Source organism: Lycorma delicatula, chromosome 2 (genome assembly GCF_047948215.1).
Source record: "Lycorma delicatula isolate Av1 chromosome 2, ASM4794821v1, whole genome shotgun sequence".
NCBI lineage: Eukaryota > Metazoa > Arthropoda > Insecta > Hemiptera > Fulgoridae > Lycorma > Lycorma delicatula.
This window is the reverse complement of record NC_134456.1, coordinates 147,445,755-147,517,843: the sequence shown is the minus strand read 5'-3', so window position 1 is coordinate 147,517,843 and position 72,089 is coordinate 147,445,755. Positions and strand designations below refer to the sequence as shown.

Below are 72,089 nucleotides of genomic sequence, written 5' to 3'. Positions count from 1 at the left end.
CCACAAGTTAAAAATTCGTGCCTTATTAATTCATAAAATCGTTTCAAATCTAGTCCATCATCTTATTTCGCTTTCAAATTATTGTAGTTGAATTCATGTTGCAAAGACGACTCCAATGATTTCAAAGCACCTGTCAGAGTTTGGAATGTGCTTCTTTTGTAAAATATGTCGTGAGCGTTTAAAAATCATTTAATCGAACTTTGCAGAATGATAAAAAAGGATGAACGAAATATTATATCAAACCTGTTTTGTGATCGGTTATTTTTTTTTAAAATGTCGGTTTTTTCGACAGTAAAAAAAATAACCGATCACCGGTTATTTTTTTACTGTCGAAATTTTACTTTTTCAAAAATCTCCTGAAAAATATCGTTCTTTTTTTTCTATTTTAATATCAATAAAAAGGCAACTGAAAAAGGCCAGCAAGTATTATTTTAACATTTTGTATTTAAAAAAATAGTCAATTCTAACTTTATAATTAGATGTTTTCTAGGGTATATTTTTAACAACACAATAAATTAAATGACGAATAATACAGTTAGAGTAATGAAATAAATGTTATTAAATATTTAAAAGAAGCAATGTATAAGAAGAAATTTGATATTTTGACCATTAAAAATAACCCAATTTATAATTTTGAGAAAAAATATATAATTCTGAATTATGTGATCGTTTTATTATACTCGTACGTAAGTAGTGAAATATTGTACCATAATTTATGCGATTACTATCTGTATTTAAGAGAAAGTAAAAAAAAGCATAAAAATAAACTAAAATGTGGTTTACAAGATTTTTTTATTTATTATTATTATTATTTTTATAATTATTATTATTATAATTACTTAATTGTTGTATATTAAGAATACTTAAATAATGTTTTCTATTGAAAATAACAGCAATTTTAAAGGTAATTTTTTTTTTTAATGCAGTATACTGGTCTGGTCAGTTAATCTCCGTAGATTGCTTAATTATTGTAGACTCTGAACTTTTCGTTATTTATACACTACTGGAGAAAGGATGACATAAAAATTCCAGTTAGATGACGGTATCTGTAACTAAAAGCGGTTATTTATTTTACTTTTTTGTTTATTTTTGTTTTCAGGTTAAAATTTCTATATATTTCTAACTTGTATTTATCTTCCACTCATTCCGCCCTCTACTTCTTCATTACTCTCTGTTCTTTTAGCTCTATTAATTAGATATACAGGTATAAGCAATATATTTCTATTATTATTGTCAAGAAATATTGCAGTTAAAATCAAAAATTTGTGTTTTTTTTCGAAACGAACTTCGTGCTCTCTATTTTAAATTACTGGTATTATATCGCAGTTGTAAAAGATAAATCGTTTAACTACAATTCGGTCATGATCTTTTTTCTAAATATCTGAGGGTAATTATTTGAAAGGAATTGAAAATTCTACGTTAGTAGTTCAAAAACTTATTCACGGGATAGATTGTAACATTTAGCTTTAAAATAATGGATTGTGCTTCTGAAGTAGATATACAATTACAAATGGTGTGGGTAAATCTCCCTTTAATGATAATTATAGTATTTCTGTTTCCTATAAAATAAAATTTCTGGCTATTTTATTAAATGACTACTTCTCCAAATTTATTTTATTTGTAACAAAATCAAATCGTCTGTTTTGTTTTTAAGCGCGTTAATATCATCTTCATTTTAAAATATTTATTACTCCTACTTATATTTCCGTCTAAAATCTTGGGGCCCCTTCAAAAAGTCGAAATTCAACGGCTGATCGCGCATTCAGACACTCGGGTTTATTTGACTTGGTAATAGGATGATGTTTTAGAAATAAATATTATAAGGGAGATAAACATTAGAATATATGCTAGGTCGTTCAGAAAATTCCCATTTCTGATCTAGAGTTGGCAAAAGTGTGACCAAATAACTATAGTATGTGTCAAGTATGGGCTTTTAGATAGGATGCCACGAAATTTGTTTAGTTACTTGTTTGTGGCGATCGATTAAAACAAACAAGTTTAATATGTTTTGAATAATATATAAAATTAGAGTTCGAGTTGTTATAAAGTATTTTGTTTTAAAACATTTAACCCTGATGGACATACAAAAAGAATTTGATTCCATTTTAAAGGAATCTTTCCCCTTGTTTCCGACGGTAAAAAATTGGACTCCTGAATTTAAACGAAGTCATACATCCATTCAAGATGATGAACGACGCTTGGGACGTCCAAAAACCTCAACAACCGACGAAATTGTCACTATAATTCACATTGCCTTATAAATGATCGCCGACTGAAATCCGTGAGCTTGCTGACATTGCAAGTATCTCGATAGACCTTGTTAATTATATTTTACACTATGTTTCAGGTGTTTAAACGCTTTCCGCTCGTTAGGTGCCGTGTTTGTTAACATTTGACCAAAAATACATTCGACTGAACACTTCTCAAGGGTATTTAAACTTATTTGAGCGCGATTCTACTGAGTTTCTTCGACATTTTACAGCAGTAGATGAAACATGGATTTACCATTATACGCCAGAGTCCAAACAATGGGTGGGAGCAGATGAAAGTGGCTCAAAGAAAACAAAATCGGTTCCATCTGCAGGAAAAGTCATGACTATGGCTTTTTTGGAATTCTCGTGATGTGTTGTTCATAGGTTACCTGGAAAATGGCAGGACCATCACGGGGGTGCTATTCAAGTTAAACGTTCATATTTGGTCGAAAACAGAATGCTCTTTCATTACGATATTGCGTCTGCCCATACGTCTCGTGTTATTGCTGAAAACTCTGGGATTTCGCCTCTATATGCGCCGTATTCACTGGATTTAATTCCCAGCGAGTACTTCATCTTCCTAAACCTGAACGAAGATTTATTTTAAACGATAAAGATAAAGACGAGACAACCGCTTATTTTGCAGAGTCTGGTGGCAAATCACATTATATTGGAGGATTAAAAAGTTTGGAATATGGCGGTCTAAATATACCGAATTTCAACGTGACTGTTGAAAAATAAAAATAAAATCTCTGAAATAATGTTTTTTTTTTGTCAGGCTAAGAACATTCCGAACGGCTCTAGTACAACAGATAATTGAAAATCTATGACGTGGTAATTATTTTGATGTAAAAATATTAGAGCGGAACAGAAAGGGATTGAAAATAGCAGTCGACTGGAGACTTATGATTCATAAACAGGTAATGTTATTGTATTTTTATCACTTTTTGAAGTTGTATACTGTACTTGACTTGTGTTTTGCATTTTCGCAGATAATATAACCTACACGTTTATTTTACTATTTATTTTTTAAAGTCGGTCTTTTTCCGTAATAACACATTCAACTACTCTACTTGCATCATTTATACACCACATTTAGTAAGTGAAAGCTCTGTTGATAAAATTAAACTCGTATGTAACGTGTACGATTATCATCATAAACTATAAAAAATAAATTTTTGATACTAAAAAAAAAAAAAAAAAAATGAAAATGGACTAGCGTGTAATAATATAATTTATGTTCCCTGCTGCATATCTTAAAATTTAATATTTATATTCCACTACTAAAATCCCGTTGTTACTCCAGTTTATTATCTCTGTTTCTCTGTTGAAAGGAAGTAACAGTTGTAGTAGTCGATATCACCACGACAGCGAAAGTGGACGTGTTCGTATTCAGACATCAGACTGGTCCAACTTGCTACCAATTTCCTGCCTTAAATTTTATATTTTTTCCTTTAATAAAAAGAAATGCATGTATAGAGATAACACGTAGACTACAGTAATTTCTCTATAAATTCAACGTCAATATATATTAAAAAAAATTACTTTTTTTTATTTGTAGGCTAAATGATATCACGTTAGTAGTATAAAAATTAATATTTTTATAATCGTTAGAATTTATATGGAATATTTGTAAAACATAAATAATTGTAATAAAATATTTCCTTCTAATCAATCTACAATAATTCATTTAATTTTCTACATTTATTTTCACACTTGAAGAAACAGTTAAAAAAGGAAGAAAAATTCATTTAAAAAAATTATAATTTTATTGCCCCAGATAATGGTTTTCTATTCTACGAAAATCTTTTTTTAACCTGTTTTTGTCTTTTTTTAAGGTTGTAACAAAATTATACTTTTTAAATTTATTGAACGTAAGTTAACTTAATTTTATTTTAAAGGGGATTCAATTTATACGTAGGTAGCACAATTAATATTATGTTAAAAAAAAATCATATTATAGATAAAAAAATAAAGTTAATTTATTCTTTATTAGAGTTTTTTTACTAATTTAGTAACGAATTTTTAAGCAAAAGGTCTATTCTGTAATTATTTCTAATAAAAAAATTGAGAAAATAATTAAAAAATATAAAAATAATTATGTAAAATTGTCAACAATGATATAAAAATAGGAGAAAACAAAATATCAAAAGTAGAAGAATTTTATTACAGTACTAAAATTACGAAGTATGGACGAATAACGTAGACATCAAAAGCAGATTGGCACAATCAGATTTTTCGTGTTGGTTCAAACAAATCTTTAAGATATTTTTTATCAGTTGAAGTGATTTATGTAAGTTTGTTCATTTTATGGACAATAGAAAAAACATAAAGGAGAAGAATACAATCGTTCGAAATAGTTCAATGGAGGATGGTGATGATTAGATAGAGAGATGCGAGTACGAAATGAGGAAATTTTAAGATGAGTGACCGAGAATCTGATAAAGAGAAATACTTTCTTTGATGAATTATGTATCAAGATAATTGTGGCTTATCTTATTTTGTTGATGGAGGAATATGTGGAAAACGACCAAGATCCAAATTTTTTTTTGATTTTTACAACAGATGTTAAAAAGACCTAAATCCAAAATTTCAACACCCTACTTTTTTGAGTTATGCGAGATACATACGTACGTACAGATGTCACGCCGAAACTAGTCAAAATGGATTCAGGGTTGGTCAAAATGGATATTTCCGTTGAAACGTAAAAACCGAAATTTTTCGCGATTGCAATACTTCCTAGTACAAAGAAGTAAAAAGTGAAAACTTTTAAAAGTTAATCAAAGTAATGAAATATTATTAAAATACAACTCCATTACAAAATAATAACAGAAGACAAACACACTGTCGACTTAGGTTCAACTTATTGGGTGCATATTGTCGATATTATTCAAGATGAGCTGTAGCTTCTGAACGGCTGCGTTTAATGGAAAATGTTAAAGAATAAAAATTCGAAAATTATGTGTTGCATCTGAAAATTTTATTAAAACTGGAGGTTTCTATTTTTTAAAAATGAAGTTTGTCTCCATATTAGAAAAATATCGTAAATTTTAAACATGGCAATAAGGAATCTTTAATACACTGAAAAGTAGAGGAAATCTCCCTTTAAAACGTTTTTGGTATCTTTTCTACTTTACGAGATCTCAATGGGCACATTTAAAATGAGCATACTGTATATGTAAGTAAGCCGAAGTTTTATAACCAGAATTAATTTTTATTTTAACAAAATAAAACTACTTTAATATTTTCTTTTTAATTATACTTCTGTAGGAAGACAAATTTGTATTATAATTTTTACTTAAGCTATTTTTGGTAATAAAATTTGCTACTTTCTTAAATCTTAACTTTAAAATTAAAGATAAGTTTTATGATTTGTTATTAATTTAACTTTTTTTTAACGCTAAAAAGACTTTCCCGTAAAATATTTCATATATTCGTTTCCTTCTTTTCTGATTTTAATGAAATCTTGACTTGTGGTATGATTATAAAATTTTTTATTGAAAAAAATTGTCGGTTTTTTTATATACATTTTGATTGGTTTTGTATAATAACGTATTATAAAAACGATAAACTGGTGGTAAAAATAAAATTTAAATTACTGTAAATTTAAATAATTCATTTTTTTTTTAATTAGAATATAATTTAATATTGAAAAAAGAAAGTGGTCTATAAGGAAGAATATAAAGCGTGCATAACATAGAAGGTATATGGTTATTAAAAGCGTGCACGTGCGCCAGCACACATTAAAACTTATTTAATTTTGTATTTCTATACTTCATAACTTAAAGATAACAAAAGGATGCGCCTGTAAATTAGACAGTTTGCAAAACATAAATGAATTGCTTCCAATCCTACGAACATTTTTAATATAAAATGTTTGTATTATGTGATAATTTATTTACATTAAGAACTTTGCTATCTCTTTGTGTATTTTATATTAAAAATAGCTTTATAATTTGATATTTTTTTACGATTTCAATATACTTTTTTTATTTTTGTCTTTTCATTAATAATGTTTTATTTTAAATAGTTTTGCAATAAGTTAAAACATTAAAACCGACAATTTTCAAAATGAAAAAATAAACCGGTAAAAAGTTATATTTGGACTTTACATTAGGCATACTACTACTTAAGATGAAAATTATTAATAAATCCTTAGCTTTAATAGTTTCCTGCTCAGAATACTTTAGACTAATCTTGTTCATAGAATCCCATTATTCGCTTATTTTCATAGAAAGAATGTAAAATCGATGTTGACGGCTCCACATAAGCAGTAATCTTTTTTTTTATGGGGTCACAAATTTTTGATCCATTAACAAAAGATTACAAAATATATATATATATATATATATATATATATATATTTATATTTTACTGATATGACAAAAGAAGAAAACAACTGACGAAAAAAGTAAAAAAAAAAAATTGTTTATTATTCCGTACTCGTAAATTGAAAATGCCCAAATATATAACCAAAGTAAAATACGTAATGGAATCATCTATTAAATAAGAATGAAATTTTGAATCCAGAAATGACAAAAAAACTGTTTTCTCCCTTCTTGTTCCATCAAACATCATCAGACAGTATCTACAAGTAATTAAGTAAGGGGTATTAAATTATGAGAAAAGATTTTTCCTACCTTTTGTGTAAAAAAACTTGATGTACGAGACTCATAAGGTACAAATATTTGAGGTTAGTCTTGTATAACCGTTATATATATATATATATATATATATATATATATATATATATATATGGGTTTGATGATATCACCACATAAGCTTGAAGCCGTTCGTAGGATGTGGAAAATTGAATTTTTTGTAGCGTGTGAAAAATGCCATACCTGGCCGGGATTATATATTTAACTTTTTTGTGGAGATGATAACTGGCGCAATTCTGCGCCAATCACTTTCAAATTGATGCATAAAACATAAGACCCAAGATCTCGGTCGAGTTCATTAATGGGAAAAATCGACCATGGGGGTGGAATGGGAGCTTTTTCGAAAAAAATCTCTATAACGTTTTTATTAAGTAAAATATAGAATTATTTTAAAGTTCCTTCTATTCTTTGGATAAGGGCCTAAAACTTATGTATATAAAGTTTTTTGATAACCAGCCATTGGTCCAGGGGGGTGGAAAAATGGGGTTTTGAAGACAAAAAAACCATACCTCCCTTAATAGGCACAGTATCGAATCGGTTTAAAGTGGTCGATAGTCCTCTAAAGATTACCTAAAACTTTTGTCTGAAATAATTTTTGATAGGACCAACTCTTACGGCAAGGGATGACCAAAATATTGCTGGAATTGTAAGAAGGTGGGGCTTGCCGTATGCTAAACATGTGAAACTTTTTTCACATGCAACCATTGTCGTATCGAGTAAATTTGAAGTTTTTTTTAACTTTAAGGTGGAAATCTTTTTTATCCCCAAATTAGCACCGGTGAAATCTATCTCCGCCTTCCGGTGTGCCGAAAGGGATTTTTTTATATGAGAAGAAACTGATTACTAACACATAATTTTAAGGAAGGAACATTTTGGTCATTAGAATTTATATGACCCTTGATTTGAAAGATGAAACCAGTATTAACGTTAAATACCGTATGCATTCAAAAATTATCTATTCGTAATAAATTTAACGTCAAGATCCAGTTGTCTTCAACTTTATCACGCGGAAACTTTTATATAAATTATTAAATATTGCTTAAGGTATGGCAATTGGCAATTTATTTTTATGATGTGACAAGACAAAGCACAGTTATTTTCGAGGTAATTTTTTATTTTTACATAATTACAGCACTTAATCGTCCTGATAGGCTACTTAATTTTTTATTTCATTGCCAGCGTATGTGCCAGGCTGATAGACATCTCTACATAAGTAAGCTAGAATTATCAAGTTCAAAAAGTTTAAGGTCATAAAATATTGTGGGCGTTTAAATAAATTTTAAATAACTGGTTTCTTCTTTTTTTGTGTCTGTAAAAATAAATAAATAAATGATCTAAAAATGTGTATGCAGTTTAAAAATATGCAATATATAATAAATTAGTCCTTCATAAACTTTTTTTGCATAATTCTGCATTATAAACGTATGACTGTTTTTTTTATCTTTATATGTTGCTCTAAATAATATGATTTAAAGTGTAATTATGATAAACACACCCAATTTTTTTTTTATAACAGGTTTTTATTTTTTAGACATTCTTAAATAGACGAAATGGTCGACCTCGTTGAAGTATATGTTTATTTATTTTTTTCTAAATGCCAACAGGATGGATGCTATTTTAAAGTAAGGTTCAACAGAGATTTCAGTTGTTTTTAGCGTATAAACTAGTGAAATAAAGGTTTTCGCGTGTTTATAAGGAATGTTAGATTACATTGACGAGGTCAACTAGTTAAATCTATTCGGATCTTTTTCGTTAAGTGGCAGCGTTTGCGTTTCTGTTGGGAATAGTGTAAACGCGCCTCGGTAGAAGCTGGAAGACATCATTGTTGCATATTGCAGGCAACACCACAGTGACTGGTCCGCTGGCTGCGACTCGGCGACGCCAGATTATTGCCAAAGTAATAATAATTCTGTATTCGATTGAGTGTTATTGCTTACTTTAGCTACTTCAAATTATTATTTTTTCTACAAATTAGTATTTTTAATTTTATTTAATAATCAATGTACAATATACAGAAATAAACATACATAAAAACAAAATTAAAAACATAAAATAAGGAACTAAAAATATTATAGGCGTATAATACAGAACTATAGTAATGTAGAATAATACAAAATATGAAGGATAATTTATTCGGGCGGAATAAATTCCACAATACTTTGTTGAATTTGATTAATTTGTGATTTGATGAGCTACGTTCCATGTCTCAATCGTTTAGACTCACGACAGTATTTTCTGGAACAAACCCAACGCTCTTTACCTCGAGTGTACAATTTCATTTCGTACCCATTAGGCGAAGTGCATAAGCGTAAATTGTTGAAAACACCTTCGTTTTGCAAGAATTGAGTAGCTGTTCTGTTACTGTGAATGAATGTGACCGGGAAATTGGAGTAAATTAATTTTAAGAAATAAAAATTAATAAGGATATTGACAACGTTTCTATAAAAATAATGACACCAATGAATAAAGACTTCAACTCGCATGAATTATTTCTAAGGAATGATATATTGTAAATAAATTAATTACGGAGACGTGGCGGCGGTAATGACGCGGCGTGCGGCTATGATAATTCCATCCCACACCTAGGGCGCGTTTACACTATTCCGAACAAAATACAAATGCTGCCACTTAATTGAAAAGATCCATCTAAGAGAATTTTACCATTTTCTTATTAGTATTTTGTTTTTTCAGTCAAACGAACTAACGTAGTATTTTCCTAATTTTTTTCTTTTAAATGTGTTTTTTTATTCAGTCATGATTTAAATTGATGAGATTGATCGCTTCATTCATAAGAAATTACTAATGTAGAGTTGTAATCAGGGTTTAACTTACGTTAACTGTAAAAAAACATATTTTACTGAAATATTATTGATATTAAAAGCAGATTATTCTTTTTCCTTCAGTATTTATCGTGGTTTACCTCTTCGATTTATTTAAATGTAAAATTTCTTAAATGAAAGCAAAAATATGATTTTAGTCCCGGTTCCCTTAAATAATTTTGTAACAGTTAAACATAGCAAAATACGATTTACCATATGCTCCTACCTCAAAATGGTCTGTTTTCGAGGCCGTAATATCCCAAACTCCTCGAGGGGGGGAACTAAAAAATTTTAAATGTAAAGGATAGGCTTGTAAAAGATTATTTTAAAATTGTGTAGGCAATGGAAAACAAACATTTTGAACTAAAAAACTTCAGGTTAGAACCCTAATCAAAATAGTTGTCATTTAATGCTTTTCACTATTAGGTTTTTTCCTGTTTAGCCTCCGGGAATCACCGTCAGGTATTACTTTAGATGATGATTGAGGAGGTTATGTATAAGTGTAAGTGAAGTGTAGTCTTGTATAGTCTCAGGTCAGTCATTTCTGAGATGTGTGGTAAATTGTGACGCAACCACCAAAGAACTCCAGTATCAACGATCTAGTGTTGAAATTCGTATAAATGTAAAAAAGCCTTTACTAGGATTTGAATGTTGGAACTTTCGACTTCGAAATCAGCTGATTTGCGAAGACGCGTTCACCATTAGACCAAATCCGGTGGATCTCACTATTGGTTTTAAAAGTGGCTAACAGTACGAATTTCAAATAGAATTCTCATACCAAAAAATAGATCGTTTCAAAGTAGGAACATTTCCTAATTTAGATTCGAAAAATTTAGATTCGATTTTTTTAATGCTTCACTTTTGAGCAGAGAATTGTTGATCCTTTATTGAACTAGCTGTAAAAAATATTAAATAGTCACATTTTCGTTGTAGCGCAAAATTTTTTTACGTCAATTTTTTGTTTTAAGCTCTTTACAATTATGTACCATAGTTCTAACCTTTCTATTTAAAATTTTTGAGATGCCTCCAAATTAGCTTAGGTGAGTAGTGGGCTTATATCGAAAAATACAGATCGTTTTGAGGTAAGAGATTTTACTAAATTTCATTTTTATATATGTTTAATTATTAAAAGGAATTTAAAGGTTCCCATACTCTATTAACATATGGACAAAAGCCGTATTAATTTTCCTTCTGTCCGCTATTTTGTGTTTTTTTTCAATATAATTGTTTCTTAAGAATGGATTGAAATATCGCCGTATTTGTACCCAACACTCAGCTGCCCAACATATAACCTATTATAAAATTATAATAGATTAACAGATTATAATCATAATTCGATAAAATTAACATTTCTGGGGCTATTTTGATAAAAAAAATTTAATGGCTATCATTTTGGAACTTTTCGAAGGCATAATTTTCAAATGTATTGATTTTTTAGAAGATATTTTTGGGTACATATACACCAAATGTCATTAAGATATCCTCTCTTAAGATATAATTTATGAAGCGAGATATTGTCCACATGAGATTTTTTTTAATTTTGATTTTTTTGATTTTTAATAAATTCTTTAAGTTTGGCCAATATCTCGCGGAACACACACACACACACACACACTCTCTCTCTCTCTCTCTCTCTCTCTCTCTCTCTCTGTATATATATATATATATATACAGAAAAATAAATAAATTTATTTTTAATTGCTATGAATCACTGTTTTTCTTTTTGTTCCCGTTGAATACTTTTACAAAGATCTCTCTGTTCCCTTAGAAAGTGTTTTAATTTAACAAATACAATAAAAAATACAATTAATTTTTTTTTAAATGTGAAGATAGGTTTTTACTATCTCGATCACTGAAATAAAATTAAATATTTTGCTTCTACTAAAAGATAATTAAAATATTATTTTGGTACTAAATTTAAATATATTTTTATTTTTAAATGTAAACTGTGAATTTTTAATAATTTAAATTGAATCTATTATTTCTTTATTCATTATATTAAAATTTACTTATTCATAATTTTACACTTTCACTGAATCTTTTATGGATTTTTTCAAATGATTTAAATTTATCGTGATTAATTCTTTTTATCATTTCCATGTATAAATTCTATTTCTAACGTAAATAAATAGCCTACAGCAACTGGGCCAACTACTTTATATAATTTAGAAAGATATTCCAGTACTTTATTAACACGTTGTTACGTAAATTATTATTTTGTATGCATTTCAATAGATATTTTATTAGTGTTAGATAAATTATAATAACATAAAAGTTCCTGTTAAAATCTTTTAAGTAATAGATTTTAATGGAAGTCGAGTATTATGAAATTGTCTTGTCTAATAAATAATAATAAACAGACTAAATCTTTTTGTCTGTTGTAAAAGTTGAAAAGAAACTAGTCTTCTAATCTTTCATAAGAGGATGCTATTAATAATAGTGCTTAAAAATTGCTACAATTTTCATTATTCAATTTTTTAATATTTTAACGTTATTTACAATTTTAAAATATCTCATCTCTTAATTGTTCATTCAAAATTAGATTAAAAAAAAATATATTAACATATAACAAACAATTTTTTGAGGTTTTTTTCACTTGTATATGTTTTTATTCAGTTTATTTTATAAAAAGGAAGACGGTTAATATCCCAAACTTAGCCGGGAATCAAATCCGTTACAGGTTGATCGAAAACTAGCATGCTAATTATTCTACAGACTGTAGAATTTAAAAAATAAATAAATAAATAAAAAATAAATATTGAAAAAATAATTATTTATATATATATGTATGTATATAAAAGATCGAAAAAGACACGCACCATCTCCTACAATGGGTATAATTGCATGAGGTAACAATTCTCCATTAATTTAAATATTCTATGCGAAATTTTGTACATTAATTTAATTAATTCATTTTGATACATTTCTAGCATTCCCTTAGCGCCTTTACCCGCAATATATGGTTGCTTGCGTTTCTCGTCGCGATTAGAGGATATTTAGCCGGTCATGGTTGGCTTCGCTCACCCTTCCCGTTCAACCAGAGGCTCTGCCTCTTTGACCCCGCTGTGTTCATTAAATTCACGCTTGTGAGAATAATAATGATAAACAGTAATTAAAAACGGTTCAATTTATAAAAAAAAAGAAAATAGCAGTGTATTGTAATTTCTTCAGAGCGATAGTTTGGTAAGTACAGAACCCGAAACTTTGAGTGATCTAAGAATGTGGGTTTCAAAACAGTAGGCCTCCATCTTAAAAATATTAAAATATTAATAGCCCTCGTTGAGAGCTTTTCAACGATATATCATAAGTGGCTTGTTTTCATTGGTTCCAGAGTTATAGCCAAATAAAATTGTAATTAATGAAATATTTGGATCTTACAAGGCACATCGGTTCGAGTCAGACATCATCTCCTTTTTTTTTAATTTAAATATATTGATTTATTAATAATTATTAACCTCTGGTAAAAATATATTTTGTCCGGTTCTTAGAATTACCCGACAAACACCACTAGGAGGTGACTGTACATCGTTATTTTATATATATAGATAATTCTTTATAAAATATTGTCTTTTGAATTAAATCTGTTTAAAAATTAAGAATATTCTCAAAATTGCTTTATTTCAATTTACTGACGGCAATGTAAGATAATATTTTAAAAACAGTGAATTTGTATTTTCTTAAATTAAAATTATGCAAAAGAAATTTTCAGAAAAGTAAAAAAAGAGGAATACACGCTCTTTGAAATTATCTTTTTATTTCCTTGTACGAAGTAAAGGAAGTATTGTGATTGCGAAAAATTTCGGTTTTCAGATTTCAACGGAAATATCCATTTTGACCATCCCTGATTCCCTTTTGACTAGTTTCGGTCTGTACGTACGTATGTATCTCGCATAACTCAAAAACGATTAGCCGTAGGATATTGAAGTTTTGGATTTCGGACTTTGTAATATCTAGTTGTGCTCTCCCCTTTTAATTGCAATCGACTGAACCAAAAGTGTCCAAAAAAGCCGAAAATCCAAAAACATTTGGATTTTGGACTTTTTCTTAACTCCAGTAATAAGCCCTCATTGAGAGCTTTTCAACGATATATCATAAGTGGCTTGTTTTCATTGGTTCCGGAGTTATAGCCAAATAAAATTGTAATTAATGAAATATTTGGATCTTACAAGGCACATCGGTTCGAGTCAGACATCATCTCCTTTTTTTTAATTTAAATATATTGATTTATTAATGATTATTAACCTCTGATTATAAAAAAAGTTTTTACGATAAATAATAATTCATAATAACAAAAAACAAAAATATCAGAAGTTATTAGTGAAATAAAATTTTATGTACTTTTAATTTAAAAAAACAAAAAAAAACAAGTATATATGTAATTTAACAGGCGTACAAGGAAGTCATGTAATCTGCACATGAGATCTTTAAAAAAATTCTGTAAAACTATACTACAACCATTTTTCTTTTAAAAAAATAAATTATTATTAAGAAAATAGCATTTTTTAATAGAGTGAGTGAGTGTAATTAGCACGATAAGTAGTTTTTTTTCAATTCTTTAAATTTCTTTTTAGAAAACGTAGAAACATATAAAGAAAATTTTTTTTAATTTAGCTACAAAATTTCGAAATTTGAAGAAGAATAGACATTTTATTTTTTTTTGTTTTAACACAGTTAAATATCAATCGTATCTCGGAACAGTGAACAGATGTGACGAATATTCATGTTTGTTTTGATGGAGAACAGCCCAACAGAAATTAATTTTTCTATATTCTTTTTTATTTGTCTGACATCCTGTAACAGTTGTCCATGGATGATAATGAATTTTTTTGTGTTAAAAAATGCCAATTTAAACCCAGAAAACTCCAGATAAAAGGCATAGATGCAATCCACGTTCTAAAACTTTTTATAAACGTTTTTGTTTTATTTATTTTATTTGTTGAGACCTACAAAAATGTTGCCTTTTCTAAAATCCATCGTTCGCAAAGTAAAAATCATAGAGAATCCTGTTTCTTTTAAAAATTAGAAAAGGAATGCAATAACGTGACGTTAAGAGTGTTCTGACAAGGGTAGTGGGTTAAGGCTTTCTGGAGTACGAAATTATGTATTATTACATTACGAGTTTCTTGATTCAAGTACACAGTATTATACAATAAAATGTGTGAAAAATTACATACTATTCAAAAATGTTTAAAATTTCACTTACCAAATTATAAATGTTCTATGTACTCTCCATCTGCTACACCGATAAGATCAAGACGATAACTGAATTTTTCCGTAGCAGACAATCCTCTGTTACAGAAGTTACTGCAGCTGAGATCCTAATTTGCAGCTTATACAAGTCAGCAGTTAATTGTAGAACATAAACACTTTGTTTCACAAATCCCCACAAACAAAGATTCACAAGTTGTAATGTAAATTCTCGGGGGCTAAGTGTGTAGTGCCAAGTCTTGGCTCTACACTCTACCCAACATCGAGGCGATATTCCATTTAGAATTCTACGAACTCTGTTTTGCCCATGTGGTGAGGCCATGTTGCTGAAAAATGAATCTTCATTTAGAGACAGCATTTCAAGATAAGAACTCCCTGTTACTGTGTTTTCTTAAAAAAAAGGAAAGGGCCGTAAATTTTTGTAAACGAAACCGCACAAAAAGCATTGAATTTCGCTCCTGCTGAACGATCTGGTGCAGATTCTCAAATTTTCATATGTGAACATCGTGAAGTGAAACTATACCGCTTACATGAAATGTTGCTTCATGATTAAAAATTAATCGCAGTAAGAACCTATGATCTTCAATCTCAATTAAGACCACATCACAGATAACTTTTCGTTTTTTTTTCTTTGTCACTTACACGAAGAGCTTGTACCGTTTGTAATCGGTGTGGCCTGAAATGTCAGCGTCATTGTAACACACACCAAACAGTCATATGAGGGATCGTAAGTTCTCATATGAACTTACGAGGAGTAGACAGTCGACAAATTCGAGATGCTTTTCAGCTTCGATGAAAAGCATCTCGAATTCGTTGTACATTCTTCTTTGAAGAGCGAGGTTGTTCATAGCCGATGATGGATCTACCTTGAAACGCTGACGAAACGCACGTTGAACCGTTATTAAACTCTGTCTTGCTGAATTGTAGAACACAATACGCCTTCTATTTACTAGACGCCATGTTATCTACGACTGTTAGTATATCTTCGAGCGCTAGTATTGCAGTCTGGCGGCCGGTATTTGAAACTCTAGAACGATCACTTTCAAATGGTGCAAATTTTATCACTGACTAAGCATGGTTACACAGGTGTATGGTTTTGAAATCGGATGGACTTTTTCGGGCTTCGCTGAAAAGCATTTTGAATTTTTTCTTCTTTGAAGAGCGTGGTTGCTGTTCAGAGCGTTATTGTGTTTTGATTACGTTATTATTATTTACCGATCAGAATAGAATATTTTTATTTATTATGAGTTTATTTCAGATGAATCAGATTTTGACAATTATAAATACGGTAAATGTTTTTCTAAAAACTTTATTGCAAAAATAAAATAGATAGATTATCTAACATCTATAGTTACAATGTTTTATTAAGTATTTATTTAAAAATGATATTTTTTACTTGGTATAACACACTATAATTTTTTTAACATTTATTTAAAATCTGTATTATCACTTTTCTCTTAATATTTCAGTTAACCTGTAATTTTATATTTCAGACAGGAAAATAATGATTTCACTATTATGTTATATATTTATAATACTGCATGTAATAATAGCTTTTGACTGAAAAAGAGAGAGTTACAAGGGAATCTGTTAATGTCTTCTACTACAAGAAGATAATGAACAGTAATAATCTTTGATTCTATAAGTAACTGGCAGACGACGTTTTAATACATTACAAAAAAAAAATAAATAAATAATAATAATAATAATAATAATAATAATAATGAATAAATCGTAATAAGGAAACGAATAACCAGGCTTTATTACGTTTTAGTACATTTGTCTAAACATGTTGCGAATAGCACGCAGGAAGTAATAATATTTGTAGTTTTTTTTACTAAAACGGATATCTGCCTGTTAAACTGTTATCAGAGTATACCTTTTCTTGAAAATTACTACAAAAAACTAAATTTTTTAAAAATATCTATATAATTACATTTAAAAAAGTAAAAAAATGCTGGCAGACTTAGGAGGAAAATTATTAATAAGTCTTTACCTTTAATAACTTCCTGGATTCGCTTCGGTATATATACCTTAGAGATATTAAATTATAAAAAAAAAACAAAAATGATTGTACTCTTTGAATAAAATTTTGAGATATGCTATCCATGGTGACTGTATCTCTCCAAACTCTCGAACGATTTTAAGCAAAATTAAATCAATAACCCACATACAGACGTGATATACAAAATCTGATAAAAATCGCTTAATCCAGTCTGAAGATAGCAAGAAAAACGATAATTTATGAAAAAGTAAAAAAAATACGCTTATTATCCCCCCTGAATAAATTTACCCGAATGCATAACAAAAGTGACATATTAATGTAATTGAATCTAATTAATACAAAATAAATTAATTAGAAAAAAGTTTTTTTTTTATCTTACCCCTCCCCCTTTATGGTAGTTTAAATAAGACCAAACACCATCAGAAAATAGCTTAGCAACCTAAATGGTATTAAATTATATAAAAATGTTTACTTATCTTTGAGTATAATTTTGAAATACGGTACTCGTAACATCCGTCATATTCAGCCCCTTTAATCGATTGTAATCAAAATTAATTGACATCAATTCCCGTACACAGAAATCATTGTTACGAATTTCATTCAAATCAATCCATCCAGTTTGGAGATAGAAAACAAAAATAAGCGAACATACATACTTCCAAAATTTTACAAGTTAAAATTGTATTTTTTTTGTTAGGGATTCATTAAATATAAAAAAAAAATATATAAAAATATGTTGACGTGCAAAATTTGACATATTACTATAATTTTCATTAAATTGTTTATTTATAATTACGCAGTATAGCTATAAACCGAAACAAGTTACATTTATTTGTTAGTAGACAGACGTGTAAGAAGGGATAAAACCCTCGAGGGCTGTTGTATGTAGGTTATGCAAGTAGTGGCAATCCCGGGACCTGAGCTAGATATAACCTTTATTTTGATTTACATCCCCCTCCATAAAACACAAATTAAATACATCATACGGTATGCAATATTTATTATATATATTCACTTTTACAATATTTAAATTTAAATAAATAATAAAAACAAGAGGTATATATTAAAGTTTAAAAAACACGACTGTAAAAAAAAACATTGCTTACAAACATTGGTGTGTAACATAAGCTAATATTAATACTAGTGTAGAATACTACTCGTAATATAGGATAATTTAAGAGTGTGCGAGTGACAATCGGTTATGCCATTGAGTTGTTATGGTACACATACATACATACACACACCCAAAATACATTGCACTCCTTTTTGGGCAGTCGTGTAAAAACACTAGTAAGATAACAGCTTCACATGTATGATACAAGGTTTTCGAATTATTCTGATGACGCGTTGAGATGCGAGTTATTAAAATACCACTCACTCATCTGATAGATTTTTTAAAATTTATGTAAACATATATATATATTTATTTATTTCTATAGCCGATGACACTCCCGGTAACGTAAGGATTCCAACGCATACATCTAAATATGTTCAGCCGTTGAGCTGCTATAGTGGAACAAACATGCATATACCCAAATACATTACAATGCCTTTTAGACAGCCGTGTAATAACACGTAACCTCTTTTTCAGAAATAGCCTTTGGATATTTAGAAATAACAAAAATGAATCGTATTTACCTTAAATATAGATCTTTGAATTGATCCTTCACCCGATGTTAAATGATTCATAAGGATGGTTTTTAAAATATCACTAAAGACAGGATTTCAGAATTAAAATTATTTTTAATGTTATTTATTTAGTTATAAAAGCAGTAGAGTCTTCTTTTTTTATGGTTGAAATACGAAGAATTGATACATTCTGAAAAAAATAGCAAACCTGATGTGGGATATGAACCCAGAATCTTCCGAATGAAAGACGAAGACTCTACCCCCTTCGCCTCGGGGGTCGGCCGAAAATTAATATTAAATTAATGTATCATAACTATCGTTTTTCGGGAAGCCTATGTTAGGCACTAGTTACTTCTGAAAATGGTATAGACGTTCTCAGTCGTAAACATTTATTCCACGCTAGGTTTACCGAGAAAGTAAAAAGTGAAGTGACTTCCTGCTGTCTTTTTGTCTGAGACGAATATACTGTTTACATCGTCATGCTTAACCGAGTGACTGCTTTACTCTATTTATTGTAGTACTAGCTATATATAAACATCGTTACTCTAAGAGAAAGTAACTCCGATTATTTCTTAGACGCTTTAAATTGGTCATAGCTGTAAGAATTGACCGAGACAGATAATCTTGATTTAGTCATACTATATTGTGTAAATCTTCTTACATCTTGTGTAGCTTTAGTTAATTTGAGGCCAGTAGAGGCGATGCAGCTTAATCTTAAAATTAGTCATAATCTAGGAGTGAATTAGTTATTTCGAAGTTTATTAAAAACAAAACATTAACGAGTGGCAAATTTTAACTAGGTATTAAACGAAACTGTTTAGTATTACAAAACAAAATAATTAAATACAAAAAAAATTAAAAAATACAAACCCAAACAATTAAATAAACCGTTGTATATGTCTTCCCTCAGTGGCTCGGGACTCTGCCCGACGTGTAATATTTTTGTTGACTTTCCGTATTTCAACAGGGTTGTTTTTTATTATTTGTAACGCACTAAGAATTCTAATAACTATAATTTTCTCTTGTATTACACTTTTGTACATATACTAATGATTTCAAGTGGTCCCACAGATAGTAGTCCAGAGACGTTAAGTCAGGGGACCTGGAGGCCAGTTAAAAGATCTGCCATGCCCGATCCACTCGTTCAGAAAATTCGCATTTAAATGTCATCTTACTGCTAGAAAAAAGTGTGGAGTTGCTCTATCGTGCTTCTTCATATCAGAGAACATATTCCGATAAATCTGGCAAATTATTAAGCAAAATGTTTGTCTGAAGCACGCGAAACGTTCTCATTGAAAATAAATGGTCCCAGTATTTTGTTTCCTAGAATACCGAACATTTACGTAGAATCTGTGTCGGTATCTAGTTTCGACGGTGCCGTGTGGATTTTTGTGACTCCCGTATGTGACGGTATTTTGAATTAATAATTCATTTTCAAACAAATATTACTTAATCGGTAAAAAAAGAAGAATCCTCGTTATTAGCATTGCCCGAAATACAGTGAAAATAATTTAAACTTTCAGGAAGATCTCTAGGAAGTAAATTTTGTACCTTTTGTAAATTAAAAGAATGGAGTTTATCTTTACGAAATATTCGCCATACCTTACTTTGTGTTAAGCCAGATCGGTAGAAATTCTTCTGGTATTAGTTATTATTGCCAACTTATGAAATAGACTATTTCAAACAAATTTATATAAAATTAATTTTTAATTAGCTTTAAAGACGTGTTAATATATTGGTTTATTTGATTTTTCAATTTTTTTTTCAAATTTTGATCGTTTAATGTTTCTAAAATATTTAATCCTTTTTTTTTTGTAATATCGAATTTTTTTTCCTTTAATACCTAATTAAAATCTGCCACGTTTCGATTCGTTTTATAAACTTCAAAAGTTTTACATTTGTAATTATTTTGTGTTGACTTTATTCATACCATTTTACTGTGAATCAAATTTTGTACAAGTTTTGTTTAAAATTCGATGTGTTTATTTAACAAAGTTATTTTACGCTTATCATAAAATAGTGTGCTTTTCGATCCCAATCTTTTGTCTCTTATCCCAGATTTCTGGAAAACTACTAAAAATACAGTTCTCAGATTTATTATTTTTTTTTTAGTTTGTTAGGTCAGATTTCATATAAAACCTCTAAACTTATTCTTTAATTTTGGTCCCAAGAAATACATTCTGGCTTAATTTTACCGATGGGGTAGAAATCAGGAAGAAATATTTTGCCAGCTGACTCGCTAACGAAGCGTTTCCGAACCTTTGATTATATAAACGTTCTTCTTTATTTTCACTAGTGGAACATGACTGAAAGTTTGTTACATTCTTCTTGAATCACCCAGGCGAACGCCGGAACCAACTCAGGGGCTCCTTGTGGCCTCCCGGCGCCTACCCCAGGGCCGCAGAGCTCGCTTCGCTCGCCATTCCCGTGTTGTAAGGGGTCGGCGCCTTGGACATCCACAGAGCTCGTTTTGGTTGCCACTTCCCTTTACTCAGAGGGCTCCGTCTCCTGGATCCCCGCACTGTTCCGTTATTTCATGAGTGTGAGAATAATACTGATGAATAACAGTTAAAGTATTCAGGCTTTATAGAAACCTGAGAAAGAAACTAAATGATAAAAGATAGAATAATGGTAGTTATGGTAAGTAAAGTACACACACTCTGACCACGAAAAGTTCATAACATTTCTTTGCTATGGAGGCAGAAAAATAATAATGATGTAAATGGATTAATCTTTTTTTTTCATTAATGAATATCTTTAATTTACAAATTGGGGGTGAAGAAATAATGAATATTTTAAATATTTTAACCTTCAAGGGAGCTAGGGCTTCGGTCTATAGTTTAAAACCTTTCATATTATAATACGAATATATCCAGAAAATTTTAGAGCAATCGATCGGTTGATTCTTCGAGATAAAATATATCTAAAATCCTTCTCAGAAATGCCAAGAAACACGGGTAAAAATTTGGTTTTGATTGATCGAATAGTTTTTTTTCTTTATCCCTAACAAACAAAACCCTTTTCGTCTTCATATACTAGTGTATAGATATCGATATAGAAATACAGAAATTTTAAGTTCCAACTTCTGTGAATATTTTTAATTAATAATAATTTTAAAAAATCAAGTAACGCACCGAAATTACATCTACTATTATTTAAGTTGGTTTTTTTTACGGAACGTGAATTTGTTATTACATGTTGGCATTTTTCCGTACTTCCCATTCTTTACTATCTAAAATTCTACTTCACTGCTATACTTCAGACGTTTCAGGATGTAAGTTTTAGAAATTCCAGATTGCATAACTATGGGTTGTAAGGGACGCAGAAAGAGTACTTTCACATTATTATAATCTACAGTTAAGTAAATTCTAATTATTATAAACAATTTTTATGATAAAAATTGGAGACTCAAATTTTATTTTTTCTCTTTTTATTGATTTCAAATTATTTATTTATCAAATGATGTAGTGGTTTATCGAAAGTAAGAATATAGTATACATGTTATGTTATCCTACACAATGTATTTTCTTTAAGAAGAACCGCTTTCTTTGCGGTTTTTTTGTTTTATTATTACATTATATGCTTTATACTTGACCTGTATGGTGAACCACATTTTTTTGTATCATATAAAGTTCATTTTTATTTTCATCTTCTACGTCGAAATTTTATATATATATATATATATATATATATGAAATGAGTATTATTTATTTAATCATTGCGTAGAATCACGATTTAAAACATTGTGGCTTTGTGGGATTATGTTAATTGCTGGAGTACCGTATTTTCTTGCCAGGAGAAAATAAAATGAGTAGTTTAAGTAAAAATTATTTTTATATTTAAGTCTTAAAACATAGATTTTTGAAATTAGTTTTTTTTACTGTTGCGAGTTTTTTTGTAATCGTTATGTTATATATTTTAATAAAGGATTATGTATCTTTGCGTTGGTTTTTACGATGCGTTTACCTGATTAACCAGACACTTCCCCCTCTGAATTAAAGCATTGTATATAATATTGAACAATAGTAAGCACTGTTTAAGCACTGAGTAATAATGTGTTCATTAATTCCAGTTTGAAAAGGCGGCATTCATTTTAGATTTTTTATTATATACCATAGTCTTATTTATAAATTTTATTCAGGTAAAATACTTAAAGGACAAGAGAAACTAATCGGAGTTGCTTTCTCTGAGAATATTGATGTTCATTTTCCGACCCTATGGTGAATATTTGTATTTGTACGGCTAAATGTTATTGCATCTCGTTGCCCCAAGCTGAATATATCGAACACGAGCTGAGTATACTACACAGTAGTATATTCGGTTCGGTAAAGAAGAAAACGGAAAGCTATCTTACTCTACAATTTCCGGAACAGAAACCGAAAAGTGCTCAAAATTTTCACGGCGGATGAGACAACGTCTAAAAAAGATTCTAAATGAATTTACATTCTTGCAATTTTTAAAATAACTCGGCGGATTGTTAAAAATCTTTGGGCTATATACGTGAAAAATCTTCGAAAATACTTAGCAGGCGTAAAATTTCCCACTTCTAATAAAGAAAATTATAAGTACCTTATAAATTATACAGTTGTCTGAAAGGGAGTAAGTTTAGAAAGTAAAAGAATGGGAATGAATGCTTAATGGACTGGCATTCTTCGTAAAGTCTGCTGATCTCTGTGGCGGAGTACAAAAACTTGTCGCACAAAATAGAATTTATTAGGTTTGATGTACAGTAACTTCATTAAATTTCCAGTAAACAGTATTGTATAAACAGTGAAGAAAGACATTTGACATTTGTAATAGTAATTTTGTTATACGTTTTTATTTGTTTACTTTTACTAATTGACTTCGTTTTTAGATATTTTTCAGTAGTGATGTGACTTATTTTGGTGTAAAATTACAATACAATATTTTTCTACTACGTTTCAATCTGCTTTTAATAAAAGTCAAATATCTTAAAATCTTCTACACGTTCAGTTGTCTTTAATTACACAAATTCTCTAAGAATTAAATTCAATAAAAATTTTATTAAAAAATTTAATTTAATCCCTTTTTACTTCCTTGTACGAAGTAAAGGAAATATCAATTTTGACCATCCCTGAATCCATTTTGATTAGTTTCGGCGTGACGTCTGTACCTACGTACTCAAAAACGATTAACCGTAGGATGTTGAAATTTTGGATTTAGGACTGTTGTAACATCTAGTTGTGCAACTCCCTTTTGATTGCAATAGACTAAACCAAAAGTGTCCAAAAAAGCCCAAATTCCAAAAAGGTTTGAATTTTGGACTTTTGCTTAACTCTAGTAATAAGCCCACTTTGAGAGCTTTCCAACGGTATATCATAAGTGGTACCTATTTTCATTGGTTCCAGAGTTATAGCAAATAATATTTTAATTAATAAAAATAATATTTTAATTAATGAAATGTTTGGATCTTATAAGGGAAGGCACATCGGTTCGAATCAGACTTCATCTCCTTTTCTTTTGTTAACTTTTTTTTTTTATTTAAATATATTCATTTATTAATAATTATTAACTCGTCATTGTCAAAAAATTTACAGTAAATAATTATTCAATAATAACAATAAAAATATATATGAATAAAAAGAAGTTATTAGTGAAATAAAATTTTATGTACTTTTAAATATGTGTATACGTAATTTAACAGGCATTATTACATATATGTATATGTAACAGATTTGGTGAAACATCTGATTATTTAATATTAATTGAAAATTATAATTTAGAATCACATTATTTTTTAATTTTCTAGTTTAATTTCTGTTTAATTTTGTTCAATTGTTCTGGAATTTCTGTTTAATTTTTATCTACATTAAAGTTACCTGGAGAGTGATTGAAAAATAGACCCTCATAAGAACAACATATACACTAAGACATAAATGCCCCATCTTTAATTAATTGCAAAAGATTCTTATCTTTTAGTTCATTACTCCTCTGATATTGTCGGACAATATTCTCCCTAAGTCGGATTGATCATCAATTCGTTTATTTGTTTTTTGTTGCCCAATTATTTAATCGCTCTTTGGTTTGATATAATTCTTCTGATCTTAATTTGTGAACACGTTCTCTAGTTTTCAAATTTTTTCTCTATTTATAATATCATCCTCTTTTAATTTTTTTATTCTTTCATTGGTCTTCATGTTTTCTTCCTCTTTGTATTTATCCTCTTCTCTTAATTTTTTTATTCTTTCTTTGTTTGCAACGTTTTCTTCCTTTTTTCATTTTCCCTTATTTTAACTTTTTTTTTTTTTTTTTTTTTTAATTTAAATATATTAATAATTGATTAACCTCTGATTGTAAAAAAGTTTTTACAATAAATAATAATTTAATAACAATAAGAAAAGAAAAATTAAAGAAAACCAATAATTATTAATGAAATTTCATTTGATATAGTTTTAAAAATTTGTATGTATAATTTAATAGGCGTACAAGGAAGTCACGTGGTGTCCACATTAGATTTTTAACGAAATTATTGTACTAAAACTTTAAAAAATTGTATTTTGACGTTGTGACACCAATTTTTTGTGTTTTATCATAATTTTCTTAGAAATTACTAACATACGGTTCTGGAATACATTTTATTTAAATTTTTCAGGTCAAAACCATATGAATCCACATATTTATCTCTTAATTAAGTTCCAAGAATTTAAGTACGGCTTCATATTACCCTTGGAGCAGAAATCAAGGCGAAATTTTTCGCAAGTTATAACTCGAAAACGAAGCGTCTCCGAATCCATTTTTGTATAAACGTTTTTTTTTATTTTTACTGGAAAATGCATTCTGAAATCCATTTTTCCTGAAACATTTTATATATATATATATATATATTCACAAAGAAACCTCGCCAAATAAAAACATTCTGTTTATTCAGTTTTTCAGATCAAACACCATCGAATTTATCCCTTAATTTAAATTCCAAGAATTTCAGTATGGGTTTATTTTATTCTTGGAGCAAGAAATCAGGACGAAATTTTTCGCAATATATAACTAAAACACGAAGCGTTTCTGAACAAATGTTTATATGAATTTTTCTTTTTATTTTCATCTATAGCACAATTACTAAATTTTTCTCTATCTCTGTGAGATATTGTATATATCCAAAAATTTATAATATGTTAATTCAACCTAATTTTAAATGTTCTTTTTTTTAAATTGAAATTATTGTGTTAAATCTACATTACACAATCTAGTAATACAATCCGTTAACGTAAGAAAATTCAGTTATAGATAACAAAATATTCAGGCTCTTTGTTAATAGAGGAAAACTTGATGTGATGAATTTTGTCACCTTCTATTTTATTTAATCTGCTACAATTAATTACATTTTAAATATATTTTATGAATTTTATTTATTTTCCTTCTAAAATATGTTTTTAAACACGTTATCATTTATCCCAACCCCTACTTCTCAATATCATTCATTTACAATGAATAATTTTACTCAGAAATTTTTCACGGAAATAAAGTTATTCATTTAAATTTCGTCTGAAGGTTTTATAAAACAATAAAAAAATAATCATTCTATTCAAAAAAGATTTTGTTATTCTATAACCTGATCTATCCTCATTACAATAATGTTTTTCACTGTATTCAGTTAATAATGAAATATCCCTTATATCTGTTTCTAAAAAAAATCCCATAATTTACAGAACCCTAAAATATAAATCGTATTGGCAAAATTCTGGTTAATATCACCCCTTTAATATAAATTTATTTAACCATCTAATGGTTCAGCAATAATTAATTGGTTGACATACCTGAAAATACAATGAAACAATAATAAATCAGAAAAGTAAGAATTTAAAAACGAAGTAAAATTCTGCAGTAAAAAAAAAGTAAATATAAAGTTCAAATATTTAACGAAAAATATTATGTACCATTAAAGATTCTTGCGGGTGATCTTTCTCGATTACTAGAACGTATTCATTAAAGTAATAAGAGTTAACAGGTAAATGTTTGATAAAATGAGTTCTTTTTTCGAATAAATCTTTTCCCGGTAAAATTATATTGTATTTATATGAAACTTTATTTAATTTTTAAAACTTTTATAATAATATAAGGTAATAAAAAACACATACCTAGTTAGATCTCATGTATATACAAAATATTCTTTGATGATGTTATTTTGATGATGATGAATAATAAACGCCTTTTAATATTCACAACACTTATATAATTTAGTAATAAATAACACACAACTGCATCGCTCCCTGGTCCACTGTTAGACCTACACTGAACCACTGACGACAGGTACAGGTTACGGTCCACCACAACCACTTCAGCCACAACTCTACACACCTCCTTCTGCTCTGTACTTTTACTTTCGCTCTCTTGCACCCACAATCAACAATGTCACTGACAATTAAATAATTATATCTCAGTTTCCTCTCACATTACTATTTTAATAACGCTTTGTTTATTTTTATTAGATTTAATATAACATATATCATTACCCTTTAGCCAGGCTTAATTCTGTTTCATACTTTCCTCGAAAGTGCTAGTAAGATAAAATATTAAAAAAAAAGAATACCGTTCGCTTGAAGATTGGTTGTAATGATCTTATTTTGTTCAACTTAATCTTCCAAGAATCAATGAGCGAGATTGATGAGCTGGTAATTTTACGAGAGGAAAGAAAAATATATTTTTTATTTTGCAAATATCTCCAAAAAATAATTTATTATTAAAAAAAAGCTAAGAAAGCTTTGTTTATAAATTCTCCTTTAATTTGTGTGTGTGTGTGTGTTTTTTATACTGTACAAGAAAGATTATATTGTGAAATAATATCCTTTTCAAAAACTTTATCTTAATGTTCTATTTTTGTGATTTATTAAAAAAAACCAAGTCTGACGTAACGATAATTTTTTTGTTTAATATCTTTTTATTTATAGTCGCATCAACAATTAGTTATTAGTGACTGGAGTGTAACTGTAAATATACCGATAAACGTTTAGTCCTGAACAGACTCAGGCCGACATTTCTGAGATGTGTAGTTAATTGAACCCCAACTACCAAAGAACACGACTATCCACGAACTAGTATTCAAATCCGTGTAAAAGTAACTGCCTTTACTAGTACTTGAACCTTAGAACTCTCGATTTCCAAATCAGATTTACGATGCCGAGTTTCACCACTAGACCAACGCGGTTAGTTAAAATAATTTTTAATTAAAAAAATAACTTGGTTTAACTTGTTTCGAATTTAATTTATGTATAAAAAAAAATGTAATAAAATTCTTAAACAAGTATCATTTTTGAGGTTTTGATTTTACGAAAAAATGTAAAAATGTGTTATTTTTAAACGGATTAGAAAGAACAGTAATTCAAAACATTCTTTTTCAATCATTTTTTTTATACAGCAACAAAACAAAAACTAAACACAATGAAATTTTATAAGCTTTAAAAAATTTTTCTAGCATTTTAAAAAAATTAAATTTTTATTTAAGATGCTCTCTATATTATTTTGTTTGGATAGGTATCTTCTTAATATTGTGTATTTTTTTTTAGAAAACGTATTTAGAAAATTTTATATTTTTGAAAAGTAAAACTTACATATCTCTCCGATAAAAACGTATGGGGCGATGGTTTGTTTGCTGTATGTGCTCATATTTTTATTTTGAATGTAGCTCACGAACGATTTGTCTAAAATTACATTTGTGTTTTAGGATTAAAAAGTAAAACATCGACGTTAGAGCTGCGTTAAAAATTCACAACTCTAGAAACAGCTAAAAATGGTCAGGATTTTTAAGCTTTTCATAGTAAAGGTTTTTGTTGTTAGTAAGCTAAATCCATAAACGTTATTTAGTTACAATTGGCAAAATCATGTATAATGAAACATAAACCATGTAACATTTTCGCGGCAGGCTCTAGGTCCGCCTTCCTTCTAGTTCATTAATAAATAAGCCAGCAAAAAATTGCATAAATTTCTTGAAAAAATGAGGATAATTTTATAAAAATCGTTTAATCCAGTCTGAAAATATTAATTAAAAATAAAACTAACGAAAAAAGCAAAAAAAAAAATTAAAAATAATAATAGTAAGGATTCCTTTTTTGATAATTTTACGGTCAGATTCCATTGATGAATTTCTACACCCGTAATAGTTTAAAACTGTTGTAATTTCTAATGGCTGCTTTTCGTTGTCAAAGGAAAGTAAAAACTTTCTTGGTAATTTTTTAAAAATTTTATTTAAAAGTTGCAAGGAATATTTCCTATTTGAATTATCCTTAAAATCACTGACAATATTGAACCAAAAAAACAAATATCTATCAGTATTCCCAAACTGGTAGACAAAAATAGCTTGTGTGACTTTAGCATGAAACAAATTCTTTCAAAAACAGACGAATGTCATTGCAGTGCATAGAAGGCACTAAAGATATTACACCAGAATCATGCAATCGTACTCCTGCAAAGTCTTCATGTGTACTAGCATTCACATCTGAATGGATGTTGCAGTCTTTTCTTCAGAGATTACTGATAATAAAATTACTGTTTCTTTAAAAAGTGATGATTACTGGCTTCATATTTTGGATTCTCCTACACCAACTAATGAGGTGAAGAATGTGAATATACTGCACAATATGTTTCATCTGATTTTTTATGACAAAACTGATACCAAATTGCATAATAAAGAAATTAAAAAAAAAGAAAATCTGGATAAAAATAAGAAATTTATTGATCTACCTATTCAGGAAGAGCATAAATATGAATTTTTGTATGATTTTTTTCACTAGCAGAAGCCAAAAGAAAATTTATAAAATTAAGTTTAGAAATTTGTCATGGTAAACAGAATCATGTAAGTAGTAATAAACCAGTAACATTAAAACACAGCTATGCAATGTATTCAGGCACTAGACAGCTGTCATTATTTCATTTCCATTATTTCATCCAGCAGATTTAACTGAAGAAATAACAGAAAAAAGTGTCTCAAGGTATAGATCTTGAGACAAACTTATCATGATTCTGAAATTAATTTTTTTAAAGCTTTGTGCAAGGCTTATAAAAAACTTGAAAAAATAATTAAACCTTTATCGGAACCAAAAGATGATAATAATGATAATGAAAGCTTTGGAAGTCACAGACCTTCATCAGATAATAAAAATAATAAAAGTAAAAAAGCCAAAAGAAACAGTGACCCAGAACAAGGAAAGGAACAGCTGACTACCAATTTGCTGTCTACTCTTGGAGGCTTGTCAGATCAAAGCGACTGTATCTCAGATGAAGATCAGTGAATATAAAAAAATGCAGCTGATACAAAAGTCATTGAATTGTACTGACCAGAAGACAGAACGGAGGGAGTGGTGTAGCGACCTGACACGCTATGAGGCGGGATCTTCTCCCCTCGGGGGGGAATCGAGATGACCAGAAGACAACTCATCAAGTCTAGTAAGCAATAAGGTTCAAAAAATAATATTCATCTTTAAGTACTTTTAATATTTATTATATGGTGCTCTTTTTACTGTGTTTCTGTCCACCCTATTTTTTTCAAGTGCTTTGCAAATCAGAGCGTGTATTTTGGCTTATTTCCACAGAATATTTTATACAATTCTCTCAGATGTGAATAAATATGTTGTTCTTATCTTTTGTACCAGCAAAATTGTAATAATTCTTTTTATCTGGTTTATTTTTTTTTGCTGGTGTTTGCAGGTAGTTTCTTCTCTATTTGCTCTTTTTGAATTGTGATTAATTCTATATATATACATACATATATATATATATATTTTTTTAAATAATCATAATGGAGGAAATCCTATCAATAAAACACTGATATTTCTATACATTATCAATCAATGATAATATTGAACCAAAAGGACAAATATCTTCTATCAGTATTTCTAAACCAGACTAGAAGAAAATAGCTTCTTTTATAAACTTTCTTTCAGATTCTGCTAGTTCATAAAAATCACACTTAGGCACCTCCTGAAAAAGTAGATTAATAAAATTCATATTTTTATTCAGATTTTCTTATATTTTTTTTTTTTTTTACTTTCTTCATTGTGCAATTTAGTATCATATTTTTGCTCACCAGATGAACCATATTCTGCAGTCTGCTCACCTTCATCACTATCATTTATAATACCAACTGGTGTATAATATTTACAAAAAAGGGGAAGTTCAGTCAAAGTTCAAAAAGAGTGTTATTGTCATGATACCAAAGAAAGAAGGAGCAGATAAATATGAAAATACAGAACAATTAGCTTAACTACTCATGTATCAAAAATCTTAACTAGTATTCTGTACAGAAGAATTGAGAGCAGATTGGAAGAAGTGTTAGGAGAAGGTCAAGTTGGTTTCAGGAAAAATATAGGGACAAGGGAAGCAATTTTAGTGCTCAGATTAATAGTAGAAGGAAGATTAAAGAAAAACAAACCAACATACTTGGCATTTATAGACCTAGAAAAGGCATTCTATAACGTAGACTGGAATAAAATGTTAAGCATATTAAAAAATTGAACTTCAATATTGTGCATTTTCCAGAAAATGTCAAATTTGTTTGATTGTCACAAACAAGCAACTAAATGCACTCATCTGAAACTTTGCAACTTGCCACCTAAAGGATAATTCCTGACAAATATCATTGTCATTTGTCATACTTGCACCACCTCTGCATCAGGCCAAGAACTTTCCAAATGACCTTAGTAGTATACTGTATTCCAGTATAGCTGGAAAAGTAAAAATATAGTTTTTGAGACAGAACTGATATCAATTGAGAATTAAAGTGTAGAACCATGTTTAGAGAAACTAATGTTTTGTTTTTTTTTAATTAGTTGGGTAAAATTAATTACTTTTTAAAGTAAATTTCATAAAAATTTTTACTTAATTGCTTACGAATTTTAATTATTTATTTATCTTAATACAATACATTTCTATTATTTCATTTCAATATTATTTTTCCAATAGCTGTAGACTGTAACCTTTTCTCTTTTTATGTTTATTAATTTTTTTTTCTATCTGTGTAAAGAATTGAGAATTTTCTATGCTTGTCTTGATTTTTTGGGGAAAATTCTTGAACAGTTCCTTTTTGTTATCTGTAAAATAGTACATCTGCCATTCTCTGTGATCTGTGTAATGTTCTGATTTAAATAAAATATTTATTTATTTATTGATAGTAACTTTAACCTTAGGGGCATATTGTAACATTTGACAGTTCATTTCTGAATAATCTAGTGTTTGTAACTTTTTAATCCCCTTGTACTGATTTTATTAATGTTCTACATTTTTCAAAGATCAAGTACAAATAAATTATTGTTAGTATCTATTAAGTTGTAAGGTGATCTGAACATTTCTACATATATTTATGCATTAAGTATTTTACATTCATATTCTGCCACTTCATTTTGAATTCCATAGTAAGCTGGCTTAAACCTTGAACTACTTATACAAATAATGTCACAGTATCTAACAGATTGTTGTTTCATAGTGTGATAATGTGATAATACAAATGACTGATATTGCAAATTACTATTCCATTTAAAGTCATGTCAATGTCTATTATTTTTAATGTTATTTTAATTTTTTTTAACTTGGCCATCTAGATCTCATGTAATCCGCAGAATTAAGATTAAGATTATTCACAAAAATTTAAATTTTCAAAAAATCTTACAATGAAATTTTAGGCATTTAAATTTACATTAACATACATATATATATATAAACATTTAGCTATAAAGAGCTCTAAATGGGGAACTTTTCCTCTATCTTTGGCACATTTAAAATCTGTATTTTTTTCAATATTGTGACTGACCTACTTCATTTTCTTAAATGGCAATCCCTAACTGTTATAACATTTTTGGATTCTTCGCATAACTCTAAGACTTCTTTATTCTTGAACATTTTCCCTTATACACAGCTGTTTATAGCTGCACCTTATCTTCAGTTGTACATTTCAACAATTTGTACTGTATAAATTGAATTCAAATCCACAGTGCTGTAATCTTACTCTTTTGTTATTGTTTCAATGGAGGTATTCAAGATGGAATTATTGTAAACAACAATTATTTAATATAAATGACAGACATAATTTTATTGTAAATAACAATTATTTAATACAAATGATAGATGTAATTTCTAAACAGGAAAATGAAAGTCATAAATTTTCAAATTGAAAATCCAAAAGTGTTGAATATTTGATTGTATCTACTTTTTTTTATTGTGTTTGTAGAAATGAAATGACACTGTGTGTCACTGTATAACACATTTTTTAAAAGTGAGCTTCTCACGGATGGTTGTTAATTTATTTTCATAAAAATTTTACTTGTGTAATAAAATATTTATCAATATTAAATTTATTCTATTTTAAAATTAATATTATTTATTTTTTCTAACTTGTAATAAAATTAGTATCTGCCAATTTTTTAGAATAACAATATTTATTTTTGTAAATTGTAATGAAAAAAAAAATTGTCACTTTACTTTAATTTACATTTAACTTATATGGTTCATATTGTTGATAAGTAAAACTGGAGAGGACGTGTAGTTCCTGAATGGTTGCGTTGCGTTTAGGGGAAGATTAAAATTGTCTTGGAATTATGCGATGCATTAAAAATAATGTAAATATTAAGGATTGCCATTTTAAAAAAAGTGAAGTTGGTCGCCACACTGGAAAAATTGGTGGAGATTTCAAATATGCCAAAGAGTACTTCTAATACATTCAAAAGTTGAAGATAGTTCATGGCTTTTCTAGTTTGTAAGATTCTAATTGTGGCACACTTGAACAAATACCCAGAATATAAATAAATGAAAAAATATGCAACAATAGTATAGAACAGTAATTTTTTTTGTACGTTATGCATTAGCACCATTACTGTTACCAATTGATTATGAAATATACTGCAGTTAGTCTGCCATACTTCACTGTGTAGGGCAAGAGGAACAAAAATAGCTCTGAGTCTTTGCATATTCTTACTTCTGCAGGTTAACTTTTCTACATTCACAAATTTAGTGTCATGATACTTTATTTGTACTCTGCTAATGTATAATTGTTTTTATTACTATTTTCTCTGTGTAAATAATTTTATACAAAGAGATCCAAAAGTCGCAAACATCAAAATTAAAGAGTCTATAAATAGTAGTGTAATTGAAAAAGTTCTATTGGCTACCACAAGATAGCACCATGGATATTAACAACAACCTAGAGGCCATTGTAATGTGTATTGATTTGACAATGCTTGTAGTAGTCTTTGTTTACTACTTAGTAAACATGTTGTTTTCCCAAGGTAACAGGTTTTCATTATTGAACATTATTTTTCCAGTTGTTTTTATGCACTTGTTGTAGATGAATTTCTTGGGAAATATCTAGATGTAGCAATGCCTAACAATTTGACCATAACAAGATTAATCACATGTTTTACAGAATGCGGATCAGTTGCAGACAAGAAGAGAACTGGGAGACTGACCATTTTGGCTGAGGTTAAGAATGTGATGCAGCATTCACTTTCAAAAAGCTTGAGGAGACTATCAGCGCACTGTCAGATTCCATACGGAAGTGCCCAGAGAACGATGAAGCGGTTACACTTTCGTGTATATCATGTTTGCAGTGTTCAGGAATTGAAGGAGTTGGATAAAGAAAAAGAAGCAGGTAAAGGAGCACATAATGTACTGTTTTTTTGTACATGGTTTTTGTCATTTGTTGACAACCATGGAATTGCACAGCTTGACCATGTTTTCTTCACTGATGAGGCATGGTTTCAGCTTAGTGGCTATGTGAACAATCAAAACACTAGAATTTGGCCAATTGAAAATCCACATGTGCTACATGAAAACCCCTTACATTCTCAGAAAATGAGAGTGTGGTGTGCTATATCATGTCATCGAATAGTCGGCTCTATTTTCTTTGAAACTACAGTGAACAGTGTTGTGTACCAAGACATCATACACAGTTTAATGCACTTCTTGAAGCTGATGAACGTGATTTGTGGTTCCAGCAAGGCAGTGCCCCATGTCACACATCTATTGAAACCATGCAGCATTTCTTGTGCAAGTTTTTGGTGAGCTTATCATCTCTATAGAATTATGGCTCCCACGTTCACCCAATTTGATGCCCACAGATTTCTTCCTGTGGGGTTATCTTAAAGAAAAGATCTATAAAAACTGGCCACACACACACACACACACACACTGGAGTAACTAAAGATGAACATAACAACAGTATACATGTGCTCCACATAATGGCTTCAAACATGATAAAAAGAACTGTACTCTTTATTAGGTGCATTACTGTATGGGGCAGCCATTTCAAGCATATGTTGTGTAAATAAATAAATTTTTAAATATTATTACTTTTTTTTTTTTTATTACTTTGATGTCCGCAAATTTTGGATCCCACTATACTTAATTCATTTGAAAGTTTACATTAAAATAATAATAAAGAAAATCATCATAACTCCTCTTTATCAAATTCAAATATAAACAATCTACTATCGTGCATGAAATTTAGCCATAAAGATTTATACGCCTTTTTGTTGTAAAACATAATTTTGTCAGCTTGTATTAATTTTTTTAAATTTAAGTTCTTTTAGTTATCTACAAAATCTTTAGTACTGACTCTGTAAAAATAAAAAATTAAATTTTTAAAAAGATTTTTACTCATAAAACATGCAGAATGGTTAAAGCGTAACCACTTTTGTTTCATATAGATTACTAATAAAAGTACATAGTGGCAAATAACATAACCTTAATGAATGAATTGCTATTACAAAATAGGTTAGAGTTGTTAACATAAAATATTATTTATTCCATTAAATACTGTTACGTTTATTGAAAAAATGTTATGTAAAAATTTCTAAATAAAGATATTTTTTTAAATTTTAATATAATTGTAATAAAAGTGACAATAATTTTTTAAATTTTCCTATATATATTTAGGTAAAATGTTTTGTGATAAATTTTGTAAAATATTTATTTCAGAACAATTCATGTAGAAAAAAAGTAATTGAATCACATGAATAGATAAGCCATAATTTCAATGAAAACTATGAAATTAGTAGTAAATTTTCTGTATTATTGCATAACAAGATGTTATTTATATCCATTTTGCAGTAGTGGTTGACAAGAGTGTGTCTATACTATCAGATTATCAGGATATCAGATTATGTGAAAAAACCTACCCTTAACATAAAATTTTAAAATCTAGGATCTATAAGACCCATATCTCCCTGTGCTCTTGAGCTTTGTGTCAATGCCCCATTAAAAATTAAATGGAGACAATGTCCCATGTACAGAAATCAAAAGTGCCAAATTTCATCCAACTTGGTCCAACCATTCCAGAGATATCAAGCAAAAAACAGGGTAACATTTATACATCTTTTTTTAGCCTGCAGAACCAACATTAGGTACGGCTTCAAAGGATGAGATGAAATGGTAATTTTGTATTAATTTAGTTCTTGATAATGAACACATTTGTTAAACTATTAATTAATGTAAACTATTAAAGTATCAAGTTAATATTACATTTTTAACTCATAACTAATTGGGATGATGTTCATTTCCAGCGAGATTGATTACTATTTCGATGATCTCTGAAACGGCCTGATGAGCTTTGTTCCTCTTGAGCAGCAAGTTCCTCATCTAGTAATAATTCAAAATTACCCAAGCTTTGCTGACTGGGTATTTTATTCCAGCGAGTACTGAAACAAGGAAATAGAATTATTATTACTTCTTAATTGAGTCAGAATATTAAAGTTATGTGTGGGTTACATAATGCTAATTATTAAAATTGATAAATAGTACATTTTTTTACTTTTGTAATTTTAAAAACTTTGTATTAATTTTATATTTATTTTTCCTTTTATTATTACCCAAATTGCTCATGATGCTAATTATTTTTTTTCTGTTTTAGGATTATTTGGATAAATTATGATCCATTAAACAGCAAATTAGCTGATCCAAGTCAGTTTCATGCTGCAACATTATAATTTATTATTAGGAAAAGAAAAGAAATGGAGGCTCCTGTTATTAAATGTAGTAAAGACATTGAAAAAGTTGTTCACTTGTCTTTATTAGTACTGATATTATTAGAATGTCAGTTCACTGTTACACCTTTAAAAAAATGTTTAGTTGACTAATATAATTTAAAATTTAAAAACAGAAATATTTTTAGTTATACAAATATCTTTATGGAATGTATTTTTATACTTTATGTTAATGAATTTGCCTTTTTGCTCGCCAAACACAAACTAAGCGTTGTGGCTGGCAGAAAATTAACACAAACCTCACTGACAGTACATACTACCAATGTACAGAAAAAAGATCAGTTCAGTTGACAAGGTATAGTGCATGCAATTAAAAAATTCTTGTTACTTTTTTATTAGTTTCCATACATAAAATAACTTAGCTAGTGAAGCAAAATTCTGTTTTTAACTTGATCTTCACATTCTATTTTTTTGTTTATAACAAAGTCATGACCAAATGAATTTTCTGATTTTTATAAATTTTTAGAGTATGATCCCTTGTTGTTATGAAGAACAACATTAGTATAACAATTTTTCGTAAAATTTTCCATCGAAATTATGACTGCTATTTTCTTCACATGGGAAACAAAAAGATGTGGTTAAAAGGAAGTCTCCATTCACAGCTGTATCAAATTTTGATGTCATGCACAATTTCTAGTCTGACTTTTACCGGCTACCTGCTAGATTCTTCATTATTTATATTTTACTCCATCTTAAACTTAACTGTTATTTCTGAGATAGTTCTGCTAATACTGCAGAGTATTAATTTTTAAAGTGGCTGAACCTTCACAAAAATCAGTTTAATTTCATTGTAATGTTAAATTTATTAAACTTGTTACATAATGAGGGGGGTCTACTGTTCATACAACTACTAAAAATAAAACAACTGTTCGTGTATTAAATAAATTAATTAACTATGAAAAATTAACTCAAAAATCCTTAATTTATTATGCTAATAATATGAGCTCAAATGATTAGAAATCACTTGAGTAACATTGCTCGTATTCAAAAGTTCAGATTATAATTTTTTTTTTTTAATTCATATTATTTGAAAACTCATATGTAGTGTTAATGTTTATGAAAGAAAATCATTTAAATTTATTTTAAATGAATTGTTTGGGAAAATCCTTTAAATGGGTTGATCATTTAATAAAAATAGAAATGGAAGGTAAATGAAAAAGGTACACATAAGTATTGTGTAGAGTTACGCAAAATAATTCTGTTGTTCGATTTGACTGAGGTAGATATCACTAATTTTTTAGTAATAAGTGACTTTTCCCTTTTTATTTATTTTATTTTTTAGCAAAGATTGCATTTTAATAAATGTAAAATACATGAATAAGTTAGAATTTTTAATTTACTTAATATTAATGTGCATTGTTCATTATGGGTATTAAACTGTTATTTCATGGCCTATTTTTCTATTTTGAAAGCTAGTTCTGAATTTTTTAGACTGGAATAATACGTAGTAGAATAATATATATGACTTTCTGTAAGAGTTTGGCATCAGAAAGTGTGTGTAAAATCTTACAAAATTGAAAAAATTTCTTTTATATTCATATGTTCATGATTAATTTTTTTTTACTTACTCAGGTATTCCATCTGGAGGAAGAACTACAGAAAGTATATTGTCTATCAGCTTATACTTAAGAATTCTATCATTTACTGTAGTTGATGTTAAGGATGGTGCTGCATTAACCTATTAACATAAAAGAAAATTACAAATTTTTTATTAGTATTGAAATATAAAAGATGTAAAATATATATTAAAATATAAGATATATAATATATATATATATTAAAATATAGATTTGTTTAGGACAGATCAAATTTGATATAAAAATTGTATTAAACCTTATCTTTATATTCTTTCCCAATATTTCACTAACATTTTATTAGTTGATTGTAAATGTAGCTGTAAGGATCATGAATAAATGGATGTAAATGATCTGATAAAAGTTACTAGTCAATCTCATAAACATGTGCTATTCACAAGCCTTTCTATTTTTAAATGTGATATCTTATGTACAAATAATAGAGTATTTTATTTCATAACGTAGATGAGATTCTCTCATCTACGTTATGAGTATCTCTAATTGAGTATCTCTAATACTCAAACAGTATTGAGATCTTCAATACTGTTGGAATAAATAAATCTTTATTTTGATCGGTACATAATGATTCATAATATAGATCACTTCATTATAAGATAAAAAAATAGATGTATTAGAGTTCATATTAATTATTTAAATACAAATACATGAAATAATGTTAAGGTAGCTAACTAAACATAAAAAATGCTATAAAACAATTCACATTTCAGAAGGCATTATTGAAAATTATTTTGAGCATATATTTGAATACACAATGGACATGCAGAAAAATCAGCGATTTTATTATTATTTTCTAATAGAAATATTTTCTAAAAATTCATTAATTAACTAGTAGTTTCCATAAAAGAAAGTCTTTTAATTGTATTTTAAATAAATTGTGGGAAGATTTTTCAAAAGGCTTGGCAATTTATGGAAGTAATATGGTATTTATGGAAGTAGTGGCCCTATGTCGTAACCCGACATATATATATATATGTCGGGTTATATATATATATAACCCGACATATACCCGACGTATTGTGCTGAGTTTCAAGAAAACAATTCTGTTGTCTGGTTTAATAGCAGTGGATTTTTTTAAAAAGAATAAATGATTTTTTTTTCAGCAAAAATTAACAACTTAATAATTATAAACACAAGGATAAGTTAATATTTAAAATTTTCTACATAAGCTTGTACTAATTGTAAATTGTATGGTTTAAATAACAGTTGATTTCACAGTAGACAATTTCAATTCAATCAATTTCAATTTCAATTCTAAACTGGTGTGTCCCATTGATTTACCTGAACTACAAATGAATGTCTGTCACACTTGTTCGATTGCTGCTTCAGAAACTGAAGGTCAACCCTGATCTGGGATCAGGGTAGACCTTCAGTTTGTGAGGGGTAGATCTTCTATGTGATACTCAACCTATTTCAATGAAACGACTGTACCATACAATAACAGACTGTCTTTAAAGTGGTTACTTGCAATATTTAGCCATGAACGGTCTTCAAACGGTAGTAGCAGATTTGAATTTATAAAACGATAAACAACAGTGAGCATGCTCTGTACCAGTATACAATTCCCTGATGACTAATGGAATTACTCATTTGCATGTGACAACTAGTGAGAATGTTGGGAACTAACGATGTTAGGCAGAAATGAAACTTGAAGATATAATGTATTGTGTGATGTATCAAACAGTTTTGTAAGTTATTTACTTTTTTCATTATTAAAGTTACTTTTATGTAACTAATTTAGAAAGACTCTGTACATATACATACACACAATATATATATATATATATATATATATATATATATATGCTTTTATTTTCTGTTTTCTAAACTGTTTCTTTGGGTGTACTGTAAGCCACTTTTGAAACTACTATGGAAAATATTGAATAGCCACCATTTTGGTTAAGGTTGATCTTTCCTGACACTTTTTTCATCAAAATGTTTATTTTTTTTAATGCAAATTAAAATAATGTCTCACTCTTACCCTTTCTGTTCAGAATGTTTGAATCACTCTGATGAGTGCTTGGGGTGTGGTGATCTCGAACTGAATAATAGATCATTTTGAGGAAGCAGCATTTGCTGAATATTATTTTCTGTATTTAACTGTTGAAAGGGTTGCCAAACTTTATTACCATTCTCTCTTTCTACCTCCCTTGAAAGAAATGTTCTGTGATCTTATCATTATATATAATGATATTATTTTTAAATCATTAAGTTGTACAGTTTTTCAGAGCACTATAATAGCTATAAAAATGTCATACCTAAATTTTTAAATGTGTTAACCCCTCCATCAATATAAAGAATAATAATTGTGTAAAAAATAATTCTGAATTCTTAGAGGTAAATAATAATAAAAAAGAAATAGAAATTTTAGAAATTATTTATATTAAAAACATTTAATAAGTAGTAATCTTCTTTGTTAAATAAATAGAGGGATTTTGAGAAGATGGGATTGTAAATTCCATTATAAGGCCAATTGAGTTGATATTTTTAATTTTAACCTTGCAATGTTTTTAATTATTTATACTGAGGGAGAATATTACTCAAAAAGCGCTATGTTTTAGCAAGTGTTCCTACTTACTTTTAGCTGCACTTGTTGTAACTTTATCAACTGATCTATTAACCAAAACCAATCAATTAAAGACTTTTAAGAGTTACTCTTAAAGAGTAACATTTTAAGAGCAATTATTTCAGTTCTTATGGCTGGATGGCATTTTATAATTGATTCCACGTGATTGAATATGTGGCAGAATGCTATGCTATCTCAGGTAAGTGGCAATAGTAAATATTTGAAAGACATTTTTCATTATACCACAGTTGTTTTAAATTGTATTTGTACAAATGATGTCACTTGATGAATGTTACTTCTTTCACAAAAACTTGCATAAATATTTTGAAAATAAACCAATATTTAAAAAATTTTATAGCCACAGAAATATTAATGTTTGAATTATTTGAATGTCTGCCATTTTAAAATTTGATGAAGAAATAGCTCTAAATTTATTTTCTTTGTATAATTTACTGACACCTGTTATATATTTAGTAAAACAAAAGACTGTACCTGGGTTTTCATTTTCAGATTCTTCATATCAAAATGAACAAATAATTTTTTTATGAAAAAATTGGAGAATTCTTAATCTAAATTGGAAATTTGTAAATTTATTTATATTGCAAATTTTTTATTTATCAGCGAAAGTTGGTGTAAACATGTGTAATAATTATTACAATGATTACTCAATTACATCTCATGATACAAATTTTTATTTAAAAAATACAAAATGGTGAATAGAAGGAAAGTGGAAGAGAAATCACCAGTCTTTTATAGAACTTTTTTTGTTCAATTTGATTTGTAGAATTCAATAACAAATAGATGCTTCTTTTTTGTTACAGTCTTATATAAGGCTGTGTAGATTTATGTAGACTATATATATATTATTTCAGATAGTATACAAGCACATAAATTATAACCATAAAAAAAGTGAAACAGAAAGTAAAATGAGTATGTACATATATATATATATATATATATATATAAATTTATATTTAATAGATCAACTCAAGTACAGAGTAATTGATATAGGATGACTTACCTTATTTCATTATGTACGTAGAAGTGCTTTCGCAAAATTAATTCGCATCATCAGCTGCATTATATTTATATATATATTTCAAAAAACATCATAAATTCGCAATACATATCATATCACTTACTCATTTATATTTTATGTTAAAATTTTGCAACAAAAACATGTTCAATAACACACAAAAAATTGATAATGTATATTTAAAATATGTATATACTGATAAAATAGGTGAACACATTTCAAAGGTTTATGATAATAATAAGTTTAAACCTGCTACCAGACGAATAACCATATAATAAAACACCTAATAATTAATTACGTAATAATACTTCTGATGTATACAATTTGAGTGGTATTTATAAAATTGAATGTAATTGTGGCTATATTTATATTGGTAGACCACTAGATCTTTAAAAACCAGATTCATGGAACATTTTAGAAATTATAAAAAAAGTAAACTGGTTTTTCGAGTGTATCAGATCATTTGATTAAAAATAAGCACAATATCAGATATTCAGACAAACTTAAAAATATTAGATATTAAAAAATGCAATATGGATATGAATAATAAGGGTTTTGACATGTTAGAAAGGTTTTATATATATAAACATAAGAATAAATTTAATATGATCAACCTTCAGACAGATATGAAGGCGTTACCTTTATATCTGTATTATAAAGGCTGCCTTTATATCGGTATTATAAAGGCTGTAGTAGATAGCACCACGATCTGTTTTGATAATCTTAGTTAAGGACAAAAATATATTTATTGACAAAAATAACAAAATCAAAGTCTAGCCTAGGTTACCCTGACAACAATAGACTGTAGAAAAAAGTTAAATTTAACATTAAACGAATGAAACAAGGAAACAAACAAAACTAAAACACAACAAAATTAACAAAGAAACTCAAAAAACAAAAATGAGAACGAAATAAATAACGAAACAATCAGAAAACTTAACAAGTATAGAGTTGAGGTTAGGCGTGTGTTGTCACTTCTAAACCTCAGAATGTACGAGATGAGAAGGTTTGTCTGGTTCTTTTTTAATCATTGTCTGTTCATCAGTTGTTCAAAGAACAACTGAGACCGTGTATTTTTATATCCATTAAGAATGGTGTTAATTTTAGAGCAGTGAATACATCTTCTGTAAGTACACACAGACAGTGAAAGACTACTTTTCCATTAGATTTCACTAGTACACTGGCTCCTCATCAACACAGTGTAAGAGCGCTAATTAGAAATTTAGGGAGACAGGATTAGTTAAAATCTGGCAAAGTAGCAGACCACCAGTACTCACTGAAGAAAAACTGCAAGATATATCAGCTGTTATGCAATGTAATCTCAACAAGTCTATGTAAAAATTGGCCAGATCAGTAGAAAACATTTAATGGCCACAGACTGAAACTGAATTCAATACTATGATAGTTTCAACAGTTTCTAGCGCATAATTCTGACAATACTTTTGACTGTTTTCTGTACCAATGAGGGATGGTTCCATTTGTCAGGGTATTTCCATACACAGAACGCATATGTAGGTCTGCCAGCAACCACATGCCATACCATACATTAGATTCTTTGACATGACTAGAAGTTTGGGGTGTGTAGTGCAATATCCAGGTGAAGAATAGTTGGCCCAATATTCATCACAGAAACAATAAATTTAGCTTGTTACTGTAAAATCATTTACCAGTTCATGGGAGAGCTAACCTAGGATGAAATTAATAATGTTTGGATTTAGCAAGACAGCGTGACCACATATATTGCCAGGCAATTCATGAAGTTAGTGAAACAGGTTTTCAGAGATAAAAATCATTTCTAAGGAACTTGTGGACATGTTGTTCTTCAGACTTAAGTCCATCAGATTTTTATTTCTGGGGTTATGTAAAAAGTAATTTTTATCTTCAAACAATTTTAAGTTTCAAACTGCTATTCATGATTTCACAAAGAACACTCCACATGAGCAACTTATGAATGTCTTTCAGAGCAAACAGAAATGCATGCAGATATTTCTGAATGTTCAAACTACTTATAGTAGTTGTTCATTTCTAACAACTACTATAAGGTAAGTCTATGTTATGTATTGCTTACTACTGCATGACAGGTGTACAGTTACTTTTTGAATGCATTGCATAAATACAAATAAAGATTTAGATTGCATGGTCTGTTGAAAATTATCTGATAAATATATTTTTGTACATACCTCAACTAGCCAAGGTTTCAGCTGGTTATCAATAATAATATCATAGCCATAACATTCAAAACAATGTCTATCATTTGCCATTATGTAACTAACTGCTTTCAAAGAATGAACTATCAACCAAGATATATTAGTAAATAAATTTTCTGTCACTGCTTTGCCTCTTGTACTCTCAAGGTACAACCGTAGGTTTTGAACACTCAGCTTTCCTCCATGCATACTGTTGTATTCACCCTAGTTTAAGAAAAAATTCATTTACATTTAAAATACGTAAAATTCTTACCTTAAATCCTATGAAGCCCTACAAAAAAGTTGTGGAATATTACTGACAAACACAATTTCTGTTTCTTAACTTATGATACATGAAACCAACCAAAACAACACAAAGTTTGTTGGCTTTGTTAGCCTACTGGTTTTAATAGTATAAATTCTTCAGTAAATGTGATAATACTGTCAACATTGATTTTATTACGTGGTCAATATTTGCTGAATCTTAGTAGTTTTGGGCACTAATTCCAAATCTTAAGTCAGAATTTCCCTATCTGTCTCAATTTTTTGTAATTGCCCTTCCTACTTTCCAGCAGTACATGTGCATGGAAAATGCAAGTTCAATAAATTTATTTTATTTATTGCAGCAGTTGAATTACTAAACAAATTGTAATTTTTGGAGTAGATAAATAAATAGCCATGAGAAATAAAAATTATTATTATTATTATTATTTACACAGTAATTAAAACGATTACAAATGATACACGTATGATTTATTTTTTTAAATGTTTTTTAAATGTATCTTACCCATTAGTCACACATTGTGTCATGTGTGAATGAGTGGTACAGCTACTTTTCCTACCAATTTAGATTCTGTTTTTTCCTGTGAAATCAGTGTACATACTAAAGTGTATATAAAGTGTTTAAAGTTTTATAATACATATTTTTGAGTGTACTGGAGTGAACTTTTTAATAAAAATGCCACGTGTTGCATTAACCATCCAAACGATTTCTGCTACATTTGAAGTAGCATTAAAGTCTCAGAGGAGAAATTTTCTCCTCTGAGACTTACATAGTGTTACATTTGTATTTAATATTAACAGCAGTTATATTTAATATAACTCCACTAATAAAAAAATCATAGAACTATATTTTGAATGTAAAGTAAGTGATCAGGTCAGGTCCTGGGTTTCTCATATTTGCTATTCCATGTATTATCCTGTTGACTGGTTGAATAGGTCTGATCACATGACATTTGCCATTCCAATAGTCTCGAGAAAACTGAAGGATCACTTCACAGACTGCTACTTTTGTATAACTAAAATATTAGGGATACATCTAACACTCAACATACAGTTAAATATCCTGATATTCCCTCAGCTATAAGACCAGTGTCTCATGGTCTGCAGTTTCCAATTCCAGTACCACTGGAAATTAGTGAAAATTCACAACTGGAAATTTCATCCATTGAAAATTAGATGAAGGTAAACTGTTGATATTGAAGACTGCAGATTTATTAGATGAGAACAAAGTAGAGACCCAGCCATTTTAGAAAATACAAATATTGAACTCCCCTTTAATTAATCAATCAGAAATAAATGATTTTGTTCATAATCTAAATTTATCCAAGAATCAAGCAGAAATTCTCACATTACAACTGAAAGGAATCTTTTACAACACATTATTAAAGTAAGTCCTTTCCATGACAGGCAGTGTGAATTTGAATATTTATTCTTCCAGTACAAGACTGTAGTTTTCAGTAATGATGTGGAATCCTTACTAGAAGCTTTGGGACAAGTGCACCATCCTGATGAATAGTGTCTTTTTATGTGCTTCTCAAAGCATATTTGAAAGCAGCCCTTTTTCATGTTGGAAATAGTATCCCACCAATCCCTTTAGCTTCTGCAGCTCACATGAAAGAGTTATATGAAAATATGAGACTTTTGCAGGATATGATTCAGTATGGGAAACATTTGTAGAGACCTGAAAGTGATTGCTTGGTTTACAACTTGGATATACAAAATTTTGTTGCTTCTTATGCAAGTGGGGCAGCAGAGATAGGAAGAACCATTACGTCAAAAAGTGACCAAAAAGAGAAAATTGATTGCAGAAGAGAAGAATATGGTGAAAACCTGAAAAAGTTTACCTTACGCCACCGCAGATAAGTTAAATTTCATAAAATATTTTGTTAAAGCAGTGGATCATAATGGAACTGGATTTTAATTTATAAAATTCCCTAATATAAGTAATGATCAGATGAGGATGTACTTGTTGGACTGCAAATAAGAAAACTATGAATGATATTGAATTTGAAGACAGTTTGAATGACTATGAAGTTTTTGTGTGGAAATGGAAATCTTTTAAAAAGGTTTCTCTTTGGAAATCACAAGACAGATAAGTACGAAGAGCTTATAACTGAACTTCTTAAAACTATAAAGCATTTGGATGAAATATGTCACTAAAGATTCACTTCTTAGATCTGGATTTTTTCCCCTACCAATCTTGAAGCTGAAAGCGGTGAACAAGGAGAATACTTTCACCAGGAATATCCACCACAGAAACATGTTACCAGGAAAAGTGGAACCCAAGTATCTGGCTGACTATTGGTAGAATCTCAATACTGATGTACCTACAGCAAACTACACCAGAAAATTCAAAAGAAGATTTTAGGAATACAGAAATTGCATGTGTATTGTTATACTAATATAACAATGCTTTTCTCTTTTTCTCTTATGAAAAAAAAGGTATTTACAAAAAACTATGCCTGATAGAAAGAAACCACTTACACATTTGAAATCAGCATTAAAAATGCATCAAGATTCAGCTATTAACATTCTTGTAACAAATAAAAACAAAATTTTGAAGTCCTTGTAATTGTGAGTGAACAGAGAAGTTTCATAAAGCATTGTCACTTTGTAAATGATTCAGGCAGCTTTTTTTATGTGTGTGATAAGCTCACTCTAAAATCATAAAAGAAAAACAATACACCTTATATTGAAAAGCTTAAAAATTATACTTTGATGGTAAAATTGGTGATCAGGATAAGAGATGGCCTCTTCTTAGTTACTATGACCATATACTTAACTATGTCAACACAACAGGATGGCTAAAAGGCACATGAAAGGCCTTGCCATTTGGTGTCCCTATGGTTTGAGTGAATCAAAACTGTTTTTTATTTCTGTTTAATTAATATGTCTGGAATTTCTAAGAAGTCTAAACATGTTGTACTCTTTATTGCCATCTCCACTCAGACCTTTACACTGAATCCTATCTAGTTTCCAAGGTTCCTGAAAACTTGTTTTATGAAAACAATGATGAAAAAGTGGTGGACATCATGAAAGAAGACAATCTGCATTCAAACTTTTAATTACAATTCAGTGAGCCACATGCTATATCACAAGGTGAGTTAAATGACTTGGACTTAAGAGTTTAATTACTTAAGAAATTTAAACTTATCAAAAAATCAGGTGAACTTTTAAGGTCATGATTGCAGAGTTGGAATTTACTTTTAAAAAAATACAAAAATCTCAAGCCATCAAGGGTAACCAAAAGATTTTTCTCAATACTTTGCTGAAGGAAATTACTTAGTATAACACAGTTTTATAATTGCTGAGCTTATTTTACCATTAGGGCACGTTCATGAACCTGAAGCATGTGCCTTTTCATTGTTCTCAAACTATAACTTAAAACAAAGTTCTGCTTGACAATAGTAATAAATATTCTTCTGTAGTAATCAGTTATGGAATTTAATACAAAAGAAACGTAACATCTTATGAAAACTGTTATTGAAAAAGTAAATTATAAAAAGCATAGTTGGAACAAGTGTGGAGATTTAAACGTAACAGTGATCACAATGGGTATGTGCAGTCAAATTTAAAGAAAATATCTCAGAAATTAACAAAAATGCTTCTTAAATCAAATGTTTTTATTTCTGTGTTTTCACATTTCTGCAGATTCCAATTAATCATTGTTGATTATACTTGTGACTGACTAAACCCCTAATGGTTATACACTTCTTTATTTTGTATTTACAGTTATTGTTAACTTATATTTAGAATTAGTTCAATCCTTTTTTTCTATTTTTATGGATATTATTATACAAGTTTCTTGCACTTTCAAATATCTGTTACAAAATTAGAATATAACAGATTTCTTAGTTTGAAAATATTATTAAAAACATTAACCCCCAAAGGTTACACAGAAAAAAATGACAAAACAAGGCCTCTCTGATAATTTAAGTGGTTAATACATAACAAGCAATCTGTTTTATTCAGTAGGAGAATAAGATGTTACAGAATAAATGAGCTGGCAAAATTCTGAGGTACTTGGGTATTTAAAGAATGGTAAAATAAATTTCTTTAGAAGAAATTAAAAAAATGAAATAACTTGATTACTTACTCCATGTTTTTGAACTGAAACATTAGTCAAATGGACATACATATTATCCAATTCTTGAATGCTTGTGTCATATTTAACTGTACAAAATCGGCAAAAACCAAGTTTAAAAAGATATGCTTTTAATGGACGAAATGATGTAACAAGAACGTATAATCGAAGGTCAAACTTTTTTCCACCGATCAGCAAAGGATTGTCAATGTACCTGAAAAAAGTATAAGTAACTACTCCATTCATTTGAGTGCAAAATAATGAACATTATAAATAAATGAATACTATATTCATATTATTGCATGATACATTCTAAAACCAATTCTTGTTCAAATTGGTGTACGACCATATCAGAAATCAATGTACCATACTTGACAGATAAATTTTTTCTTACTTAATTAGGGTCTTACTTAACTCGGGTTAGTCAGTCTTAACGACGACACCCCCACCTTCTGGAGGGGTGAGAGAGGATCGGTCCTTGACCACGTATACATGTCAGGAGCGGCGGTTACCCGAGTTCTGCAATGCAAGGTGATGGAGGCAGAACTCGGCAGCGACCACAGGGGTATATGGATCGAGCTGGGTGGCCCGAGACCAGTGGAGCGGCAGGCGACGTGGTTTGTCAATGAAACGCACTTATCAGGGCTCCGGAGGCAGCTTGCGGACCGCTTCGCAGAACATTATCCACAGCAGCCGGAGGAGCTGGCGGAGGCGGTTCAGCAAGCCTGTGCGACGGCACTTGAAGCAAGGAGAAGTCCTAGAAGAAGAGTGTACTGGTGGACCGCTGCGATCGGTGAGAGGGCGAATGTTCAGCGTCTGCGGCGTCGCCTTAATAGAGGCAGAGTGAGAGACAGGGACAACATCGACGAGTTGGCGCGTGACCTACGACTGGAGAGGAATCGTCTGAAGAGGGAGATCCGGAAGGAGAAGGGCGAGGCTTGAAAGAGACTCCTCGACTAGCTTCAGGACGACCCTTGGGAGCAGGCCTACAAGCTTGTCACCAAGAGGCTGGGGAGGAGGCTGCCGATCATAGCCGGCCACATGATCGGTGGCATCGTCGACTCGCTCTTCCCCTGTTTACCGGTAGTGGAGTGGTGAGTGGCGCCGATGGAAGACATCAGACGGATCTCCCTCCCAGAGCTTCAGGGAGCCGCTGCACGGATCAACATCAGGAAGAGCCCGGGCTCAGATGGGGTGCCGGGAGCAGTGTCTCGATTGGTGGTGGAGGCGTTCCCGTTGTTGGTGCTGGACTGTATGAACAGTGCCTTTGTGCGGGGCGTCTTCCCGGCGTGTTGGAAGGTCGCGCGACTGGTGCTGTTGCCGAAGCCGGGCCGGGCTCTTGGCGACCCGGGAGCATTCAGGCCAGTGTGCTTGCTTAGCACACTGGGCAAAGTCTACGAGAGGGTCGTCGAGAGCCGGCTGAAGGCGGAAGTATTGGCGGGGGCGGACTCTCCCCTCGTCAATACGGATTCAGGAAAGGGAGGTCGACGATCCACGGATTACGGGAGGTAATGCGTTTCATTGACAATGCCGCAAGCGGGACTTGGCGAACGAGGAGGATTCCGGCCTTAGTGCTGCTCGACGTCCGCAACGCCTTCAACAGCCTGCCTTGGGAGGTCATCGGGCAGGCGTTGGAGGAGAGGGGAATCTCCGGTCAGCTCCAGAATATCTTGCGGGAGTACCTGAGTGACCGGAGAGTGCACGCAGACACTGATGCTGGACAGGGGGAGTTTCAAATGCGAGCAGGGGTTCCGCAAGGATCCGTTTTGGGACCCCTGCTTTGGAACATCGCATATGATGGAGTGCTGCAGCAACAGTATCCCGAGGGGATGGAGGTCGTCGGTTTCGCGGATGACCTGGCTCTGCTGATTCAAGGATCAACCGAGAGGGAGGTCGAGAGGATAGGAAACGAGGCGCTGAGAAGGGTTTACCAGTTGATGTCTACTCACGGAATGTCGATAGCTCCGGAGAAGTCGGAGGCTATTGTCTTCGCTGGGAGGCGGCCTCTGAGGGAGGTGCGGCTGACTATCGACGGCCAGGACATACAGCAAGTACGACGACCAAAGTACCTTGGGGTCTGGGTGGACAGCAACCGTTCATTCGGGCCCCACGTGGAAGAAGCGGGGGCGAAGGGTGAACGCCTCTTGGCAGCGATCTCCCGTCTCATGGCGAACACGGCAGGGCCGACGGAGAAGAAGAGGAAGGTCATCGCGAGGACGGTGACCTCGGTACTGTTCTACGCCGTCCCTGTGTGGAGCAGGACCATGAAGGTGGACAAGTATCAAAGGAAGCTCGAGTCGATCCATAGGAGGCTGCTCTTACGCACGTCCTGCGCGTATAGAACAGTCTCCTACGACGCGATCTGTGTCGTCGCGGGGTCCCCACCAATCGACTTATTGGTAGAAGAACGGTGTATGCGGTTTGGTGGGGTCTCCAAGGAACAGGTAATGGCAAAGATCCTGGATCGATGGCAGGAGAGATGGTTGGTGAGTCAGGTGGGCCAATGGACCAGGCGCCTGATCCCGGACGTGAGAGCTTGGGTGGGGCGACGGCATGGCGAGGTGAACTACTCCCTCACCCAGCTGCTCACGGGTCACGGAGATTTCGGCAGTTACCTGCACAGGTTTAAACGCAGAACATCAGCGCCGTGCAGGTACTGTGACGAAGTGGACACGGTCGAGCACACCTGGTTCGACTGTATCCGGTGGGACGCCTCAAGGAGAAGGGTGGCGGCGTTCTCACCCGACGACGTGGTCAGGCGAATGGTCAGGAGTTCGCAGGAGTGGCAGGAGATGGCGAACCTAGCTCACGCCATAATGGATACAAAGGCCAAAGAGGTACCCCCTCGGCTGCGTGCACGCCTCTGAGTATGATTGGTCGGCGTCGTAGGTGTTATAGTTTAAGGATTATTTTTTGATTATTGTTTTGTTGTATTTTGTTCGAGCTGCGTGAATGATTTTAGTATACGGTATGAATGACATAGTTTAAGGATAGCAGTCGCATATAATGGACTCACATTGCTGATTTCGTAATTCTGGATGTATGGCGTGAGTGTATGGGTGAACATTGGAACGGCGTTACGAGTCTGAGGTTAGGTTAGAAATTGTCCTGGTAGGGGATTTTTTATTGCGTCCCGTATCATTGGTGTGTAGTGTTATCGTGTATATTTATTAGTGTATATATGTATTATTGTGTATTGTGCATTACTACACTTATACCGGCAGGTACGGGGTTTCTGCTGTGAAAGTTGTAGTTTTCGTATGGTGTTTTTGATTTGATTTATTTTATACTGCGTATTTATTTTATTGTGTGTAATGTATAACCTAACTTAATTGTTCTGGTCTGGGCACGGGCGAAGGGTGGCCGGACTAGTGGTTTCATCACTGGAACATCCGCAGGATGGTGTAGAATACCACTGTTGAGTGGCAGTAAAAAAAAAAAAAAAAAAAAAAAAAAAAAAATTTTGGAGGCTGGGGATGAATCGTGGCGACTTATTGCCAAGGGTGTTCTGGCTCCATGTAATGGAGTCGGGGCTCCCCGATGATGGCATTAAGGACCCTCAGGTATGAGAAGAACGCGTGGGGGCAGCGGTACGCGGAAGGCGTGCCGGCTGAAGGTAGGATAGGGACGGGGTGGGTAGCCCCATAGCGGAGGAGGGAGCTAGCTGTCCGGAAGAGGTGGTTGGCTCACTCCGATGAGGCTTTGGGGACCCCGACGGGAGATCCGCCGTGAGGAGGCAGTTAGGGTGGGCAGAGACTGCTGCCACGGCACACTAAGGCGACCATGCTATGTCTTAACAGGCGGAGGCTGATTCCTTGGGGTGCTTAATAAGTTAAAAAAAAAAAAAAAAGGTTGAGTTAGGCCTACCCACCGGGTTGGTCTAGTGGTTAACGCGTCTTCCCAAATCAGCTGATTTGGAAGAGTCGAGAGTTACAGCGTTCAAGTCCTAGTAAAGCCAGTTATTTTTACACGGATTAGAATACTAGATCGTGGATTACTGGTGTTCTTTGGTGGTTGGGTATCAATTAATTTACCACACATCTCAGGAATGGTCGAACTGAGAATGTACAAGACTACACTTCATTTACACTCATACATATCATCCTCATTCATCCTCTGAAGAATTATCTAAATGGTAGTTACCGGAGGCTAAACAGGAAAAAAAAGAAAAAAAAAAGAAGGTTGAGTTAGGCCTCCACACGGATTTACATGGGATTTATGATACCCATGGGACTCCATTGAGTTCCTTGCTGCCACCTTTCTAACAGGTGATCCTTCAATTCCCACCAGAGAATGTGTTGCACTTATGACCGGTCCAGTCTTTGCCTGTTGTAGATTGAGGAGTTTTAGTCAGTGAGAGCCTGATACTACTTCCTGTGTGAGTCGATGATGTTTGTTAGAGATGTCCCCTCCTCTGATGTAACAAAAAAAAAATTAGGGGTTTGACTCTTACATTAAGCTAGGGAAGTTTCAAACTGTGTGATTCTATACTACACTGTATTAAAAGACTAAAAGGTTTCAAGGAAAAAAATTAAATGTAATACCTTCCCATTTTTATATATGGCAGAGAATGAGTTACTAGTAGAAAGTAAATTGAATTGAGCCAGCAGAAATACATTTTAAACAAGCAGTTCACAGTCTCGAGATTTGATAAGTAACAAAATGACAATATTTGGGTGGAGATGGTGGTTGAATCAATGCATATAAGAATGTATTGATGTAAAAAGAAAGAATATTTAGGCTGCACTATTTAGATAAAAATTATATTTTATATTTAGATAAAAAATTCCAGCACAGGCTTTTTTCACTATCTATCAAGGAAAAAATATGCAGGTTTGACAAAACTGAGAGTGGAAAAGAAATTACCTCCTAATCCTTGATAAAAAAAATGAAAACTGTGTAATTATATATTTGGTGAATCTGCCTTTTGACAAGTTTCAACTGAACTTCTGGTTTTATCGGTCTTTAGGTCTCTTTTTATTTTCTTATATCCTCTTTTATTTTCTTCCTGATGTTTTTCATCCTGATATTTATTTGTTCTGTTCCTCTCCTTTATTTTAGTTCACCATCCAGTTTGTTAAATACAGTCTGTATAAAGATTTTCCCCAACTAAGATGCTTTCTTCTTCCTTACCATCTTTATTAAATTCTGTTCTTCTTTTACACTAATCAACACTTCTTCATTTCTCATTTTATTTCTCCATTTCACTTTCTTCATTCTTCTAGTATCTAAATACTTCTCTCTTCTTTCTTTCTGACCTTCCATGATTCATATCAATTGTATGATTGTAATTGTAATAGAATTGCAAATTCTTAACAAAGCATTACCCATCCTCTTCCTCAAGTTAGATATGCATATATTATTATATACAGTTAGGATTTTTCGTTGTAGCAAATTTAAACGAAGACTCAATTATAGTTGTTCACTTCTAAAAATATTTATTTATAATTATGTCTTGTTATTGTAAAGATGTGATATTTGCAACAATTGTGTAAAAAAAAATTAGAATTTACGTTTGTGATGAATAATATTATTGGTTATCTGTTAGAATTCAGAAAATTTGTGTTAGGTGTGAGCTATTTATTTATTTTACGTTTTTGTTATTGTGTTAGCATAATGATGGATCAAAAACCTCTTGAGAACTATTTGAAATTTTAATACAAAATATATGTTATAAGTTTTTTATTAATAAAAGATTAATATAGTTTATTTTACCGTGATATAACATAAGACTCTTTAACTAAAGATGGATTGAATGGTGTTTTGCTCTCTCGTGACCAACGTTTTAATTTAGAAAGTTTGTTTATTAGAAAAATTCCAGCTCCTTGAGATTTTCCACATGGTTTCATAATCCATGTACTTTGTGGACTTTTTCTGTACTCCTCTACAAACATATTGTAATCTGAAATATAAAAAAAAATCTCTTGAAAAAATTAATTTACAGTAGATCTAAGTATTTTATAAAAATATAATTTAGTTAATCATTTTATCATTAATTAGTAATCTGAATGGTACACAGCACAGTAATGCTACATGCTGTATTCATGGAATATTTTTAAAGCTTTATATTCAATGTAAATGACTAATACCTGCTGGTAAAACAAATGTCACCGGAATAAAATCTAAGTATAAGTATCGACCAGGTGTATCTCCTTTTTCAGCTAGTGGGTTACCCTCTCTTTCTAGTTCTTTTCTGTATCTCTTTATATTTTTAACTAGCAGATCCTTTCTACTAAGCTCATAGTGGTTAGGAAAGTGATTAATCATTCTGCAAAAAAATCACAAGCATTTATTTAAAAAAATATTTTTTGTACTATAAGAGTTATGCATAGTGTGTAGTATATATTTTGTGTAGTATACCAAAATGTTACAATTTTTTTTTTTAATGCCCTTGCCCTTATTAATACATATATTTTTGTCACTCTCTCCAGTGTTATAAATTCCTCGGATGTGATCCTCCCAAGTATGAAATTTTGTATAAAGTGAAAGGTTAATTTGGACAATAAAATAATACTGAATTTGTAACTAAGCATCATAGCAGTATATAATAATTATTATCAATAGTAATCAAATTAAAATATTCTTTTACAGCTTGTTTTTATATTTAACATTAGCACTTTTGCAGTGTATATTGCTTCATCAGATGTAAACATTAAATTAAATTCAAAAATTTAAAGAAAAGAATGTTGTCTCCTTTTAGTTATATTGAAACTGGTAACGGAAGGAAATTTTTATTGATAATACTACATACTAATACTATGTATTAATGAATTTATTATCTATTAATGAATTTTAAATTATATGAATTCTGCTATTTGCTGAATCCATTCATCACATTCAAATTTTATTTGTTCTTATAATATTAACTATTATTTGTTATATGTATTTTTTCAAGAAAATATGTTTTCAGTTAATTGTTATTTATTTATAATGTAATATAATATGTTTCTAATATAATGTCTTGTAAATTTGAAAATGTATGTTTGTTGCATTTTATGTGATCTGCATAATTTGAATTTTGTTTGTTATATTTAAATTCTTGTAAGTATCATATAATTCATTAATCTACTCAACTCAATAGTTCATTAAATCTACCATATCATATAATTTAAAATTCATCCATTAGAGAGCAGTATGTATTATTATCAATAAAAATTTTCCACCATTACCAGTTTACTATATAACCAAAAAGAGACAACATTCTTCTCGTTGAATGTTTAAATTTATTTTAACTCTTACATCTGATGAAGTGGTGCATGCCATGAAAACACTATTGTTAAATATTGTAAAAACAAGCACTAAGAGGATATTTTCATTTTATTATTATTAATGATAATAATAAAAAATAGTTACTTTTTATAGTATGATGAAATGTGATAACACTTTTCAATTATTTAAAAAAATTTAATTTCTCACTTTCAAATCAAATACTTGAGTTATTTAAGTGCTATTAGAAATTTCATTAGTAAAATCACAAGAAAGCATTCATTCACAAAAAAAATTATTTTGGAAGAATTCCAAATTTAAAATGTCAATAATTAAAAATTTTAAAGTAACTTTTTTTAACTCATGTAAACTACTAAGATTATTTACATTAACACTGGCATTGGCTCACAAATTTTCAGAACCTTAGTCAGGTACTGAACCCAGAACCTTCAGTTAAGCAGGCAAGCATGCTACCACCACCTGTGTCACCAAAGTAGTCAATAATTGAAAACTTTGTTTATAATTAACTTATTTCACATTAATTTAAGTCAACAAAATTGAAATGCAATGCTTAACCACTCTTCTCCAGTAGTGCTATTTTATTTGTTCTCAATCACCTTTTATTTTCAATTATTAAGATCAATTTACATCCAATGCAATATTAAAAATATTTACTAACAGTGTTTGCAAAAATTTCACAGTGTTTTGAAAATTGTAATATTGTTTCTTAACAGAAATGTAAATGTATTTCACAAAAACAGACAAATACTGACCGTTATGTAAAAGAATCAATATTTTAAAAATGACTCCTTTCCCCTAAGGGAAGGAAGTTATGTTACCTAATTTTCATACTATTATTTATATGTATATCTATTCTAATGTTAAAAAATAAATAAATAACCTTAAAACATATTAAACTTTTTCATTTGAGATAAGGGGTTTGGAAAGTTTTTCAGATCTCTTTTTTAATTCTATTAATAATATTTAAAGAAAAAGTGCCAGATAAAACTCCATTAAATTGTATCTGGGTTAGGATAATAGTAGTCATGGTTCCCAAGAGAACCAACTGATGTTTTTGTCCAATTTTTAAAAAAACTTTAAAAAATACTGATCATTTTACACAAAAATGTAAAAATAGAATAATAGTAGATATGATACCAAAAGTGACCCCATGATATTTAAAAAGATTTTGTTTACATTATTACTAGTTTTCAAAAATTCCCCAGTAAAGTATTTGTCAAAATGCACTTATCTCAGGATAATAGTTATTAGTTAAAGGGAGAGCATCTCGTTCTCTTTATTCAATTTTAATAACTTTAACAACCCACATTTAAAGATCGTTATACCAAATTTTATAATTACACATTTACCCATTCCAGAGATTTTAATGAAAACAGATACCAACACACACACACACACATTCATATTCATATTCATCTCCTACTTTTTTGTTGCATCTTTGGAATCATGAAAACTAAAAACAAAAAAAAATCATGTACACAAAATTTTCACCAATTAATTTTCCTTTACGTAGTATTCTATAGATAGTATTAGTAGAGTACTCTATTTTGCTAAAGCCAGGAAAATAAATATGTATTCATAACTGAAATTATAAAAGTTTAAAGTAATTTATTAAATTACAGTAAATCATAAGTTGTTCAGACATAAAATAAAGAACATATAAAAAATTAAATAAATACTAACAATCAGCATGATTTGTGATTAAAGAATTTTGTTTAATTGACTCACTTTCTATGGATATGGAAATACATTTCCAGATTTTTTTGAAGCTATTATTCATTCATTTTATCCATCAATAATGTGGACTGGAAATTTGTTATCCAAATTTGCATGACAAAAAACGGATAGATTATTTCTTTTTAACTAATGAAAAAAGCAATAAGCAAATTTTAAAAGTAAACTTACTTCCAAAATTAGATTTTCACATATTTAGAATGTGAGTGATGTTTTAGTTTGATTTTTGAAAAACTTTTAACCATATTTTGTTATATGAAATCTAGTCTACATCACTTTGAAATAGAAGCAAAAACATTTTCATAATGTAGCATGCACTCTAGTAAGCTACTCTGCAAATATACAGTTTATTAAAGCATTTGATAAAATGTACTGTACACTACACACATCTTAATAGAAAAATATTTTCAAAGTTGATAGTTAAAAATCATTAATTTTTTTATAAAAAATCATCCATCTCCATTAGTTCAGTAGTTATAGTACTTATTTTAATTAATTACTTCAATGTGTAACAATGATATATCATTTTAGTTACATATTACTCACTGATTTTCATTCATCCTGTATCCACTGTCCACACTGAATAAGTTACGACAAGTATGAATTCCTGCCCTGTAACAAGTATCTAATTTCATAATTTGTTTTTATTTCCTTGTACAAAGTAAAGGAAATATTGTGATTGTGAAAAATTTCAGTTTCCAGATTTAAATGGAAATATCCATTTTGATTAGTTTCAGCATGACATCTGTACATATGTATGTATGTATCTTACATAACTCAAAAACGATTAGCTGTAGAATATTGAAATTTTGGATTTAGGACTGTTGTAACATCTAGTTGTGCACCTCCCATTTTTTTAACTTTTTTTTTTTAAATTTAAATATATTGATTTATTATTAATTATTAACCTCTCATTGTAAAAAAAAAACTTTTACGATGAATAATAAGAAAAAAAAGAAGAAAAATATCAGAAGTTTTAATGAATAAAATTTTATGTACTTTTCATTCAAAATCAAAAAATGTGTAAATTTAATTTAATAGGCATATAAGGAAGTCATGTGTTGTCCACATCAGATTTTTTTTTAGAAGAAAAATTAGACAGTAATATTATTGATATGTAAATAATTATTTCTGATGGAATTCTTTCTTCTTGGATATCTTATGAAGGTTATACCTAAATGGAAGTTAGCAATCGTTCTGTAAAATGTAAGTCTACTTTGAATTTAGCAATTTATGTAAATTCAAGGTATTCTTCTTTAATACTGGGTTTGGGAAAAAAGTCTTTGTATTTTTCTGTTAGATGGCTTTAGGATCACATAACTTTGGTAATATTAATCAATTCTTACAGCACTTGCATAAAAATCTTTTACTTGCATAAAATCTTTTGAAAGATTTTATATCACTGAATATTTTTAGAAAGGGTATGATAAATTTATTTATTTATAAGTTATTGAATCTGGAAAAATAAAAAGAATTTTATTACAAACAAGGGAAGAATGTGACTTGGGCTGGTAAAAAAAATTATGATGCTTACGGACATGATGCAATATCAACAATACATGTGACACAAAGCTGTTTCAAGCATTTTCAATCTATAAATTTTGTTGTAAATGATGCACCTTGCTCTGGTCTAGACTGAAAAAGTTGATGAAATCATGGAAACAATTGAGCAAGACTAACATATTAACAATCATGATATCAGTAATAAATTTAACGTCAATAACAAAACAGTTTTTAGTTGTTGAAAGAAAGCTGATACAATAAAACTCAGTGTTTGGATGTCATGTGATTTAACAATGAGAAATTTAATGGCTCAAATTTCCTTCTGCAGATTGTCAATGAAACAATATGAAATCAAACAATTTTTAAAATGATGAATGGCTCATTCAGGCTAAGAAAAATGGATCACATAAGACAATAATATATGGAAAAAAATATGATCAAAGGGAGGGGTGAAGCTCCATAAAAGATGGAAAAGTCAGGATTGGCACCAAGAAAAGTAACGCTTTGTGTGTGGTGGGATCAAAAAGGAATTGTTCATTTTGAGCTGCTACTCTTCGATCAAACAATTGATTTAACCTCTACTTTCAACAACTGAAAAGATTATGCCAAACAATTGAGATAAAGTTACTAGAATTCATCAACAGAAAAGGTGTGTCCTCTTTCATCTTGACAATGCTAGATCTAATACGTCTTTGGTGAGCTATTGAAAATTGTAAGAGTTTGGCCGTAAAGATGCAACCACTACATAGTTCTGACCATGCACTGTCAAGCCTATCACTTGTTTCCAACTTTCCAGAACACTCTTAATAATAAAAAGTTGATTTCAAAAGATACCTTTGAAAATCACAGTTTCTCCTTCAGAAAAACAAGTTCTACAGTGATGGGATTATGATTTTATGTAAAAATGTCAAAAGGTGATTGATCAAAATGCCACATATTTGGTTTAACAAACTTCATTAATAATAAAAAAGTCTTTGTTTTATTTTTGCATTAAAATACAAAGAAAACGTTTCACCAACAATTTATATATTCCTGATTTTCAGATAGTGATTTTTTTATTTTACTCTCATCTCTCCTTCATCTTAAAGAAGGCAAATATTAAAATGATCGCTTTTATTTACATTTCTACTTGATGAACTCGGGGTTTTATTTGACAAGAAATTGTATTTTCACGAATATGTTAATCAGATTGTCAATAAAGAATGCTGGGACCTTGGTCTTGTCCTTTGGATTTGTGGACGGTTTAACAATATTTCCACTTGTAACCTTCTATACAAATCTTTGGTGGGGAGTCGTTTGGAGTACCCGACCGTAGTGAGGAATAATACACGAGCTTTTACTTCTGATCTGGTTGAGAGTGTTCAGAATAGATTCTTGAACTGGATGCGTTTTAAGTTTAAAGATTTTGTTGACACTGGTAGAGAAGATATGTTGAGGCAATTAGACCTTTTCAGATTGTCTGATAGAACTTCCTTTAATATGGTTTTCTTTTATAAAGTTTTATACAATAAACTTCCAACGCGTTACCAAGTTGTCTTACAAAACCGGGCCAGTTCAGTGAGGTCTTTTAGACAATTTGTGACACCGCTTGGGTCTACCTTGTCTCCGATTGAGCGGTGTACTAGCATTGCAGTGAAGTTTCAGGATAAGCTAAGCTTTTGGGAAGATGAGAAGACCTTTATTAAAAATTTGAGAGGATTACGTAGCGACGGATTATTATCCTTAGAAGTGTAATCTCTTATTGGATTGGTTTAGGCTTTCTTTAATTCCTTTTCCCTTTTTATTTACTAGTTCAGTTGCAATTGGTTCCTTACTGCCTAGCCACCTTTGTTCGTCCGAGATGCTACGGTTACAATAAGGGTGAAGGAGGCGAAACATGAAAATATAATTAAAAATTCTTAAGCTTATCCTTTAACTTTCTTCGGAATTATAACCCTGATAGTAATGTTCATTTTTATGATTTTAAAATTGTTATTTTTAAAAGATTGTTATTTATAAATTTTTGTTATTTTTAAATTGTATTGTAAAATTTAATATATTGTATTATTATCCATTATTTTTTTACAAAAGTTGTTTTGTCTACAAGTAATAATGTCAATGTACAAGTTCCAAATTGTAACTAAAATTTTTTTAGAAATTTCAAATAGTGCGATTAATTTGTTTATTTGTGAATTGCACCAATTCCTCCGCCTAGATGATGATGTTATGATTTCGAACATTTCATCATCCAGCGTGATTCGTCATCAGTTGCTGTGCAAATGTATATTGTAGATATAATAGTGTAATATTTTTGTTAGGGTATAGTACTGTACTATTCCTTGTAGTACATTTTTTATACGTACGTTCACTTTTCTGAATTCTATAAAAATCTTTACAGCCATCGATACCATATTAACAATCGTTAAAATATCTCAAAATCGTAACCGCTTGACACTAAAAGAAAAAAGTATCAGTTATAAATGTCTACGAAAAACTCAGTGTGCATGATATGGAAAAACGTTTTGATATCGGGAAAGGTCAGTTATGCGATATTTTAAAAAACAAACTTGATATCCTATAGTCATGGACTGAAGATGACAATCAGTTAAGCAAACGTGCATTTCCTAAACCTCAGGTCTAGCGGTTTACCCACCGGGTTGGTCTAGTGGTGAACGCGTCTTCCCAAATCAGCTGATTTGGGAGTCGACAGTTCCAGCGTTCAAGTCCTAGTAAAGTCAGTTATTTTTACACGGACTTGAATACTAGATCGTGGATACAGGTGTTCTTTGGTGCTTTTATTTACATTTCTAAGTTAATATATTTATTACAACAATATTATAACTTAATTATTCATTGGTAATGTGCATTATAATAGCTGTGATTTTATTATATTAATTTAAAAATCTTTTTAAAATATTTCCAAGAATACAGTCTCATGACATAACTAGTAATTTCATGTCAGCACATGTGTTTTTCATGGTAATTTTGAATGACCCTGGTATATATATTAAACCTGTTGTCTACAAAAACCACCAGAAACAAAATTAATAGTAAATTCAATGTAAGTCATAAAAAGTATTCTTCAATTCCATTACATCATCAGTTATATAAATATCACCTCAGTGATATTATGATAGTTATCTTGACAATTGTCAGATGATGACTCAATGGATTCAAAATACTTTTTTTGTAAAACAGTAGGTTTGTATACATACATTTGTAAAACAAATATATTTATATTATAAATATACACACATATGTGTATATTCATACAGATAAACATATATTTAAGGGGGTGCAAAATATCTAAATAAAAATAGTATGATATTTAAAAATTACCAATAAAAGTTCCAGTCATCATCTGGGCCAACATGTGCCCAACCTCGTTTTTCAAAATTTGTAATGAGAACTGATTTATCTAAGTCAGTGCAGTAAGATACTGTTTGCTTATCCATCATTGTACTGCCCACCCTGAAAAATAAATTTACAGAAGTAAAGAAAAGAATTGTTATGTGTAATTTAGTACTGCTTATTTAAATATAATACTATAAAAACCTGGCTTCTTTTATAAAGTTATCATTGCTTTAAACAGTATTGATTTCTATGACCGATAAAAAACTAATTTTCCAATGTGTGAAAATTAGTACAGTGTGTGATCTCAATATGCTCTTAGTACATATGGTATTTAAACCCAGAACCTTTTTATACAAAGGAATGATATTCAGAGATACTTCAACTGTCCACTGCAGAAATCATCAAGCTGGTGAGTGAATGTGTTGTATAAGCTATATATATATAAGTAGATATGTTTTGTATGTTTTGGCGCAATTGGAAAATTGTGACTTTATCTTTGAATAATCAGTCTTATCACATGGTAATAATTTTATTAATTTTTAAAATTAAAAAAAGAGCACTTACGCCGTAAGAAGAAAATGTACTCATATACAAATTTTCATCAATTTATCTTCAGTAGTTTTTGCTGGGCATTGATTATGAGGGCATCATTATTCAATCTTTGTTTTATAGGTATAGATACAAACAAAGGATGATTCGTGTAGAGTTACTGGTGCTTTCTGAGTTCATTCTACTAGTGATAAAAATGAAAAAATGTTCTTACAAACATGGATCCAGAATAGCTCCATTGGCGGGTTATAGCTAACAAAAGATTTCGCTCGTAAAACCCTCCAATATCATTACTGAAGATTTTTAACAAAATCTTCTGGCCAGTATCATAGATGCACATTGAGAGTATTTCATCTACTCCTTCATCTTCTAAACATTTAAAGAGTTTTATTGGAAGTTCATCTACTTCTGTTGTTTTCCTGTTCTTCTCGAATTTGGGCCTTTCTCCTCATTCATAACTTCTTCTTCTACCTCAGCTTTCCTTGTTTCATGTTTTGTTCTTCCTTCACACCAAGTCTTCTGTATGTATATACTCTTCCCATTGTTTCTTTATCTCATCTTCTTTATGAATGCTTTCACCATCTTTCTTCTCAATTCTCTCATTTTATAAGTAGGATTTCTTCTATCCCATGTGGTGTTTTTTATCTTCTTATACAACATATCATACTTATTTTTTTTCTAAATCTTCTATGTCTTTACATTCTTCTTTTAATCATCTTTCCCCAGCTTTTTGTCTTTCTCTCTTTAACTCATTATGCAATCTTCAATAGATTCCTCTGTTGTATTCTCAATTTTTATTTTTATATTTTCTTCTTTTTTCCACTTTTTGTATAATTTCTTGTGTGCGGGTGCCTTCATAGAAACCAATTCCTTTCTCTACAGCCTCTCTCATAGACATTTTTATCTTTACCACATTTGCTATGATGGTTCATTTTCCCTTTTATCTTGAATAATTGCTTTTGTCATCATTTTCTCCACTTTCACTCTCCCTATGCCCTCTAGCCCCTCTACATTTCATTTCTTACCTTTATTGCAGTTTGAATTTTTTTTAATCTTATTTCCATTTCCATCATTGACAGAATATGATCACTTCCTATGTCAAATCCTGGAAGCCCATTTGTTTTCTTAACAGAATTCTTGTATCTATTTTCAATCAAAAAATGATATTTCTGAAAGTGAATCCTTCTGTTAGTCTTGTCCAATTGTATCTTCTTTGTTTATGATTTAAAAAAAAAATGTATTCATGATGAAAAATCCTTCTGTTGGCAACCAATCTCTCTCCTCTTTCATTTCATGTTCCCAATCCAAACTTGCCCACTATCTTTCCATCTTAATTTTCTCACACCACTGCATTCCAGTCCCCTAGAACTATTTTACAGCAATCCTGTTCTAATAACTTCTAATTTTCTAATAACTCCTCAATGTTATTGTACATCCTTTCAATATCTTCATCTTTATACTCTGACTTTGGCTTGTATACCTGAACTATTACTAGATCTTTTGACAGCATTCCAATTCTTAAAGCCATTACTCTGTCATCCAGATACGTTATTTTTTTGTACTCTTCTTGCTGCACTGTGTTTTTACAGCTATTCCTACTCCGTTTTTCTCTTTCAATTCCTGAGTAATGTAAGGTAACATCACTACTTTTCAGTTCTCCTCTTCCCTCCATCTAAGCTCACTTATCCCAACTATATCCATTTATTTATTTTTATCTCTCTCCAAGTTTTCCAAATTACTTGATCGACAATAATGTTCTCATATTCCATGTACCTATTCTCACTGCTTTATCTTTTCTATGACATTCTTTCTGCTGTTTTCCCCCCTCCCCAGAGATCCAAATGGGAAGTCATTTTATGTTTGGAATATGTAACAAAAGAAGACATTGCCATGGTATCTGACTAGGGCAAAGTAATACAATGGTATTCCATTGCCTTCTGTATCCTAATAATGTTTACTTCCTGTAGAAGTTTCTTCTGCTTTTGGAGGCAATCTCTCATCCCCTGAGGACAATAGAGTGCCTCAAACCCCTGCTGCTCATCCACCCTCCAAGAAGGCTGTTGGCACTTGTAGTGGCAGAGCTGCTTATCCCAGGAGCTGTTCAGTCCCTTCATTTGTTAGCTGCTTGTATACATACCAACCAACTTTAATATACTGTATAGAATTGTTGTCCCCTCTCTATTGCAGGGAGGTGAATTTCATGATTTTCTCTTCATGAAATCTATGATCTAATTGGCATTTCTTAGATTCTCTAATACTTTTAGAGAGGTAATTATACTACATAGTCTTATATAATTCTAACATTCAAAGTATTTTCATGCAAAAATTCAGAAAAAATTGTTAGAAAACATTAGTTAAAAAAAATAATGCCCTATTATTTTATTATGATTAAAAAATAGTAACAATATTCTTTTCTTCCAGAGAGGCTAAGTTCACTCTCTGAAGGAATTTTCTTTTACATCATTTCTCTGAATTCTTTCTTCTTTTTTCATCAAGACACAGGTTTAATGGTTTTCTGTTGGTCTATCCACATTTTATATAAAAACAAAAAATGAAATACAAACAAAAAAAATCAAATTGACTTATACAAAAAAAATCTAGAAATCTCTAACTTTTCTTAAAATATTTATTTTTATTTTGAAGTTGGGATCAAATTATATAATTGTTGATAGTCGTTTTAAATTTAACCGAAATTCTTAAAGTAGATATTTAAAAAAGGGATTGAAAATAACTTCTTTTTACTTTTTATGTGTTTAAAAGTTTTTTTTTTCTTTTTGATGATGTCACCACATAAGCTTGAAGCTTGTGCATGGGATATGGAAATAGAATTTTTGTAATGTATTAAAAATGTCATGCCTGACCGGGATTCGAACCCAACCCTCCGGATGAAAGGCCAAGCCGCTACTACTCCACCATGGCGATCGGAAATCATTTTATTAACAGACTTGAAAAAGTTTTCAATTGTTCACGTGTGATTTTAACAACCATTAAACTGAGTAACAAAATTGTTTTTATGTTCTTCAAAAATGGTTTTAAAATAAATAAAGATGTGAATTTTCTTGGTGAAAAAATAAACCACAACCACAATTTTAACTAAACAATACAAATTTATAAACAATTTAATAATAATAAAAGAGTATTATTCAAGCGTTGCATTATTTTACTCACTTAACAACAGAGCATTATGTTAATTATTATGTGCAATAATAATTTACGTTTTGTGTATTATACTTATAATAACTGGTATTAAAATTACTATTTTTGGCAATAAAAATTTTCGTTTTGTGCCCTATACCATAAATATTATGGTATAAAATATTATCCGTGCAATAACATTTTACACTTTGTGCATTACACTAATTAAAATAATAAAATAAAAATAATAACAAAACAATATGTTCTTGTTATAAAATAAAAACGTATTTTTTAATAAATGTTTTGTATACTTAGCAAACACTACTTGAAAGAGTAATAAAAAAGATAATAGTATTTTTTTTAAATCTAATTATTGTATGCGTTCTTCACTTAAGATGGTCGGCCACGATTTATTTTTTCTACACTTATCAAACGTAACACTTTGTCAAGAGACTGGCGGGTAAGATGTCTAGACAACAGGACGGTGAGTGGGTATGACGATATGGCGCGACAAACACGGCTGTGCAGCTGGGAAGGGATGTGTCTGGCACTGCCGTAAATTGATAGTTTTGTTAAATCTAATGCACGTTTAGTAATTTTAGGAGACATGCCCCTTGTCTATAAATTACATTATTTTTTCCAAAGACCGTATTTTATAAACCAAAAGTATAATATGGCAATTATAACTTCCGAATTTGAACCACTATTTGTAAAGCGTATAAAGGTTTATTTTGTTTAATAAACAAAATGCACGTTTAAGTTTCCTCGAGCACGAATTCTGTATGAAAACATTTTATTCATTTCAATAAATTATCAATAATTATTAATTTAATTCTCCTTTCTATTAACTACTGCAAAAATACAAAACATAATCCAGAAAATTATGTTTATTGCCCTATTTACTTTAAAAATTCTAAGTTATTATTTTTATTTATTTTTTTTGTAGTGTTTGAGTGTTATATTTTATGTTCTTAATATTTTAAATTTGATTAAAAATAGTGCTCGATTATATTAAACTCAGTAAGATGCACCTACACAATGCACTGCGACCACACAGTATTTGAACGAAAAACTGCCGTTCTACGCGCGCCTTTTTAATACATAAAATAATTTGAGTTACATCCATTTTATTTCGATTTAAAGCTATTATAGCTATAATCGTGTTATACTGACTATTGCAAGGGATATAAAATTTATCGAAAACCACCAGTCAAATTCCGAAATGCTCTTATTTTTTCAAAAAATGTCACGTATTTTTAAAATATTTAATCGATCTGGTACTCGGCTGAGTGATAGAAACCGATTAGATGAACGAAGATGTTAGAATATAAATGAAACGTTTACAAGTCGACAAGACGAAGTTCATATTCGTCAAAAATAACACAATTAAAAATATTAATTTACATTTCTGTATTTATAAATTAAATAAATTTAACCTGCAATTAATTACAATAATTTAACAAAGTAAACGTTTTCACTAAAACCGTATCAGTTCACAGCGTTCTGTTCAAAGCTTGTAGTAATAATTCGGATATATAGGCCTATAGAATCGCAACAAGTTGGATATAGTTGCAGAATAAAAAATAAAATAATATTTTTATATTAATTTACTAAATAATTAATTAAACGAATACTATCTTAATACAGTCCTTAACCAGTTTCGTCTGCAGTTTCCGCGGAACTATTTTCTGCGATAGGTCAACAACTCTCGATTTCTGAGATTCACTCAGTTTCACTTCCATCGGAATATTTTTCCAATTCGTCTTCACTGTCTTTTTTCCCCAAGACCACTGAGGATGGTCCAGCAGTTACACACTGCGCATCCTAAATGGTTGCCTGGCCTCTAACCTTCCGGGATCCCACAGGATCCGGTGATGCCGTATCCTGCGGGGGTCGCTCACCCAGTAGGCCGGGACTCGGTCTTTTCTTTGTGCCATGCCTCAAACCAGTTCCCCTCCAAGGAGGGGATCTAGCCGGGTCTCCGGTCTTTTCATTTTTCCCTCGAACTCAAGGGGTCCCCGGTTACTCATCTAGAGCGGCCCACCTCAGCGAACCGTCCTCTCATGAGCAGGGCTGCCCTTGTATTTCCTTACCTCCGGTATTAGTCCCCATCCCACTCCCTAGCGTTTCTCTCTTCTATTCTTCCTAGCGTTTCTATTATTCTGGTTGCCATAGAGGCTACGTTATCCCATTCAAGTTTTCCTTTTAGCATGTACTGCAACATGTTTTCCGGATGCAATTGACTTATTCCAAATGAGTGCCTAATCTCGTTCCATCTATTACATCAGTATATCGAGTACTCTATCGACTTAATTTCGTTACAATATCGGCAGTCTGGGGTCATCCGTCTACCAAAACGCTGAAGGTAGGCCCAACACTCACTGTGTCCAGTTAACAGTTGCGTGAGATGGAAGCCCACCTCTCCGTACCCCCTGTTTATCCATATGCTGACTTGGGGAATTATCATTCTGGTCCAGTCTCCAGTGTTTGATGTTTCCCACTGTGTCTGCCATTCTTCAAGCATCTGTCTTTTAGCTTCACTTCTAGGTATCCCACAGTTAATTTGTCGGAGCATCAGAACCCTAAGCCCGACAGGGGGTATTCCCGCTATGACTTCTACTGCGTTTTTTGATACCGTCTTATATGCAGGCACAATTCGTATCGCTGTTCTCCTCTGCAGAGCAATTACCTTATTTAGGTTCTTCTTCTTATCAAAGGCCTCAGCTCACGCCAGGACCGCGTATACAATTTCATTGCAACTGACAAAATCAGTTTCCTTTTCGACGAACATGGACCCCTGTGACTGGTCTTGGCCTGCTCAACTTAACCAGAGCATCGGCTCGCCGTTACCCTGTTCAAGTGGTCTGTATATTGCCTTTTCTTTTTCCTGTTTAGCCTTCGGTAACTACCGTTTAGATAATACTTCAGAGGATGAATGAGGATGATATGTATGAGTGTGAATGAAGTGTAGTCTTGTACATTCTCAGTTCGACCATACCTGAGATGTGTGGTTAATTGAAACCCAACCATAAAAGAACACCGGTATCCACGATTTAGTATTCAAGTCCGTGTAAAAATAACTGACTTTACTAGGACTTGAACGCTGGAACTGTCGACTTCCAAATCAGCTGATTTGGGAAGACGCGTTCACCACTAGACCAACCCGGTGGGTGGTCTGTATATTGCCTACTGATTTGCAACCACACGCCTAGATATTTAATGTGTCTAGACGTGAGGATTATTGTGTCACATACTCGTATTTCTCTGATTTTTCTCCTGCCTGTTAAGGCGACTGCCGATGACTTATTACACGCTAATGTCAGTCCTCTTTCTTCAAGCCACCTTTGTATACTATCGACCGCGGCTGCTCCACAATCCTCTACTTCTTGTTCGTCTTGCCGGCTACCAGAAGAGCCAGGTCGTTGGCATAAGCTATCAGTTCGGCATCCCCTTCAAACTCCAGTCTCAATACTCCGTCGAAAGCCAAGTTCCTCAGGAGTGGCCCAAGGACCGACCTCTGTGGAACTCCCCCCCGAATATCTCTACCGGAATTTCACCTCTTCGCTATAGATATATTTTCCTCTAGTTGGGATAAGAGTTTATTATGCCCCTCAGATAATTACTAATATTCCTTTCTCGTAATGCTTCGTCGAGTACAGGCTAGGGAAGACAGCTGAAAGCGTTCCTGACGTCTAGGAAGACTACTATCGGAATCTTCCTTCTACGCCAGGTGCTACTCGCTCGATTTGTAAACCAGTTATTTACTTATTGTAACTCATCTTCCGTGGACTTCCCCTTCGCAAAACCGTATTGTCTAGGGGAAAATCCCCGTCGTTTGTAACTCCGCCACTACACGAACAATCAGTCTTTCAAACAGTTTAACGATCGTATTTAACATACAGATTGGTCGATACGTGACTCCTTCCATCTCTGTATCCCTTTTCTTAGGTATCAGAACCAGTCGTCTCTTTCCAGCACGCCGGGAAACGAGAGTCCTCTAGGGCCTGATTAAAGGCGTCTAACACAATCCAGGAGTGTTTGGCCACCATTTCATTGACAGAATAAATTCAGGGGAAGCAAGATTTTCAGGTAAAATAGTCAATGAAATGGTCATAATCAATGAAGGGGATGCTGAACTGATAGCTTATGCCAACGACCTGGCTCTTCTGGTAGTCGGCAAGACGAACAAGAAGTAGAGGATTGTGGAGCAGACGCGGTCGATAGTATACAAAGGTGGATTGAAGTAACATTAGAGGACTGAATTTTATGTAAGCCGAAATTAAAACGTGATCTGTTAACTCAACTGCAACAAACGCGTCTCCTCTATTAACTCGTGACTGTGCGAACCGCCCCGAATCATTAAGTATGGCTGCATCAGCATTTCGGTCAACTTGGCAAGTATATACTGCTACTCTCCTCACATTTGGCTCAGAAATCGACTCCGTTGTTCACTGTCATCCTCCAAATCAGATCGTGGACTATGGCACTACGTTTTGCATTTATTTGCATTATATTCATTTTGTCGGTCGTTTACAGGCCCCACTATCGATCGGATGGCCAACTGTGTTACATTTCAGACAATTTGGGACATTCCCGTTTTTTGTGGCCCTCTCCCCCACAGTTGTAGCATCTGCCGGTGCGATCAGACCCATTACACTGGGAGGAGGAGTGACCGATCTCCCAGCACCTGAAACAGTGGGTGTCTGATTTGATCTTCACTCTGCATAAGACTCACCCAACACGGACTCTCACCTGTATTAATTTCATCGCTGCTCGATAAGTTGTTATAATTGATTCGTTCTGGGTATCGCCGTAAGCAGGATGAATTGATGATATCTTGAACTCGGCTTGGTCCCCCACTATTTGGACCACAGCATCTCGGATCTCCACCTCCGTCGTGTCCCTAAGTCTAAGTCATCTAAGTCTTTTAAATGCACCACCGTCCTGCAACTGCCACGTGTTTTAGGTCAATTTGCAGTTTAGCAGCTCTGTCCCTCAGGACAGTTTTTAGCCCTTCGGCATTCGCATGGACTTTTACCCATCATCTTCACTACCTGATGTCTCATCATCGTCCATCCATATATTTATAATTATGATTCCAATGGCATCTTCCATTAACGCATCTATTTTCCAGTAAGAATCCATTATCTCCTAAACTTTCGACTGTGATCTTTTCCAGTCTTCTACAGTAATTGACGAAATTGCATTTAATGTAACGGTTGCGGTCTCAAATTTTTTTAACTAGATTCAAAATAAATTCAATTGGGTTAAAATCTGGGTGGTAAGGTGGCAATCTAAGCACTCTAATTCCTTTGTTATTTAGAATTTCGTCTAATTCATATTGTGGTTCTGGGCGGTGTAGTTTGACAGTTTCTAAAAGCTCTTTTTTTTTGTTAGATCTGGATCGTAGTTAATTTTATTATTTTTTTTTTTGGAACCATTCTTGAATATTTTTTTTCAATGAATTGGAGGACGGAGGTTTATTTTTTGTTTATTATGGTAAGGTGCGTTATCTATGATTAAAGTACAATCTGTCGGTAGTCCTGTGATAGCTTGCTTTCAATAACTTTAAAAAGATTTCATTGTTCATCTCCTTATGATAATCTGTTTTACTCTTGGAATCGTACATTATCACAAATTAATTATCATCTAACGACTAATTTTTATATATAAAATAATATATATTATACTAATATACATATAAAATCATTAACAAACGACTTTATCATTATAAAGTTAATTATCATTAACAAACACGACTAATTAAGTAATAACTATTGTAATATCCAATGTGTAGAACAAAGAATAGTTGTTTTTATTAGTAATAAATAACAACTCTAAAAATTACTTAATACTTGTAACTACACTCCTAGTTAAACTTCTAACACATAATTCTATGACTCACGCGAACTGTTCATCATAATATCATTACTTAAACTAAAATAATTGATGTAAGAAATTTATACTTTATACTTTTATATACCTTTTTAATACAATATAATTCCATCATGCTTGTATTTTAAAGTACATTGACTAAGAAAACAATTACTCTTATAACAAAATAACAGAGCAAAAGATAAAATTCATTATTTGTATAAAAATAGCGGTATTAAGCAGAAGAAAAACTTTATTATTATTATTTTTGTATTTTATTATTTTTTATTTATCATTTTTCGGTGCGTTTTGGTGGACAGATGTCTGAGGAATTATTCTTGGCTAAATCTGGAGCGTCCCAGTGCTCTATTTTGGGTCCCCTTCTTTTTATTATTTCTATAAACTATATCGGGGGTCTTTTGACATGTACATT

The 72,089-nt window shown here is 30.9% G+C and overlaps 2 protein-coding genes across 2 annotated transcripts in view; both read right to left on the bottom strand.

Annotated features, from left to right (window-relative positions):
- Nucleotides 1-26,811, bottom strand: part of LOC142319309 (uncharacterized) — a 250,944-nt gene extending 224,133 nt beyond the window's left edge. The window contains exon 1 of the mRNA XM_075356430.1: nt 26,671-26,811. The gene's annotated coding sequence lies outside the window, so the exon portion shown is untranslated. The remainder of the gene's footprint in view (nt 1-26,670) is intronic.
- Nucleotides 26,812-36,065: 9,254 nt separating this feature from the next.
- On the bottom strand, nt 36,066-70,927 carry TTLL1B (Tubulin tyrosine ligase-like 1B). The gene is made up of 9 exons (XM_075357653.1): nt 70,821-70,927; nt 62,084-62,215; nt 57,809-57,874; nt 54,391-54,569; nt 54,017-54,203; nt 48,314-48,515; nt 43,930-44,160; nt 38,124-38,233; nt 36,066-36,210 (listed from the first exon to the last, which is right to left on the bottom strand). The coding sequence occupies exons 1-9, from the start codon at nt 70,925-70,927 to the stop codon at nt 36,066-36,068; spliced, it is 1,359 nt and encodes a 452-aa protein (XP_075213768.1).
- Nucleotides 70,928-72,089: the final 1,162 nt, after the last annotated feature.

What these genes read in the sequence shown, in the direction of transcription:
- TTLL1B (XM_075357653.1), bottom strand. Translation starts at nt 70,927, where the DNA reads ATGGATTCTTACTGGAAAATAGATGCGTTAATGGAAGATGCCATTGGA. An exon ending in GATGACTGGAACTTTTATTG is followed by an intron (nt 57,875 to 62,083) that starts GTAATTTTTAAA and finishes TACTTGTTACAG; the next exon opens with GGCAGGAATTCATACTTGTC. An exon ending in GAGTCTTATGTTATATCACG is followed by an intron (nt 48,516 to 54,016) that starts GTAAAATAAACT and finishes TACTTTTTTCAG; the next exon opens with GTACATTGACAATCCTTTGC.